General features: G+C 42.2%; 1 protein-coding gene across 1 annotated transcript; it reads right to left on the bottom strand.

Annotated features, from left to right (window-relative positions):
* Window positions 1-16175: 16175 nt before the first annotated feature.
* Window positions 16176-70960, bottom strand: SUSD1 (sushi domain containing 1). Its single transcript, XM_063128462.1, has 18 exons — window positions 70813-70960; window positions 64822-64953; window positions 62879-63034; window positions 61414-61566; window positions 58563-58742; window positions 55718-55897; window positions 52945-53124; window positions 47148-47288; window positions 45625-45716; window positions 44700-44886; window positions 43348-43445; window positions 41139-41325; window positions 35343-35436; window positions 31944-32202; window positions 25462-25501; window positions 23989-24082; window positions 20803-20886; window positions 16176-19281 (listed from the first exon to the last, which is right to left on the bottom strand). Exons 1-18 carry the CDS (start codon window positions 70958-70960, stop codon window positions 19197-19199), a joined length of 2490 nt encoding a protein of 829 aa, XP_062984532.1. The 3' UTR covers window positions 16176-19196.
* Window positions 70961-72089: the final 1129 nt, after the last annotated feature.

Below are 72089 nucleotides of genomic sequence, written 5' to 3'. Positions count from 1 at the left end.
AGCCCCTCCCCAGATTAGATTGTAAGGGATGTGTGCACCAAGTAATTTCCTTGAAAGACTTCCAGAAAGCATGTTTGTCCCCCAAAGCTTTGCTCGGTTATTACCAATTTTATATAGTGCTCCAGTTGCATGGTCTAAGCTTCTGATTGGAAAATGTAAAGAAACCAATGAATGAACGAAGAGCCATATTTTCAGCTAAGCAAAGGCCAAAGGGACAGCAACATTGGCTCTGCCCGCACACTTCCAGAGCCAAATCAAGATAAGTCAGTAAAGGGGTGCTAAATCAATAGTTATGAGTCATGATGGCTAGATGCTACCTTTGGGGTCAGACACAACATGTCTCTAGGCCTGTTTAGACGCCACACTAAGCCACTGTGGATAGCTGAAAAACATGACCCATGGTAGTTTAGCATGGCGTGTGGCGTGTGTTCCCCCCCACCCATGATGGTTGAACTACTCACCCCAACTACCCACCTGCTGCAGAGGGGTTAGCAGGCTTCCATGGTGGTTCCCATGTCATCTGACAAGATCCCCATGGTTAGATTTTTTCATCCCAGATATATATAGATATAGATATATAATGGTTGCAACCATAGAGTCTACTGGTAAGAGAAACCACCACTTCCAGCAATACTCTTGCCACTGCAGACTTTCTCACCATCCCCCCAAATGGAGTGGCTGGCAGGGGGGCATTCACACTGTGGAAGACACTGGGATCAGTGGTTAAACCATGCAGAGGAGTTACAGGTAATTACAGAGGGTATAGGTAGTGGAACCATGCGGGACCATGTGTTTCCTGGTTGTGTGACGAGCTCACTTGCCATGAGTCTGTTACTCCTCCATTCTCCACAGTTACTGTAACACGCACACCCTCCTCATGCATGTGAATTGGGCCTCTGAATGCCAATTCCTGGGGAATAGCAGCAAGAGAGGGCTATTGCCATTATGTCTTGCTTATGGGTTTCCCAGAGGCATCTGGTTGGCCACTGTGGAAAATAGGATGCTAGACTAAATAGGCCTTTGGTGTGATACAGCAAGGCTGTTGTGTTCTTATGTAATCCCCTTCTCTCCAGCATGGACAGCACTACAGAGGCTGTCAGAGTTACACACGTCATCTTTCTGATTCACTTTGCTTGAGGGATTTCAAATGTCTGTTGGCATTCACATTGCAGGGATCGGCTTAAAGCATTCTTTGCTCATATCTTGGCTCTTGTGAGTCCAAGTGATCAAGATAAATAGCAGGAGGGGCATTTCTGTTATTGGCTTATGCTTCCGTAAGCTAAGAAGCATGTATGTTTTAGCAAGCTTGCTGTGCTGATTTTTGTTACTATTGGAACAGTTTTATAATATTAATGGTTAGATTGCACATCTACTTGTATATAATAGAATAGTGACTAATCAATGCACATATCAGCCTTCCCCAAGCAGGCTTCCCTTTCAGATGTGTTCTCAGCTGGGAATGATAGGAGCTGTAATCCAACACATCTAGGAGGATGGGGTGGGGAAAGGTGGTATGTATAATAGTTACTGCATTCACAAAATGTTCATGGAAAAATGGGAATATTAAAGAGCTATTTTGCCAAAAACTCAAACTATCCAATCTAATATTTAAAGTATCCCATGATTCCTTAAACTTTCAGAGGCCAGGATTGAATGGTAAGTAATGGAGAACACTATGGCTGGGTGCAGACAACACAGTAACTGACAATCAAGAACTCATGGTTTGCTGTTGGTTTGTGAACTGTGGGTTGTTCATGACTAAATCAAAGTTTGTTATTGTAGCTGGGTTCAGACAACATGATAACCTATGTTTCAACAACAACTCACAGATCAATGACAATCCACACTCAGCCTATGCTCAACCCCAGTTTATATGTATTCTATCAAATATGCTGAAGCACATGGGATTGGTCCTGGCAATGTCAAGCAGATGGGCTTGGTGGTCCATTGTTCCAAATGGTATTTTTTTTGAGGCTGTTCCAGTGCTCCTACACGTATAATTATAATTCATTTCCACAGGAGCTAAAATCACTTTGGATCCAAAACGCTCAGGAGCATTCAATCAGCAATCATCATATGCTGTTCCTCTTTCTCAGAAGGCTGCAGTTTTATGATGCAATTAACATATTCAGTGATTCCTCCCTGCCCCACCAGTTGCTCAGATATCCAGTTAAACTGAAATGTCTTTGATATAAAAAACAAGAGAGATGAAACCAAAGACTAATTAGAACAGGAAGCAGAAAGAAGATGCCACTTGGCAGTTCCTGAGATGCTTTTGCTTATTTGTCCCACGAGTCTCTGGAATCCTTCTTTTCTGTTTTGAGCTTTCAAAGAGAGAGTCTTCAGGAATTTCAAGTGACATCAAATTGCCAACACTGAGAAAACTTGAGAGAAACTTGGGAGCTTTTTAGACTTCCCCCAGCTGCAGCAGAGTTGCTAATCTATCAGCATCTCCTCCCTTGAAGCTGGGAGAAGATTGAAAACACCCAATCACATGGACAGGTGGATGGGAAATGAACCACATGGATGAATAATTGAAATCCGTTTGCCTCAACCTCCAGATCTTTTGGATTTTGACTCCCATCAGCCCTAACTGGTATGGCCAACGGACAGGAATGCTATGAGTTGCAATCCTAAACATCTGAAAGGCAGCTGGTTGAGGAAGCTCCACCTGGACAGTTTGTTCTGCAGGCTACAACAGCTGGAATTCCCTCTTCTACATAGCTATTAAAGGCAGAGGAACTCTGCCCTGTTTTGCATCTGGCCACCCTAAAGGAACGAGCCATCTCCTAATTAGCCATCTCCTAACTATTCACTTGCACATAGGAGTAATCAACTCACCATTAAATAATATTAAGAACCAACTAGACACCATAATAGTAATTTATTTCTTTGGCATTACTCAAAAGAGATAGGTTGCACTAGATACCACATCTCTCAAATTGCTTTTAAATTACCGTTTTGCAATAACAACCCTGGATCCAGCAGGACACACACACACACACACACACGTAGGAAACTATGTGACTGAATCATCTGCACAAGCCTCTGAGAAGAAGACATTTGATTGGCTACACTGAATGGAGTCTCTTTCCTTAAACAGATGTTCAATCATTTAGTCCAATAGCTGAGCAAAGGAAAGTGCACAGATTTTGAGGTTACAGAGCATAATTATTCAGAATTACTCAGCTGGAAATAGATAGCTCTTGGAATAAATCATCGACCCTTTCTTCCAGAGTGGCGTCCTTTCGAAGGGGTTTCCTCAGCAAAAGTCCGAGACAAGCCCAGACCAACCTAACTTGCTGCCTGAGGTCACTGCTACCTGCTATGCTTGCCACCACCTTCCTTCCTGGTTGAGGGGTGCTTGCCTGAAGTCTTCAGTCGATCTTCCATGAGACTGTGGGTGAAAAGGCGTGTGCACTGGGAGGCAGGGCGCCAGGATGCCCGACCAGCTGCTCTCTTGCTGCAGCAAATGTCATGTGACTGTTGACTGCCAGGCTCTCAAGAGCACCCACTGTCAGAGTGGGGAACGGCATAATTTGCCTGTCTTCCCTCCCGCTCTAATGCCTGGTCGTTTGACTCAGTCTGCCTAATGAGGATGCTGGCCCTGGTCTGAGTCTTTTGTCTGCAAAGGTTTGGGAGGAAAAGAGGTGCCCCCATGGCCATCATCGTCCTTCACATGCTTCTGATGCTGTTAGGCTAGCCAGATTCAAAAGAGGAAGGGCTCCTGTTGATAGTTGTGTAAGAGAGGCTTGTCCTGTGCCACTATTAAAGGTGCAGGAGCGCCGTCCTCGTTTACATCTGGCAGCCTAGATGGCATTTTGAAATCCTTCTTAAAATAAGGTCACATATTTTACAAAACACATGGTTTAAAATATAGCAAAAACAAAACAAAAACAAAACTTCTCTCAGGTTAATCGCTCTCCCCTCTGGATTTCCTCCCAAGGTCAAGCAAGGCTCAAGCAGCTTTGTCAGATGTTCTGGGCAGAATCAGACCAGGTGCTACAGGAACAGCTCAATGAGCTACCATACAGCTTCCCCTTTCTCAGAGTTTTAGGCCTATTATTGGAGCTAAAGCTTGGCTAGTGAAAGAGAGAGCCTGGTAATTGGGGTGCAATGGATGGGCCCTCAAATGTAGGGTGACCATATGGAAGGGACGACAGGGCTCCTGTAGCTTTAACAGTTGTACAGAGAAGGGAATTTCAGCAGGTGTCACCTGGTGAAATTGCCTCTTCATTTTATTATTTATTTATTACATTTTTATACCACCCAATAGCCGAAGCTCTCTGTTAAAGTTGCAGGAGCCCTAGAGTGACCAGAAACAAAAAATGGGGGGTAGGGCTCCTGCAGCTTAAACTGTTGTGTTGAAAAGGGAATTTCACCAGGAACTGCATACATAACAATGACACCTGCTGAAATTTCCCTTTCTACACAACTGTTAAAGATATAGGAGCCCTGTCCTCCTTTCCATATGGCCACCATACTCAAACGTTCTCAGGGCCTTCACAGATCTCTGACCAACACCGACAACAGTAGCAAAATAGCTGCCTAAGTATCAGGCAAGATCACATGTGGTCGGAAACCCAACAGGAAATGCAAAAAGCACATATTTTTATTATTATTATTTTAAGGTTGAGGTTTCTTCTCATCAGTTGCTGCTGGCTGGAAAAACATAATCTCCTCCTCTTCCCACTCATGCACACCCCAAATTGTCACGTAATGTCCTTGTACTGTGAACGTTTTATATACAGGAGGTGAATGGAAACAGCACCTCCTGTAACCCAGGTTATTCATTCGGGCTGCAATCCAATACACACTTCCCTGGGAGTGAATTCCATTGAATTTATGGAGGATTAGATATGCACAGGACTGCACTAGCAGGCAAAACAGTAGACTTTCCCCTTCCTCAAACTATTTATATATTTATTAAAGCATTTGTATCCCGCCCTATATCACTAGGGTCTCAGGGTGGCGTACAAATAAAATTATACAACAATATAAAACAATAAATATACACAGCTAAAAACAAAATAAACCATTAATCAAGCTAAAACCAGTATAGAATTTAAAAGCACTAAAAACCAATTACAACCACTAAAACAATGTGCAAGTTTGGTGAATTTAGCCATCAAAGGCTTTGGTAAAAAGCCATGTCTTTACTTACTTCTTTATTGCGATCCATAGATCCATGAAAAAGAACAAAGAACAAGAATCAAACATGAAATCATACAGTTAGAGCTATTATCAACTTATGTCTAATACATAGAGAGCTCTAACCCTGGCCACCACTGTAAGAAAGTTATTCTTGAGGACTTATCTTCCAACAGAAACTTAACATAAAATTTGTCTGAACTTCTGGACAGTTTACTCAACAATGGGGTGATCATAAGATGGCAGGCCTGATTATAAAAGCTACAGGACAGAAGGATATGCTCCATCGTCTCCACTTCCATGTTCCTACAGGGGCACCGTCGTTCCTGATAGGGGACACCAGCATATCTGCCCTGAAGTAATTCAATAGAATAAACATTGCATCTGGCCTTGGAGAAAGCAATACGATATTTAGCCACCGACAGGTTCTTTAGATAGTCAGCCAGCTGAAGAGGCCCAACGTAATGAACATGCAATGCACTGGGAGAGCAGGAAACATAAGAGCGAGCACGTAAGTCGCAGAAGGCTATATCCCACAGTCTTTGTTTAACAGTTTTCATAGCAAAATTCAAGCCCAGATTAAGGAGGAGGGAAGAGGAGAGACCGATTGAAGCTGCCTTCCTGGCAAGAAGCTTGGACCAACTGTTCACATAGTTGTCCTGAGCCAGACATGGAAGCAGACCTGAGCCCCTCCCAAAAAGACTAACTTCCATCCAAAATTTTAAGGCAGACCACCAAGCCCTAAGTGAAAGAGAGCTTTCCCCGGTTTCCAACAAAAGTACCGAATTAGGGACACACTTTGGGAGTTGAAGAAGGGTCCTCAAAAACCTTGTCTGTAGCCTATCTATCTCAGATGTTAATCCCCCTATCCAGATGTTGGAGGCATATAAAAGCTGGGCTACAGACTTGGCATTAAACACTTTGATGGCAGACAGTATAAACATTCCCCCTTTAGTAAAGAAAAAGCGTGTTATTGCAGCTGAACTGACTGAAGCTTTGTTAAGTGTGGCTGATCTATGGGCACTCCAGGACAGGGTATGATGGAATAACAGCCCCAGGTAGGAGAAATTTTTCACCTGTTCCAGGATATGCCCATCAAGGGACCACCGATGTTGAGAAAATCTATTTTCAAAGACCATGACTTTAGATTTCTCAAAATTAATTTTCAGATCATTGGTCAAACAAAAGTTGGAAAATTTCATTAAAAGATGTTTCAAACCAGGTCTAGAGCGGGAGAGAATAACAGCATCATCTGCGTAAAGTAAAATAGGAATTTTCCTTGCGCCAAGTTTGGGCAAGTGTCCTTCATGGTCAGACAGGGCCTCCTCAATATCGTTTATGTATAAGTTAAATAGTGTAGGTGCAAGGATACAGCCCTGTCTTACTCCTCTAGACATAAGAATTTCATTTGAAAGCTGTCCCTGTGTGCCACATCTAACTCGCATCCTGCTGTCGCTGTATAAAACCATTATAAGATTAAGAAGTCTTTTGTCCACTAGGATCTTATCTAATTTCTCCCATAGTTTAGTTCTAGGGATGGAGTTGAAAGCGGACTTCAGATCCATGAAGGCAACAAACAGTTTGCTACGTAAAAATTTAAGATGTTTCTCCGCTAAGTGAAAAAGAATCAGACCATGATCAGAGGTGGAGTGATTCTTTCTAAAGGCAGCTTGGGCCTCAGTGACAACATTATTGGCCTCGAGGATGTCAGTTAGTCTATTAGATCGAAATCGAGCATAGAGCTTGCCTATTATTGAGAGCAGGCTAATAGGTCTAAAATTCCCAGGGTCCTTTGGGTGTCCCTTTTTGTATATCGGAACCACAATTGCGTGTCTCCAACTGTCAGGGATTTTGCCAGATTGATTTATAACGGTAAAAAGGGCGGCTGACAAAGGGGCCCACCAATCCTGATTGAGTTTAATAAATTCAGCAGGGATAAAATCTATGCCGGGTGCCTTACCCCCTTTAAGTTGTTGGATTAATTCAATCATTTCCTCCTTAGAAACCGAATTCCAGGGGGGGGGGGAGGAAGAGAAAGTGACATCCTGCATATCAGCCTGAGCTGATTGTATAGTGTCTGGGTCGGTAAAAATGGCTCTGAAATGATCCTCCCAGACCTGAGCTGGAATTGTGCAACTAGGTGCATGGCAGTTGGATCGTAAGGCACCCGACACAATCTGCCAAAACATTTTTGAATCATTATTCAAGGAGGCATTTAACAGCAAGGACCAGGAGTTTCGTTCAGCTTGGCGTCTTTTTGGGGCTATGAGGGACTTGTATTGCTTTTTTAGCTGAAAATAGGTCGAAGGGAGATAATTGTAGCCCGATTTTCTGTAGGTTATATAAGGTTCCCTTATCTCATTTTTCTTCAGGTAACATTCTCTGTCAAACCAAATAGGACCCTTATAGATCATAGGGGTAGTATTATCTGGCCCTGACCTACCTGCATGAGTTAAAGCATCTTGGAAAGAGCCGATTAGATCATCATATGCTTTTATAGAGGATGCAGCTGATTCCTTCGACAAAATTGCTGATCTTAATCAAATTACCGAATCGGAGTTTAATCTTTCCTCTAGAAGACTGCTTAATTTATCAGACCATTTTACCCTTATTCTGTGTGGGCACTCGAGCAGGACATCAGTTAAGTGGATATGGGGTAGTCATAGATTAGAAGTTGGGGCACATAAAGTAAGGGTTAGGGGCTGGTGATTGCTACAGGTTCTTGTACCTATATAAAAATGGTATACTAACTGGAAGGCATTTCTAGACGCCAGCCCATAGTCTATTGTGCTCGAACCAAATAAATTTGAGAAGGTAAATTCACCTGAGCCTTCCCAAAGGTCCACCCCATTTAAAATAATTAAATCCAGACTGAGCTGAAGTTGAGCCAGGCAAAAACCGGCGTAATTCAGAAACTGATCTTTTGAGTTTCTGTGTGGAAAATTTCCATTTTCCCTGAGTTCACTCAAGATAGGGTATCTTGCTTCTAGATCATTGTTATTGGAGCCAATCCTGGCATTAAAGTCACCCAGAATATATAAATATGCATCAGGGAACCTAATAATTTGAGTGGATATATAGCTCTCTACTTTATGCCAGAATTTCTTGATCTGCTCATTGGATTTAGCAGGAGGGATATAAACAGTCACAAAAATAAAATGACTAGCATTAATTTCCAAACAAATTCCAAATGCCAGTTGTTCACACTTTTCTAATTCAGTTACCTTAGCTATCAGTGAAGAGGACACCAAGATGGCAAGGCCACCCCTTGAGCGACCTTTCTTATTTGCCCGGTGAGCATTCAAAGAGTAGGAGGCAAATCGTTAACAACAACAGTATCCATGGCCCAAGTTCCTGAAGCAGGATCACATCAAAGGAAGAGATATATTGACAAAAGCAGCTATCCCAACGTTTGTTCGCCCAACCCGCAATATTCCAGGATATGATCCTGAGATGGGAATCACCCTGGGGCCACTGGCATCAATTCAGTGGGGTAATCCCGACCAATGATCCATCCATGTCCCTCTGAATGCAGCCATTCCCCTTTGCTGTGATGTGGTTCGATGGAAGCTGTGGGTCGGAATCAATGATACTGGGCGATATTAACTCTGATGTCAGCCCTACTTGATTAGCATTGGGCGGCCCTCCAGACGGCTGTGGCAGTTGGCAGGATGGGATGGACAATTACTTGCTCCCCAGCGATGTATGCAACACTCCTGGATAGAGGCACGACGTCGGACGAGTGTTGTCAACTTTCACAGGAGTGTCTTGACCAAAAGTTATCAGATCTTGCAAGGTAGTGATGGTATGTTGCCCTTCGGCCAAGGGCTGAGCGGAAAAGAAATCGGCCTCCACCCCTGAATAAAGTGAATCGGGAGACAGAACCTGTTCCAACATAAAGGAGTCGGAGGGCCTGCTTGGAGATTGCTGGATGATTTGAGGCTGGTCTTCACACAGTGGGCAGGAAGAAGATATAAAGCTTTTGTGTGGTAGATCTGCTTCTTCAATCGCCGCAGTTGAAAAAGCCATGGATTTGCTGCTCCTCAGTTTAGGGGCATTAAACTGCAGCTGGAGGATAGAATTAGAACGGCTTTTGATGGAAATCAATGGTTTAACCTGGAGATCTTTAAAAAGCCGTGACAGGTAGATCCCCACAGTATTCAGGAAAAGTTTTTCCTTCATTAGTAAATTTTGGATGGTAGGTTTAGTAAACTTCAATAGGTACCTCTTATAAACAGGGGAAGAGAAAAGAGGTTCCACAGCCAGCAAATATGATGGCTGAATATTTAGCAGCCGTTTGAGGTTTAAGTTAGCACTTTGAACTGATCTCCAGAATGGGTGTTGGCCTCCATGGGGATGTACATCAATAACCATCGAGCAAGGCTGAAGAACCAGACCACCATTATTTCGCTCTATTATTCCAATATCTGAACCACAATTGAGGGCTGTAGATAAACGGCCTCCATTATTGCAGTGAGGTTCGATTACCAGGTCTAAACGGAGAGGGCGTGGTGGAGGTTGAGCCTGGATGCCTTGGCTGAGAAGCTTTTCTGGGAGCCATGTCAGCAGTTTATTTAAAGAGCTAAGCACAATTTCTAAGTTAGAACTAATCAATTGGAGTGTCCTCGCTGTTAGGAAACATTGCTCAGCCAGTAATTCAAGGGAAAAAGCTTCACTTTGGGAGTTTTCCGTGGATTTGCCAGTTGGACGGTTTGTTTGAGAAACGCCAGCGTCTCCTAAGATAGACTCACCAGTAACTTCGCCTCCCTCGGCCAGAGGAGCATATCTGTTAGACAAAGTGATTTCATCTGTCGGAAAAGCAGCAGAGACGGCATGAAGGGGCTGCCGAACAATAAAACTGTCGAGCCTGCACTGTTTGGCACGGGGTGCTGCCACGACACAGGCTCTGAACACCAGACATCACGTCTGCCACCACTTCTTATGCCACGACACAGGCTCTGAACACCAGACCCGACCGAGGCTACTCCCTGCTCAAACTAAGCACCACCGCTTGATACGCCTGAGGCAAGGGATAAAACCCACCTTCCTCCAAACTATGTGGAGAAAGGGGTTTAAAATGGAGAAGGATTTTAATATATATAATATAATGCGCTGTGAGTTATATCTGCTTAGGTGAATGATTGTCAGAGTGGGTGTTAAATGTGTAAACTTAAGATGATAAATGCCAAACAGACACGTGGGCTTTTTGTGGTAGTTTAAAAACAAAACAATCAAATTTTATTTTTAAAAGTTCATAAGCTTTGTTTCAAATAACAACATTTAAAAACCTTTTTGAAACCTTTCATACAATCCGGTCACTCATTCACATTCACGCTTTCCTTTTTCCTCACACAATCACTCTTGAACTTTCTTTATTATCAGTATTGATTAATATACTTCCACTACGTGCACACCACACTCTAAAGACACCACTCACTACACTGACTCTCAAATTTCCCAGAACTTAAGTACCATAAATACAGAGAGCACTACAGACTCTAAGAGTACCTAACAAGTCTCCCTGAAAAGCCTTTTCAATCCCCTCAATCATTCCCTTATATATCACTCCTCCCCCCTCCCAAGACATTCTAACTCCGCCCACTTAGGCCAACATTCTAAAATCCACAGACTTACAAACTGCAGACATACATTTGGAATTGACTTGTGGGGTGTAACGCCACAGGTGCATTACTCGCATTTTGTGGAGGTGATCAAACTCTTTTCCTTCTCATAGTCAGCCAAATGACCTAGAGATAAGCAAACTAAAAAAGTCCACACTACTAAAAAGTTTAAAACTCCTTTCATGGAGTGGCAACTAATACTCGAGAGCTGCCGGGTGTTAATTAAATTCTTGATAGAAAGCAGACTGCAGTTTGCAGTTCAAAGAAGGAGGCAGCACATCGAAGAGCTACAAAACTGCAAGCTGGAAATGCAGAGGGCAGTAAGAGCAATGAAAACAAGTGAACGAGTAAAACAATAAAACTGCTTAAAATAGGTCAATAAAACAGTAAAACTTTTAAAATAAATTATGTGAGTCACGGAGACTCACACAGCACTGCAGCCTCCAACGCCATTTTCCACGGAAGTCCATGTCTTTACTTGGTGCGGAATAAAGTCAGCGTTGGCGCCGGTCGGGCCTCCAAGGGGAGGCTATTCCATAGTCAGGGTGCTGGTTGTCTCTGGTTTGTGCCTCTTTGCTTTTTCTCAAAGTAGCAATTACAAATAAAATTGAGTCTAAAATGTAAAATAAACACAAACTATGGCTGTGTTCAGAAGACACCTTAAACCATGGCTTTAACCATGGTGACTAAGGTAAGAAGCCTTATTTACTGTGGTTAAAGCTGTGGTTTAAGGTGTCTTCTGAACACAGCCTATATAACACAGAGTTAAAAATAATGCCATGCTTATAGCAAAATATCAGCTAAAACGAAAATATATTAGACCAGCCTTCTCCAACTTAGTACCCTCCAGATATTTTGGGCTACAAGAACCCACATTCCTAGCCAGCATGGCCAGTGGCTATATAACATCATCAGTCCCTCCTGGCAAATTAGGGATGTTGGTAAGGGCTGTCATACACATACACACATCAACAGTCAATCCTCAGCACAGTCTGCAGTGGGCCAGATCATGCTCATTTGTAAAAGAAAGTAAAATAAAAAACTCTTTCAGACTTCAACCTCTTTCCCTTTCCCTTTAAACATGAATCTTTCCAGACCTCATTATGTCAGAAACAGTATCTTATGAATATGTTTATTATGAATCTTTGATAGATAAAAATAAATGCATTCTTTTACAAAAGTAATTCCATACACTTAGGCAGGCTCTATACTCCTGCTTCATAATGATTTAATTATTCTTTTAATTATTAGAATGCTGTTTGCATTCAAAATATTTGCATTTGCATGCTGCTAGCATTCCTGAAAAGACTGGTATATGTATTATAGTTCTCCTATATGGAACATATGGACATCCCCATACACAACACATATATTGTACACGGGAATGTCTGTTGTGGGGAAATCCATCCCATTTTTGGGATCTCTGAATTTCCCCGGTGCCCCCAGCTTAGCTTGCGTTTGCAGGCTGAGCCATGGGCTTTCCCCCCAAAACAAAAAAGATTCCTTGTTTGTTTTTTGTTTTGTTTTTCATAAAAAGAAATATGCACAAATTGCACCTTCGATTTGTGTACTTTGCTTAATTTATGCAAATGATGGATGAAATTTGAGCAAATTATGCAAACTGCTGCTGCAATTTGCACAAGTTCCTTTTTATGAAAACAAAACAAAAACTGGAAAATCTGCAAGCTGGCCCAATTCAATGCAGGTTGAGTTGGGCCAGTTCACGCGGAAGCGAGTGGAGATCCGGGAGCCTAAGCTGCTGAAAGCACAGTGATCTTCACGCCGCCAGGACAGAATTCCCAGACATCCCTAATTGTACATCAACAACTGCAGACCATTTCCTTGTTTATGGTAGGACATTCGACACCTTAGGCGCTAATACTATACACCAGAGCTTTCCAAACTGTGTGTCGCAACACGTTAGTGTGTCAGCTGCAGTGTGTGTGTCATGCGAATGTAACGAGAAACCCCTGAGTCTATGTGAAATAAGCAATACCAACTTGCATGCATTTTTACGCAGCAAAGGTGCCGATTAGTATGGTGCACTAGTACCGTATTTCTTTGATTGTAAGATGCCATCAATTGTAAGACACACCCTAATTTCAGTACCACCAACAGGAAAAAAAAAAACTAAGACACACCCGCGATTCTAAGACGCACCCCGTTTTTAGAGATGTTTATATGGGGGGGAAGTGTGTCTTAGAATTGAAGAAATACGGTATATTCACCTTCCGTCATATCAATGTATGCACACCACGGTCAAGGGATCATACAGGTACTGCACGTGCGCAGTATGCGTAATCGGGTCAAAACGGCTGATTCTGCGTCACTTCCGGTGACGTGGCTGCACCTGAAGTGACGCGTTCGAGAAATTCCATGGGTCCAGCTGCTCAATCGCAGCTCGACAAAATTGGTTCAATGTGAAGTCTTGGAAATGTATGTTATTACCTTGCAAATCATATATTTTTTTAAATATAAATGAAAGGTTTTCATGAGATATGCTGTGTCCCCATATATTTCATTATTACAATTTATGTATGTGTCCGTATCTCTTATAAGGGGTTAGTTTAACCTCCAGTTTGCTAGTAAAACTGAATTACTGTGTCGCGAAATGATGCATGTCTAAAAAGTGTGTCACCAACATGAAAAGTTTGGAAAGCTCTGCTATACACACTTACTTGAGATTAAGTCCCATTAAACTCCATGGGGCTTTCTTCTGAGTAGGCATGTATAGGATTGCATGGTTAGACTTTAAAAGCCTGGTCTTCAGGACTGGATTTCTTAGGATGCTCAGAGAGAAAGGAGTGGAGAAAAAGATGGAGAAGGATGGAGGAAGTTTAAGGGCAGGACTTCTATATATTTAAGAATATAACAGGGATGTTTGGGTGTGTGATCCAAATCCTGCCTAATTTATTTGCCAAGAGAAATCTACAAGAGAGAGAGAGAGAGAGATCTATGGCATTGAGCAGTATTCTAGTCACAAATACATCCGCCCAGTTATATTTCTCTCTCTCCATCATTGCAAGAACCTATTCTAAGATGAAAGGTGATCATACTGATTAGATGTATTTCAGCACAACTGTTGAATCAGGTATAGCTGGAGCCAATGCAATAATCTTCAGAAGAATTGAACGTCTTATATAGAACACCCTTCAATTTCTCTCCCCACCCGACCCCTTGTTATCCCATCTGGGGAGTTTAATAGAATGTCACTTCGCATTACTAGAACATCACTCTTCTTTGATTTGGTATGATATTTATTATTTTGAAAAGGTGTGAGCATATCACAGCCATTAATGTTTCCTGAATCACTGATAATGTAACTGCATACAAATGTAAGTCTCTGTGGGACATATTTTAATTTGGCTACAAAGCAGCACTGTGATGGGATTTAACCTTCTTCACCTGCTGCTTTTCCCCTGAAACATCTCTTGCTTTTTCTCCCAAACAGCTCTCAGCCCCATGTTTTCAGCATCAAAGGGAAGCTGGTTGGGGGAGTGGTTGCAGGGGGAAAGGGCAGGTCAGGGCAAGGGTTAAACATACTCCCCCCCCCCTCACTTCTTTTCTATGCTCCTACTGGCCTGTTCCCACTACTTTGCAGCTGTTCAGCAGTCATGAGTTGAGTCAGGGCTTGCTCATCAAAGCACCCGGACCTTTTGGTCACGGGGATAACGATAGCATTTCCCAAGCTGCTTGGGCTTCCCTTTTCCCTCTAAACTTAGCTGCAATCTTTACACAGTAGATGGAAGTGGGGAATAAATTTTCTCAGCAAAATATATGGGTATGAACTATCCCATTTGTAATACAGAGTATTTTGAGATCTACACCAAGCAGGATAAAGCACTAGGACAGTGGTATGAAAGTGGTATATGGAGGCAGGATCTACACTACTGCTTTATAGCAGTATTGAAGTGCTCTGACAACTGTTGGGGCACATTGACACATGCCATGTACCACTTTCATAGTGTTATATCCTGCTTGGTGTCGATGTAACATGGGCCCCAACAGTTGTCAGTGCACTTCAGTACCGCTATAAAACAGTAGTGCAGCTCCTGCCTTGGTCTTGAATGGGCAATGAAGACCCATTAGCTTTAGAAAAACACCTAGAACAAAGCATGGGTTTCAGGGTGGTTTGTAAACCACCCCAGCCAAGCACTCTCTCTGGGTTCGGACTTCATGAGAACCCAGGGTCATCAAGGGTAATTATGCTAATTAGTCAGCTCGCAACCAGCATGTTCTGGAAGGAAAATACACCACCGACACAATTCCCTGTATAGTTTCATTGTGAAGAAAATGCTTTAATAAAAAGTCTCTTCCCTTTAAACATTTAAATTTCAATAGAAACAAGATAAAGGTATTGTGAAGAGACGAATAATCTCTCATTCCTAAATAAGTCAAAGTGAGGCTTGCACCAGCTTAATATCCTTGTTGTATGAAAGGCCTATCTTTCAGTATCTACAATTGTCATGGATAGCTGCTGACCATCCGCTCTGGAACTTACTTCACAATCTAGCCAAAGGATGAAGGGTCCAAGGTTGAACTGAACAGAATGAGATAATGGCTCCAATCATACAAGAGTATGTACTGTGCTGATAATCAGGAAATGCTTTGGAGTCCTGATAATCTCAATTGTTTCCCTAATGCAATTGTTTAATATATCACACATGGTTCATTCGGTACACATTTAAAAAATGACAAGACCAGGTTCTCAGCTGCATGTGAGTCAGCATTTGAATTGATTTCTAAAGTATGGCCAATGCTGAGTGTCTGTCCTATTTTACAAATCCTTCAGAAACAAATGGAAAGGATTTTGCATATTGCCTCTGAACATGTCTTAACTAAACGTAAGAGAGATATGGGAGATAAAGGCAAGTGGTGACCATGTATGTTCCTTTAACTCATAAGGTATAATATATTCAAAGAGCTCCATCAGATGAGTGTTTTATTGCATGCTTGTTACTGGGCACTTAGATTTTCACGGGTCCATCTCACAACATCATCTGCCTTCCATGCGCCTCCTGCCCCCTTCTAAAGATCTTCACACCAAAAAAAAACACCCAAGTTTGACTTATTTTTAAAGACGGAAGTTGCCGCTATCTCCTGCTTTGTGCAGGAGAAGCAGCACAATCAAAACGGCCCACTGAATGAGCCACATGCAGGTTGTTTTCTTCCTCTTTCAAAACAGGAAGTAATGAGGGGGCAAATGCGTGGGCGGAGAAGCGATGGTAAGGAAACGCGATTTCCCCCTGTGTGATGATGCTCAAAGATGTCCTGCATTTCACCATCAGGGCATAGGTTCCTTTCCCTCCTTCTGACAGCATAGTATAAGGCTGACACATCTTGGCCTTCCAGCATTTGGGGAAAAGCATCACAACACAAAAGAAACACTAAACACAAGAGCAATTCCAAACTCCTGATTTGGGTGTTAACTTTATTAGGCCAACTGACAGGTCACAAAATAGTGTACAAGCTTTGAAATTCTCCAGTACAATAATATGGATCAAAGGAACATTGTTTTGCTTGATATAAGCAGTTTTGTTCCCTCCTCCCCAAGTCTTTCACGTACATCACAAGTATGCACTGACCCAGAAGTTATACCTTTTACAGCAGCTGCAACAGAAATGGCAAATTTCACATTAACTATTAAAGGCAGCTTTACAATTTGGCACTAGGGGCTCATGAACAGCCAATTGTCACTGAAATTTAATACCACACCAATCAGTAAGCATATTGAGTCTTTCAGAAAATTCAGCATCCATGCTTCCAGTGTGTAAGTATTTTACAAGGGACAGCTGGCTATGTAGCAATCTATATACTCCCACTCATGGCAAGTACATCAGAGGCTGCATTAGTGGTAGCTGAGTTACATAAAGCTTGATATTCACATGGGCATCACCCTATAGCACTCTCCTTTACCTCCATCTCTGATTGAATTTTCAGCTAAGTATTTCCTAGATCTTTGAGCTGCCTGTACATTAGAAACTGTAAAACATTCCTGTGTCAAACGTATTATACCGTCCTATGGTACAATTCATCTCCTTTATTAGGAATCAGCAAATGGATGGCCCAGGGCCAAATCCAGTCCTCTGAAGTGTATGAGCTGCCCTCATTGCCCAATGCAAAGGACATAAACAGTGAGGTTGGTACCTGTAGATTAGGGCTAGGAAACCTCTTTTAGTCTGAATTCAATTTTGGAGAAGTTCTCAGGTGCTGCATTCTAGTGGCAGGTGGAACCAAAGACAAAAGGGGCAGGGCCAAAAATACAAGACAACAACAACAACACACCCAAAACCAACAAAACAGCATATTGTAGGTTAAAACTCTTACAGCCAGTAACTAAGCCTAAGGGAGAGGTATTTCAAAATTTTCAAATGGGGGGGGGGAACCTGCACAAAAGCCAGGAAATCACAAACTGTTTGATGGCTGGAGGAAAGGGTGGGGGCAGAGGGAAAGAGTGGAGCCTTTCGAGGAACCCCCGAGGCCTGGATTTTGCTTCTGGGGCTAAGATTCCCCATTCCTGGTGTTGATATTGCCAGCAAGACCGATCAGCTTTAGGGAATAAGGAACCTCCGGCTCACCACCCTCCTTTCTGCTCTTCGAAAGAGCAACTCTCCGGTAAGGTTAATTGCAGACCAAGGTTCACAAAAGGAGTCTAATCTAGTACAACGCACCTGCACTTTGCATGCTTTGCAAATTGGATAAGAAAGTTGTCACTAAGGACCAAACTAGATGTTAAATGCATCTCTGTACTTAATGTGTTTTTTAAAAAAGAAAAAAGAAAAAGTGCACATTAAATGCAGGGGTGCTTTTAAAATCAGGTCAAGCTTGGCCCTGATTCAGGCTGTTTTTGTGATGGGTGAAAGGTCAACTTGGTGAGTATGGCTTGGATGCAATAAACACCACCCTTCACCAGGTTTATTATCATCCTGTATTGCCCTCAGCGCTCTACTCCCCTGCTCCACCTACACACACAAACCAGCCCACAACGTATGCATTTACATGGAGAAAGTTATATATGACTCAGGCCATCCACGGGCATCTTGCTCTTTCTGGCACTGGTGTCCAGCTCTCCCTCACCAGTGTCCTTATGCCAACCCTCCTAAGGGACTTTGTTCAATGCAAGCAGGGTGGCAATGCTATTTGAGGACAAAGATTATCAGCCCATCCCTGATATCACATGCTCAGGTACAATGCTATATTAGCAATCTGTAACATTAAAGGAGTGGGAGGAGGGAATAATACATGAGATTTGGAACAGTTGAATGGTCAAATGGAAAAAAGCTTGATCACTCTGGTTCACTTGCTTTGAACAGATTGTTCCGCTAACTTTCAGCAGTGCAAAGCAGCAGCTGATACAATCTCATGTTACTGCATATAACTGAAGTCTGACAGTCCTTTTTTAAGGTTCAGAATTTGCCTACAGGTATAGTAACTGAGTGTAGAGAAGTGGCAGGGGGAAATTGTTCCTTGCTCAATATTTAAATTGTTCCTTGCTCAAGATCATCCCTACCTCCACCAGTTTGAGATTTGGAGCAGGGTGATAGACATTTCATTAATTATATTTCTATACTGCCCAAAGATTAAAAACCATTAAAGATACATTATACATAGTATAAAAACCCATTTACATACAAACATATAAAAACAGACAACACACACACACATCTAAACATTTTTTTTAAAAAAAATCAGTACGAAAAATACAAGACTCAATTAAAAATTCATATGCTGCCAAATTCCTAAGAGAAGAGGAAGGATCTTAGCCCGGTCCTGAAAACATGACAATGCTGGTACCAGGTCGGCCTCGTCATGAAGGTCATTCTATGATTGGGGGGCACCACTGAGAAGACCCCCTCCCTTGTTGCCACCTTCTGAGCCTCACTCAGAGGAGGCACCTCGAGGAGCGCCTTAGATGATGAATGTAGTGTATGGGTAAGTTCATGCCAGAAGACGCCCTCTCGTCATATATTGCAGTCCCAAATCGTGTAAGGCTTATTAAGTCAAAACCAGCATCTTGAATTGGACTCAGACACATTCAGGCAGCCAGTGCAGGTGGGCCAGCATCAGTGTTGTATGTTCAGACCTTCTTGAGCTTGTTATCAAGCTGGCAGCCACATTTTGCACACGCTGCAGTTTTTTTAACCTTCTTCAAAGGCAGCCCCATATAGCGCGCGCATTGCAGTAATCTAACTTGGAGGTTACCAGACCATAGACAATTGAAGCCAGGTTATCCCTGTCCAGAAAGTTCTGCAGCTGGGCCACCCAAAAAATGCCAGTACCCAAGGGCCCAAGAGATGGTGAGTGAGGCTCGCCTGCCCACATGAGGCCCCCTTTTTCTGTTGCTCTTGGGCTAAATAGTTCCACATGGGTCATGGCATGTAAGACTCGTCCTAGGAGACAAACACAGCTGGCTCACGTTGTCAATCAGCCTGGGAGACTTTGTTCTTCTTTTATCAGGTCTGCTAACAATGGTGGTCCCATCACAGCAGGAAACAGCAACAAAAACAGCCTAGGGCAGAGACTGAGAGATGGTAAGTGTGGCTCACCTGCCTGTATGATCCCTCTCTTGCTGCCTCTCCAATCTTTCTTTCTTTTATTTATTATTACCTTTATATTCCGCCTTTTTCCTCCTTAAGGTACCCAAGGCGGTGTACACAATCCCCCTCCTCTCCTTTTTCTCATCACAACAATCCTGTGAGGTAGGTTGGGCTGAGAGTCTGTGATTGGCCCAAAGTCACCCAGTGAGTTTCATGGCTGAGTGGGGACTAGAACTCTGATCTCCCAACTTCCAGTCAACATTTTAGCCACTACACAATACTGGCTCTCATTCTTAAAGAGTTTCCTTCCAAAGTAGCTTTTCAACCTGAGAAGGAGGACACGAGACTATTGTAGTATGTGTTTGTTTTGTGTAACATATAGTTGGGCCCTAAGAAAAAGTGTAGAGCACTAATGCTAAAACCAAAATACACTTGAAATTGTAAAAAAAAAAACACTGTGAAAAATAAAGGATTTCTTTTAATTCACAAGCAATCAGTATGGTTTTGGAAATATTTTGCCCTCAATTGGCTTCCACGGACAAGAGTGTAACCACAAATGCATCTGAACTAAAAAAAACTCACTGCATTTTTTTATTGCAGCCTGATGTTACAGACAATTTAAATTGAAATGTAAGACATGACAAGACAGCCCATTGTGGGTTAATTTACCCACAGGGACTGCTGTGTCATGCCTGGCACTCGTAAGTTCTATTTGCCATGGCTTGTCGTGTCATGCGAACCCAGGTGGTCCTCATTAGAGAACCCTCAGATAATCCATGGTTTGTTTAAGATTATTTGAGGGTTGTCTAACCCTCAAACAACTCCTTCGGCCTGGCTTTGCAAAACAAGCCATGTCAAGATGGGTGCCTGCAGACACCATGCAAAAATGGTGCCCGTGGGCAACTAGCATAACACAAATGTCCCTGTAGGTAAATTAACCCAATGTGGGCTGTCATGACAAGCAAATAGACCCAATGGGTTGAATCCAGACTAAATTAGGTGAACTTAGGTCCCTGAATGGGAACAAAGTTCAACTTACTCATAACTCTGGATCCAACCCAATATTACCTGACTCTCAGCAGCTTTTTCATTTCTGTCTTTAACTTGGGTATGTAAAAGCAATATTCCATTTTATGTTTGGATGGGAAATCCCTAAATATTTTTAAAACAAGAGCATACCTCTGAGATGGGCTGAAACAGCAGGCATTCACATTTGCTAAGGATTTCACATTTAGACATGTGTATACAGAACAATGTTCACCCAATATAGTTTAGGAATGGAAAGCAAAAGAGGGATTAAAACAGAAAATATCACTTGACTCCCAAATGTGAAGGCAGGGACTGATATTCCATGTGGACTTGCTCACTCTGAGCATCCCAAGTGAACAGGAGTCCTATTTCTTATTTTATTCTCTTTTCAAGATGATTGGTAGATGTCTGCATTACAGAAGAGAGGCAGTCTGAGCCACTAGAGAAGATGACGCAATGCTCACTTGGCAATATAGATGGTTGCAGATAAGAGTCCAGCTGTTCTTCTGGTCGGTTCAACTGAAGGTAATGCCATGTGTACTGCTGCACTATGCAGATAATAGCCGAAGAATGAGTTGGGGAGAGAAAATAATCCAGTTAAAGATAAAACAGTTCAATGGTTGAAGTACAGAGCTACAGAAAATAACAAAATCCACACATACATTCACTGGGGAATTAGGTGACTTGAGTGTTTGGAGCTGGTGCTTTTCCTCAGTTGCAGGATTTAGAAATGTTAATAGTGTTTGTTGATAATTATGCTGTTCGTGTGAATATCTTATAAAATAGTACAATGTGATACTTCTATCGATGGAGTGCTATATTAATAGAAATATCATACTCACACAAAATTCACACAAGAGAGAAGAACTATTAAACACTATTAAAACTAAAAAAGCAAATCATATATGCAGAACATTCCATAGGAAAGAAGAAACCCTTATAGCTAGACTCTCATGCATTCCACAAGAGTATATCAACATTTAAAATCGCATCGTAACTATAAACATAAGTAGTATAAATAAATATTCTACAGAGTTAACAGATTTTTATTCTGTCATTCAACGTATTTTATTATTTTTTTAAGGCACTCCAAAAATATTATTCTCGCATTATATTATATCTCACTTTTTTGTACACCGCCCAGAGAACCTCAGTTATTGGATGACTTAAAAATACAGTAACAAAATAAATATTTTGAACTTTGCTATTTTATTCATTTATATTCCAAGCTTCTTTCCAAAGCAGCATACATGGTTATTTCCCTGCCACCTATTTTGTCCTCAACAACCAACTAACAAGCATAATTAGTCAACCCTGCTATGGACCTGAAGGGTTTATTTAGCATACCACCTGGCTGAATTGAGTATAAATTCTACTACTGATGAGTGTAATTTGAGGGATAGACATAATTGCAAAGTTTTGCCATTCACCCCTTCCCACACTGGTTCCCTAGCATTCCCGTAGGGAATGTGCCAAGTCATTTCTCTAGAGCTAGTAGACATTGATAGCAAAGGCTCTCAATGGCTACTAGTCCTGATGGTTGTGTGCTATCTCCAGTATTTGAGGCAATAAGTTTGTGTGCACCAGTTGCTGGGGAGCATGGGTGGGAGGGTGCTCTTGCACCATGTCCTGCTTGTTCATCCCTGGGCAATGGCTGGTTGGCCACTGTGTGAACAGAGTGCTGGACTAGATGGACCCTTGGTCTGATCCAGCATGGCTCTTCATATGTTCTTATTCTCAGAGCAATAAGTCCCAAATGCAGACAGTTTAACCCAGTCCTAGAAAGTGATAACAGTACAGCATCATCTGCATATTAAAATAAAGGCATGTTCCTATCTTAATCTACTGCTAAATTTATTGTTAAACACCTTCAACAGTAAACAAAAATACTAAATCCTATAAAGTATAAATCTAAATAAAAACCTACTTAGAAGTTTCAAAGTAGAATACATTTATGATATGTTCTACAGCCAGCAGGGATCTGGTATCGCTTTCTTGGTCAATTATCATTATGAGCACAAAAGAGCTTTTGGAAACTTTGCTATGGGATTTGGGTCATGAGAAGCTATCCCCCCCCCCCCCACCCGGATTTTTTTTAAAAAAATTGAAAAGTAACAAAATCTTCTTTCTCCTCTGCTCCCTTTCACTTCAAAGACTTCTCTTATGCAATTTCATTTATGAATGCCAAACAAGCAGTTTAAATTGATCTAATGTCTAAGCAAAGTAACGTCTAAGAAAAGTAAACACAGGCCAATTGCCTGTTAAGTGAGGAAAAGGAGGAAAAGGAGAATAGAAATGCAGCCCTTACACTTACAGAGACATTTCTTGGTTGAAAATATATCTAAAGGTACCAAACAGGCAGAGCTGACTGGCAAATGGGATCTTGCATACTCGCATATGTAAGGACAGAGTTATGTGAAAACAAAGGGCTAATTCAGACCTAACCATACATGAAAAGCCTGCACAAGCCCCAGGCTTGCATCACCTCATTTCCTTTTGCATGGCCTGGAGGAGAAACTTCCCCTTCTTCTTCTTTTTTAAACATACACACACACACACTGTTAAGTCGAAATTCAGAAAACTGTGGTTAGTTTAAAGTGTTTTTTCTTAGTACAAGCCAAGAACAAACCATGGTTTCAGGTCCTGGCTTGTTCTAATAATCCACATTTTTAACAAGCCACAGTTCCCAGAATTCTGATATAACAGGGAACTGTCATTTGTTTCAAAGCAGAAGGAAAAGCCTTCAATAACCTCTTTGAGGATGCACAAAAGGAGAGGAGGAAAGGAGAAATATAGAGCCTGAGATTTCTTCTTGTAGCAGGAAACCATGGTTTCCTGATACATCTGAACTGACTCATTGGGCCTGTTTAGATAACATGCTAAACCATGGTTAGGCCACTAACTCTTTTGTAGAAAATGATTAGTGAGTGTGTTTAAACTGTGGTTATGTAGCCACCATGGTTAGGAATGGTTCACATGACACGCTAAGCCATAATGCTTAGCTCAAAATGCTTAACTACCATGGCTTAGTGTGTTGTTTGAACAGAGTCATACTGTTTAGTCTAGAAATATATTTCAAATGTTCTTATCCATGAAAAAAATACTTTTCCCTGTCTAAAACAACTGCTTCAGTAAGGCAGAAGACACATGTAGTTTGATAGTGTTATTGCTATCTGGGGCAAGCTGATAAAAACAATAAAACAGCAACACAAAATTCTACACATTTTCAGCCTACTTCTTTTTGAACTGGTGGTGATAGGGCCCTAGTGAAAAGTGTCAGTGAAATTACCAACAGACCTCCCAATCCCACAGTTCCCAAAGCAGGATGAAGAGATCTGCTTTGTGATAAATGCATAGAAACCATTTTTTTAAAAAGAAGGCAGACAGTTTGCCTGACAGATAATGGGGTGGAGCTGGACTGAGGACTGCCACAATGTCTTAGCATGGGAAGTAACTTTTTGATACAGCATTCTTGTGACAAAACTTTCAAAGTAGGTTCCCATTGTAAGTGGAAAAAAAACTTCTGTGATTACCCTTAGAATTTGACATGTGTTCACCTTTGTTTCCCAGAATTCACCATGTTGCTCATTCTTTTGTATATACTTAATTCTAGCAAACATCTACGAAAGTGAATATTTAGCACTACATACCATGCTACACAGAGCAACAGTAACAGGATGGAGCAGAGAGCAGCACCTGATCCTAACAAGACAAAAGTCAAGTGCTGAGGAGGGGATGATGAATCTGAAAGGGGGGAAAAATCAAGAAAAAATCAAGTAGGCACCTACTAAATGAAGTAGCTCTGTCTTGTGATTCATTGTCTGAAAAGAATGAAGTTTAAGCAACTGCAACAAAACTCAAATGCTGGATTTACTGCTCTGTCAGGCAGCAGCGGACCACAGACAGTAGTCAAGTAAAGAAGTTCCATGAATATGTTATTTCTCAAAAGCAATAGTATGCTATACCTATTACTTTTTGACTCCAGCCACTTTTTCTGTGATGAAATCACCCCAGAAACATGCATCTTTTTCAAGAGGCAAAATATAACAGTATTTATAAGCCAATGAATGAATAAATAAATGCAATCTGGAGAAAAATAGGAACATAACATTAGCGCTGAATACTGGTTATGCCGGCTGGGCATCATGTTTACCTTTTGGCAGTGATGGTGGATAAAAGACAATAAAGTGAGTGAGAGAGAAAACATTCCTAGAAATTCAATATCACTTTCATATTCAAAAGGTAGAGATAAATACATCTTCAAAGGAGCAGCTGTAGCCAACTGATGTAACCCTTGCTGCTGCATCCCAGGAATGAAGTTACGCTTACTCTTCAGGCATCACACCAACTGGATGAGTGACAAATTACAGTACCATGCATCTGCTTAGAGACGCACAATTTCTGGAAAATTTGCCCTAGTACTTATATTTTGTGCCATAGCACTTGAAGGTGCTGAAAGTTTGGGAACACAGAACTAGACACAATGGCCCTGTTCAGAAGACACCTTAAGCCAGAAAGCTGGGCTATGTTCAGAAGACACCTTAAACCATGGCTTTAACCATGGTGAATAAAGCAAAAAGCCTTATTCACTGTGGTTAAAGCCATGGTTTAAGGTGTCTTCTGAATGGGCCCACTATTTGCTTTCTTACTAAATCTAAGCTTCACTGCTTTAAGAAAGTGAAATGTATTCTGTACATTGGCTGCGATCGTATACACCAGATAGGGAACACGTGACCCTCCAGATTTTGGCCTTCAAATTCCATCAGACCTCACCATTGGCCGCATTGTCTGAGGCTGATGGAAGTTGTAGGCAAAACATCTAGAGAGCCACAAGCTATCCACCTCTGCTATAATACTCATCTGGGAGTAACTTCTGCTGAACTTAATAGGGCTTACGTCTGAGTAGAGATGAATAGGATTGCACTGTTAGAAGATGAAATTATCCTTGGTTGAGCATGTGTGTTTTGAAACATTTGGAAGTTTATTTTATTTGATGGAAAAAAAAGATAGTATATCCCTAAAACTTCCTTTTTTGTAGTGAAACATACAAAATCATATAATTTGCTATTTTTAAAATAGAAGTAGCTAACAGTTGTAGTTTTCTTAATTGAATGAAAACTTACCTTTAATGTGAGCCCAGACTACACAGGATTGCTTTCTCACCTGAAAAAGAAAACACAAGTCTGCATTACTGTTTTCCAAAGGGAGAAAGGTCTCAATGGGCACGTTTGCATGAAACGCCAACCCATTGTGGTGAGTAGCATAGTTTGTGCACCTGAAGATAATTGGACGCACCACCCACAGTGTGATGGTTGTTTCTCCACCCTTCCCCCTCAGTCCTCCAGCCAGGTCCACCAGCATCCCAGAGGATTTGGCAGTAGAACCCGTCTCATCTGTCGCCTACCCCCATTCCCTCTCTGATCGCAATCTTGATTGCAGTTGGAGCCCTTTTTTAAAAAAATGATTTTTTTTTTGCACAATAACAGGGCTGGGAATTCCCCCCCCCCTTATTTTCTCAGCCCTATTTTATGTACGCAAATAGCCCCTTTATTTGTTTTATTCAGTTTTTCAGTTACACACTTGAGTAACTGCAGGTGTCGAAAATATGCCTTCGCTGCTCACTTGTATGTTGCAGTTTGACAGCCTTGAACAGTTGACAGGTGGGGAAATGGGGTATAGATCACCCTCCTAGCAAGGGTATCCCCAGGATTCAGTGTGTTGCCCTGAACCTTGCTAGGAATGTTTTTAGGATGTCTGACACACCACTCCCTTTTCCTCTACTGAACAAACTAACTGCTTCTAATTTGACAGCCTTCAAACTAGAAGCAGTTACTCTGTTTGGGAAAGAAAAAGGGGTGGGGGTGGCGTGCACTTTTATATGAAAATGGGATGCTGCTTGGGGGGTGCACTAGAAGAAAGGGATCCCCAAGGGATCCCCTTTAAATCCCAGGGGTTGCTCAGCTAACTGGGTGATCCTGAGCACTTTGACAGGTGGGGAAAAGTGCTCAAGATCATCCAGTTAGCTGAGTGACCCTCAGGATTTAAAGTACTGTCCTGGCCTTTGGGGGTGCCCCCTTCTAATCCACCAACCCCCAAGTTAGCAGCACCCAATTTTCATATAAAAGTGTGTTCCACCTCCTTTCCCCCCCACTACCCCATTTTTGCTCGTTTTATTAGCTGTGCCAGAGTTTGAAAACTGTCAAAGGAGCTGTTAAACTCCAGTGGAGCTAGAGGAAACGGGAGGGTAAAGGTGGAAAATGACCTGATCTGCTTGAAAAAGACTTTCTTTGTCAAAGAGAGTTTTTTTCAAGCCAATCTACATGTTTCTCCTCCTGTTTCCACTACCCGTGGCAAGCTTTGATAGGTCTTTTGACAGTTGTCAAACTTCAACGGAAATCGGGCGAAGAGTGTGGGACGCACTTTTACATGGAACTGCCTACTTGGGCTGGAGTGGACTAGAGGGGGGGGGCATTTCTGACCCCGGTTTTGCATTAAAAATTAAAGGCTAATACCATGATTAGGATCGTGTTCAAAGGGGGGATGGGGAGGTTGGTGGGAGCAGATGGGGGGCAGTGGCAGCACCTCCAAAATGCTGGTTGGGTACTTTGGGGCAGCTGCTGCTTGCAAGGGGAAAGGGGCATTGGCAGTGGCTTGGCCACAATTGTGAAAAGTGATCATGGCTGAACTTGGGAAGAGAAGTTTGCAGCCTGCTGTTCTTTACCCACAATGGGCTGGCATGTCCGGGTTGATATGACTCGCCAACCCATCATGGGTAAGACAGACCATGGGTTATCAAGGTGGGTTGTTTGGGAATAACAACCTACCCTGATGCTAAACCACCATGAGTTGTTTCAGACAGCAATCCTTGGGTTGGTTTATCATGCGAACCCAATCACTGGGATTGTTCACACAACACGCTAACCCAAACTCAGTGAGTGCGTTAACTAATCACACTGTTTCTTGGATCTAGGCCATGGAAAACATCCACCTCTTGCTGTCTTGCACGTAAAATTTCAAGGGATCTGACTTTCAGTGCAATCCTATGCATGTCTCCTCAGAGGTAAATCCAAATAAGTTCAATGGGTCTTATTCCCAGGTAAGTGGGTCCAGGACTGTAGCCTTGGAAGTACTAAAAGTAATTGCTAGTTAGCCAACATATTTTCTTCACAAACAAACACACACACAAAGGCTTATAGGCTGAATAAATCAAGCTGTTATATGAAATCAAACAGCTGAGCAAGTTTACATTGGCTAAGCGATTGACAGAACAATCCTACCCATGTCTACTCGGAAGTAAGTCCCATTAAATTCAGTGAGGCTTACTCTCAGCTAACTGGATATAGGGTTGAACTGGAGCCTAAAGCGTCTCATGACAAAGCATAAATAAATAATGGCCCAGTTCGCACATTCAAGCATGGGCTCCAACTCTAGGCTTGTTGGGAAAGAGACAAGCCGGAGTTCGTGTTTCATACATCATGATAAATAGAGCATCTCTGAGTTGGCTAGTCATTTCCGCTGGCAGTGGGAGCGATTTTGCAGGATGTACCAGCACACTGCCAGGTTCCCAATAACCTAGCTTTTAAAAAGAATTCTAGGTTATTGTGCCGTGCAAACCAGACCAATGTAAGTTTCTAATTTCCCCAAAGTACTGAAATTCCCCTACATTTTTGTTCTGATTGGTAACGCTTGTGTTCACCTATTTCATTTTGACCAAGTGTCTAAAAAATCACCACTACAGGATGGAAAAACCACGAGCATCATTGGTGCAATTTGCAGAAAGCATTTCATCACACAAAACGGCCTGCAAGACAAGTAGCTTAGTCTAGAGCAGGGTAGGCAACCTGGAGCACCCCAAGTTTGGACTACAACTCCAATAATCTCTGACCATTGTCCATGCTGGCTGGGCCTGATGCAGGGCCAATGCCAGACTATTTTGCGCCCTAGGCAGGTGAGCTGCTTTCACCCACCCACACCCACCCCAGCGTACCTGGGCGCGAGGCGCCATCTCGCCCGCCCAGCCAAAGTGAAGCCAGGACACTGGGGCAGGCGGGCGGCTTCGGAACGGCATGCCCGGAAGCCACCTTCTGAGCCGCTGTGGGAGAGCGGCTTCTGGGTGCGGCGTTCAGCGCCCCCTTACCTTGGCGCTCTAGGCGGCCGCCTGAGTGGCCTCTATGGTAGCGCTGGCCCTGGCCTGATGGGAGTTATAATCCAAAACATCTGGAGGGCACCAGGTCGCCTACCCCTGGCCTAGAGCAATTATACCTGGGTTGACTGAAGAAAAACTCTTGTCTTGTCTTGATACAAAGCCTTTCTTTCTGCAGTTATGTAATCTATTTTTTTTAACGTGGAAATGCTTTCAAAGGATTGTTAACAGCATTTATATAGCCTATAACACATTTAAAATGTTCCTTGTGAAAACTATTTTTGTTATTATAAAAATAGAGGTCTTTAAAACTTTGCCTTGAGTTGAAAGGAAGTGAGTGGTCATGCTCTGCTTATCAAAGACTAAACATAAATAAATTTCACTGACTGTAGATTAATCTGTAGATTTTTAAAAAATGCAAAGATGGTTGCTGGTGATACTAGATCAGAATGCAGATGGGACTAAACAAGCTATTACATGCCCAGTGGGATTTTTGACTTGTTTTTCCTTGGAAAGCCGAACCATATTCCAGCTATTTAATGCCATATCATAAACTGCTTTTGAAACTCCTCTCCATTTCATGAGAGATTTATAATGTGGCATGGCTGTCTGGCATTAAAGTCCAAAGTTTCCACTCGCGTGCAGAACAGTTGTTTTGTCTCCAGACTCATCAAACAAGTACCATGGAGAATGGAGACTCCAGCGCTAAATTATTGACTGAAAACAGCCTGATGTATTATAGAAAAGGCCTGTTCACACAATACATTTTTTTGAACAGACATGAAGTCCAAATGGCTCCAGGTACATGCACACTTGATCAACATAATTAGGGATGCTCATAAAATTCTCCCCAGAACTAGGGGTTCCAAATTACTTGATCTGGTTCCTAGAGTAACAATAATACATTCGTGAACTACCATTTCCCCATTTTTGGACTTGTTTCATACTCCTGTGCAGGCACAGTTTGCTGCACTCTTTAGTTTGTGTCTTTCTGTTGTTACAGGTTACTGAAGTGCACCAGTGCATAAGTACATTCATTAAACAGCAGAGCAAAAACAAATCTTGATGTGATTGCTCAATCACAATCAACATTCCTTTCTGCTCTATGATTTAAATCAATCCACATACGCATTGGTGTGCATCACTAACCTGCAAGGAAAACAAAGATGTAAATTAAGGTTGCATTGTACCTGGGCCAGTTCTTTCAGAAACACTTCAAGTTAAACCAGAAGGCAAGTGGAGCAGGACATGGAGCAAAATGAACCTATGGAACAACAGCGGAACGAAACGGAGTTCATCCCTAAATACAAAGTAGTGAGCCTGGCAATTGCTGAACTTCTATATCTATAGTGGAACTTTAAAAAAGAATGAGTCAGAGCTAAGGGCACTACAATATGGGTTCTTTTTCATGGGTGTTGTATTGCAGGGGTCAGAACCTAAGGCCCAGGGACCAATCTGACCCTTCAGGACACCCCAGATGGCAACCCACCCACTTTCCCCTGACTTCCAAACATTTGGTGACTTCCTGGCTTTTGTGCAGTCCCCCACCCTTCTAAAGGTTGAAATACCTCTTCTAAGGGTTAGTTGCTGGCAATCAGAGCTTTAATATGCTGATTTGCTGGGCCCACCCCTTTTGACTCCAGCCCTGCCCACCACTGGAATGTGGCCTGATAGCATCTCTAAAATGCAATTCAGACCTTGGGCTGAAAGAGGCTCAATACTCCTGTTATTGTGTTATCAGGAGAGTAAAAATACATCATGGCACCAAGAGGAAGGCACGTGGCAATTCAGAGGACAGCTGAGAACACGATCCAAAATTACAGAAGTTCTCAGATCAAATGACCACAGGGACTTCTTCCCCTTCTAGATACTGTCTACCTCACAGCCTTTCTTTCCACTTCCTGCCCTACCACAGCGTCTGCAGTCAGGTGAACACTAGCCTAAATGAAAATAGCAACTTGGAATAAAGCAAGTGCCATTTGGAAGAAAGACCCAGACATCAACCAACTATTGTTCACTAAATATTCACATCTGTAATTCCCAAATGTGAATCAGATTTGGTGCTTGTGCCTCACAGCATAATTTGGTTTTAAGTTTCTATTTTTAATCCTATTTCAATTTATTAAAGGTATGTCTCTCTCTCTCTATTCATGTGATGAGGATTTCTGAAAGCACTAATAAGCTTCCTTCGTCTCAACAGGGTGAATGACTTGAAAAGAATTTGAAAAACCAGACATTCCAATAAATGAAAGCTCTTATTTTGACCCAGGGCATAGAGTGAGCTTAGATATCTCATTTTAAGCTGGTGGGCAGGTAGATTAGGGTTTTATGGTACTGAAGCAGCTAGGCCCTATTACATCAAATATTTAATGAGCTCTCTTGAAATCTGTCCATAATGTTGAATTTGTTTTAGATTGGCAGGGGGTAGCAGAAGTTATAATGTCAAAAGTTATCACCAAAGTCCTTCAACATTTGGGACTGAAATATTAGAAGGAATTTCTGTGTTGACATATTGTCATTCCCAGGGGCGTTTGAGGCTCCAGTTTTAAAGTGGGTATCACTGCAGCTACCAAGCTGTGTGTCTGTCCTAAGAAAAGAAAAGAAAAAGACCACGACCTGGCTACATCATCCACAAATGAGTACTCCCTCACACCCAAAAGTCCTCTGACTTTCATGAGCCCCCAGTGAAAGTTGCAGAAATTCCCCTCACCATCTCCATTTGTCTCCATATGTGCCCTTTTTGGGGGTCGTCCCCCCCCCCCACACACACATCTACGGTATGGTGGGTGACCTACAGGAGAAAGGGGCTTACACAGTGGTGGCAGCCCAACTGTTGAAGGCTCTGCGCAAGGAGGCTCACTTGGTGCCTAGGAAAGGAAAGGAACCTCTCGTGCAAGCACTGAGTCATTACTGACTCTTGGAGGGACGCCAGCTTTCGTTGACGTTTTCTTGGCAGGCTTTATAGCGGGGTGGTTTGCCGTTGCCTTCCCCGGCCGTTATTACCTTTCCCCCAGCTAGCTGGGTACTCATTTTACTGACCTCGGGAGGATGGAAGGCTGAGTCAACCCGAGCCGGCTGCTTGAAACCAGCTTCCGCTGGGATCAAACTCAGGCCGTGTGGAGAGTTTTGGCTGCAGAAACTGCTGCTTTACCGCTCTGCGCCACACGAGGCTCTTGGTGCCTAACTTGATGTTATTTCAGTGCCAGGTAAATAGCATTTTATGCTCTCCAATGTGCTTTTAAATCCTCTGCACATTGTTTTTATGTTGCTTTATATTTACTTTTAAATCCACAGACTACTTTTATGCTGCTCTTTTATACACTCATGCTTTAATGTTTAAAATTTGTTTTATTGCAATTTTAACTTGTTGTGAGCCATCCTAGGAACATGGAGAATAAATCAAATAAGTATAATTCTCAGTCAAACCAACAAAACAGGGAAAGAACTGAGCAGCACCCATACCCCATTCCATTCACTGATAGTCTTCAGTATGATGCAATAATCTTTTCCTTTTTTCAAGGGAGCATTGTAAAATTTCCCATAGTATCGTCTGTCTCCAAGGGTGAAGTCCAGCATGTTGTCAGCAATGACCTGGGCTGGGAATTCAGCTGCCACATAGCCCTCTGAGTCACTGCCTTTGCTGAAGTAAGCTAGGCTAGTCAAGGAATAACAATTAAAGCTGCACTGTGGTCTCCAGGGAGCAGCAATCACTTGGTAAGAACTAGAAAGAGACAGAAAAGCATGTAGTCAAAAGCTATTTATATTCAATTGCCTCTTGATGTCTGTACTGTTTCCCTTCAAAGTTCTCAATCACTGGCCATCACTAAATGGTTTGTGATATTGTAGAAAATAACCTGCAATCCTAAAAGATTCAGTAACACAAGTGTAAACCTAGAGTTGTACTATTCACACCACTGGATTTGCAGAATAGCAAGCAAATACAGAAGGTAAGAACATGAGAAGAGACATGCTAGTTTGGACCAAAGTCCTATCCAGCCTCACAGAGCATGGCTAGAGTGGGGGATATTCTGGGGATCGCCCCGGGGTCATCCCTGTGCATCCACATGATGCACAGGGGATCCCGGGAGCAGGGAGGGATGATCCCTCCCTTGCCCCGGGATATCGCCCTACAGTTTTATTCTGATTTTTCCGTGGTCTCAGGATAATCCCGAGACCGCGGAACATGTGGCCCGCCATCACGGTTTTGTCCCGGCTCCTTGCGAGTAACCACGAGGACCTGGGCATGGGGCACCGAGCTCCTCAGGAGCTCTGTGCCCATCAGGAGTGGGCGAAGGTTTTTTTTAAACTTATCTTTTGTGCAGGAGCGCTCCAGCACTCTTTTCCGATTAAAAACAAAAAACCAAAATGGCTGGCACGACATCCTCTTTCTCCTGGGACGTTGCGCACGGCGTGTAAATAAGAGCGATGTTCTCGTGATCATAAAATCATGAGATCGTCACCTAGCACCCCGCTCGTCTAGCCATGCCCACAGTGGCCAATGAGATGCCTATCAAAGCCCCAAAAGTAGGACATGACTGCATTATTATCGTCCCACTTGTGTACCCCAGCAACTTATACTGAGAGAAATACTACCTTCTAATACTAGAGGTAACACGTAGCCATCCTGACTACTAGCTATTGATAGCCTTATCCTCCATGAATTTTTTCAATCCACTTTTGAAGCCATCCACATTGTTGCCTATCACTAATGATGGGCATGGGGAGAGTAAGATGGAGAGTGTAATGCGTATCTATGCACTCAACACAGAGAATTCCATTGCATCTATGGCTTAGAATGCAGATGCAATGCAACCTTCTGTGTGGAGTGCATAGATATGCATTACAGCCTCCAGGATATAGAATCTAAGGGGTCCCTCTCAGCTGTAGGCTATAGTCACAGTATGACGTAACCAAACCATTGGTAACTGTTGCCAAATCAGACTAACTTATGAACAGCTGCAGTTGGCTCGCTAGGTATAGTTGTGAAAAAGCTCTAAAGACTACTGCCACCTGAGAACCCAAGGAGAGCATAGGATCCAAGAGTACTCCCAAGCTATGAGTCTGGTCTATCAGGGGAAGAGTTACTCCATCCTAACCAGGTTAAATCCCAGTCCCCAAGCCAGGCTTTCTACTGACCAACCTCTGTCTTTTCTGGGTTTAATCTCAGCTTGTTCACCTCCAAAAGGAAGGGGGGAAAGGCAGCACCATGCCCAAGGTCACCCAGGGCCTAGTCCAAAGATGCAGTCTCGAGATCCCTTAATATAGATTAAATGTCCCTTAATATCCTTTACCCATACACAAATGAATGCTTGCTTATGGCAAATGGAGATTCAAATCAATTGCCAATCAGAAATATAAAATTGAAATAATGTTAAAGAATTTCCCAGAGGATCTAAAGGGTAGATTATGTAAAATATTAAAAGAGAAAAATAAAATAAAATTAAAGGATTGGGTAAGAGATATTAAAATAAGAGAGGATATGGAAAATTTGTTAAAGGAGAAGAAGCTATCGTGGCTAGAGTATGGTCAATTAGATCAATGGAATAAAAAGTGGATTAAAGATAATAGAATGTGCAGAAAGATGACGAGGTTTGAAGAATTAGTAGTAAGTAAGGAGAAAGGAAAAGGAGGTAGTATAGTTTTAAAAGGATTAATGAGTGAAATATATAAAATATTGTTAGAGAAGGAGTTTAGAGAGAATACAGAGAAAATGGTTTGGGAATCAGATTTGAAGATACAAATAGGGCGACAGAGCTGGGAGGGACTATGGAAACAAAGAGTGTTGAGAAGTTTATCAGTAAGAATAAAGGAGAATTATTTTAAAATTTTATGGAGGTGGTACCTAACCCCGGTTAGATTGAATAAGATAAGTGATCAACATTCAGCAAATTGTTGGAGAGGTTGTGGGGAAAAAGGAACGTATTTACATATGTGGTGGCAATGCAAATATGTACAAAGATTATGGAAGATGGTGTTCTCAGAAATTGAAGAAATAGTTGGAATGAAAATAGAACAAACACCAAAAATAGCATTGCTGTCACTATTTGAAGATATAAAGTGTGGAAAAGGAACTATAGAGCTGATATCGAGTTTGTTGGTTGCAGCACGACTGATGGTAGCTAGGAACTGGAAGATTCAAGGGGAATATTCTATTGAGGAATGGTATAAAGAAGTATGGGACATAGCCATTAATGATAAACTGACATGTAATATTAAGTGGAGAAAAGGCGTAACTAAAATAAATGAGTTCGAAGGAATCTGGAAACAGTTCCTAGTGTTTGTGTTTACTAAGGGAAGTGGGAAACCACCAGCAGAAGAAACGATTAGATTTTGGACTCAAGAATGATCCCGAGGTGGGGGGTGCACTTTTATGTTAAGAACGAAGATGTTGTAGTATGATAAGGTATATGTAATAGTTTTTGATATTTGTACTCAACAATTATTCAATATGTATGTAGCAGATGTTTGAAGTTTTTTTTTCCTATTGTGTTTGTTTTAGTTATATTTTGGAATGTTTTTTTATGTTTATATAGTGTTGAAAATGAATAAAAAAAAGAAATATAAAATTGAGGAGTGTTTCATTGGCTTGAGTTAATTTATGGAAAATGCAACGATGTGATCTTGCATATGTGGCAAAAGATTCTGTGCTTTGAGGATCACTAGATTTTGGGGTCTATAAGCAGCAAGCTATACAATATAGGAAGTAAACCCACATATGGAATAAATTAAATCTCTTGAATTTCAATGAAATTTGGAAAGACTTGGAACAAAATAATCTAATCAGATAATGTTGAAAAACAATCAAGTGTAAATATTAAGTGTTCTTGGATGTCTGAAAAACTTAGCATAAAACCCAGATACCTTATGGGTCCATTCTTTTCTTCCGCCTTCCTCAGGCTGAACAATGGTGAAGAACCATAAACTGTTACGAATTTTACTTCTGGAGATTGAGGATCTAAAAAACAATAACCCCCACATATTGTTCTTATTGCTGCAATAAAGATTTACTCATTACAGAGACCAGGGCAATTTACAAACAGCAAATCCATAATAAAATCTATAGCAATAGTACAATGAAAATAGTAGCAGAATAAAAAAACCTATCCTTATTTAAACAAAAAACAGCATACAGATTGTAGAATTTTGTGAACCGCCCAGAGAGCTTCGGCTATTGGGCGGTATAAAAATGTAATAAATAAAATAAAACAAAATAAATAAAAATAAAACAAAGCAACCCATCTGGATGTAGCCCCAACATAGCATCAAAAGCATAATAAAAATGAATAAAACCATCACTAAAGGCTTCTCTTGAAAAAGTCACATTTTAACCTGGCATCAAAAAATGTTCAGTATTCAGGTTAGGTGGAGAACACTTAAGTTGGGTTTTCCTTAAAGTTGGTGCTACATCCAAAGCGGTCTTGCTCCTAGTGGACACTGGTTGCATTTCAGCCAGTGGGGGAATCCGGAGTAGAACTTAAGATGTTAAAAGAGGTGCTCCCGAGGAAAGATGTGGAGTAAGGTAGTCATTTAGGTATGTATTATACAGTCATTTTAGCATGCAAAATACTGTGTGTGTGTCCACACTGTTTCACCTATATCATAACTTTAGGCTGGACTCCATGAAGACTCCATCTCAAGGCAAGTGCTGTATCCCCCTTGGTTCAAAGAGAATTGAAAATCTAATGCTACATTAAACATTATAAATTGCAATTTCGAGCTGAAAATCAAAGCTTTTAAAATATTAGTATGTAATGGTGCTGATAAACACAGGCTTGCACATTTTGGATAACCTTGGTATCCAGCCAAAATCTGTGCTTGCCCTTAAGGAGCAATCTAGATTGTGATATTACACTGCATCCTGTAGGCACTCTGAGGGCTTGTTCCTGTCATGCTGAGTCTCAAAGAGCCTTGGGATGCAGACAAATGCCTCGTGAAATATTACAATTTTCTCTTTTTAAAAACAGCCTGATTAAAATTAAAGTCAAAAGCCCTTCCCACGTAAATAAAAAGCCACAGGGAAAATATATTTTTGAGGGCAAGTATGGTTAAATACAGCACAATAGGTCATATACTATATTGATATTACGGCCTTGATCATGTGAGCCATCAAGGAATGCTGGCAAGTCGTAAAAGGAACTAGCACCCAGACTCTGTACATCACAAGGAAGATCACCCACTGTATCTGCAGGGATCATCTTGTATGCTCCTGTTTTTTACTGCTGTCACTCAAGTATTGGGCAAAAGGCGGGATACAAATAAATATAATCATCATCATCATCTTTAGGTGATCATCATATAAGTCATCGTTGATTCAATTATTAAATATGCATAAAGTTGCATCATAGTGAAAATAATGAGCTGAATCTGGTGGAAGCTGACTTCTCTGCCTCCCCCTGGTCGCCTCTTCACCCACTGAAAAGTCTTCCCTAAGTGATAGGGAACACTGTCAAATGGGGTGCGCAGGGGTGGCTGAGGGGGAAGGGGGGGGAAGGGGGGACTCCCTCCAATCAGGCAGTGCTTCTTTCTGAATCCAACCCAATAGTTCAGAAGCAATGGGCCTACTTTTGAAGTAATGCATGTGGGTGGTAGGAGGCATTGTTGACAAAGATGCATTCCCTCCTACAGTGAGAGAGAAGGAGAAATGCCTGTTTTAAGATGGTGTTTTCCATCTGTAAATTTTATAAGCACTTCTATGGAACCCTTGAAAAACCTGCCACGACACAGGCTCTGAACACCAGGCCTGGCCGCGGCTACTCCCTGCTCAAGCCAAGCACCACCGCTTGATATGCCTGAGGCGAGGGACAAAAACCACCTTCCTCCAAACTATGTGGAGAAAGGGGTTAAATGGAGAAGAATTTCAATAATAAATTAAAGTGCTGTGAGTTATATGTGCTGAGGTGAATTATTGTCAGAGTGGGTGCTAAATGTATAATCTTCAGATAATATATGCCAAACAGACACGTGGGATTTTTGTGAAACAAAATAATAAATATTTATTTTAAAAAGTTCACAAGCTTTGTTTCAAATTAAAACATTAAAAAAAAAACTTTTTGAAACCTTTCATCCAATCCTTTCACCCATTCACATACCTTTCTCTCACACAATCACTCTTGAGCTTTCTTTATTATCAGTATTGTTTAATATACATCAACTATGTGCACACCACACTCCAAAGACACCACTCTCTACACTGAACCTCAAATTCTCCCAACCCAAGTACTCTAAACACCAAGAGCTAACACAGAGAGCGCGAAAGACTCTAAGAGTACCCAAAAGTCCCTAACAATCCCCTCCGTCATTCCCTTATATATCACTCCTCTCCCTCCCAAGACATTCTAACTCCGCCCACTCAGGCCAACATTCTAAAAACCACAGACTTACAAACTGCAGACATACATTTGGGAACTGACTTGTGGGGTGTAACGCCACAAAACCCTTTGCCTAAAAATGGTGCCCTGATTAATTAGGAACAATTGTTTTAACTGATGATTCTAACTGATCAATTGATTAAATGTGGTTACCTACTATTTTATCCCTTTCATTTTATCCACTCGATTTGTGCAGTTTGTTGAGATCTAAAATTATGAATATTTATTCTCCATAAATACAAGGCTGTTTCCTTTTTAACTTATGAAAATAGGTAATCCACCTTGCTTGCAGTGGTAAATATGCAACTAGGACTTGGTGTGGGTGTTGGGGTGGGGGGGAAGTCAAGTGGGAGCGGTGGAATCTGCAGCAGAAAAACAAGTGGTGGGGAAAAGATTTAAGTACCCTCATACCATGGTTCCTGTTGCTTCTCCATGGAAAACAGGGCCCACTCCAAGGGATGTGTTTGTTTAGAAAAACTTGCTGTCAGGGTTTTGTTACATGCATTTGCCCATCAATCCTTTCTTAGTCCTGTGTCCTGACTAAAACGCTGCTGAGACCACCAGTAATTTAAACATAGGATCTGGTCATGAGATGCAAAATAAATAGAAATGACTGTGTAACTTGTGACCCACTAAGCTGAATACTCGTTTAGACATGGAAGGCAGTCCACTAGTAATTCAATAAACCTGCTTTAGCTGCCTTTCTGGGACTGGAAAAATGGGGGGGGGGGGGAGCCAGGGGGAGCATTAAGCAGCTGCCAGGACAATACAGGGTCGATGAGGATGAATTTGACTTGGTGAGTCACATTTTGTGTAGCTTTGGATTACAGACTGATGAATCATTTAGCAGACTGTTTTATCTGGTTAGAAGTCAGTGGACGAGAACAGCAGCAGGCTCCTTGGGGAGCTATTTTAAAATGCAGCATTAACCACTATATCTGGCAAACACAATACAAGACTATCAATCGGAACAAAAACGTTGAGATTCTTTTATGTTTCAAGCTCAGCTGCACTGTGCACAGGTAGAAAAGAGAAGTATTGTAGCAGCTCAGGTTTCTAAAGATACCAAAAAGATGAATTCTCTGTTTCTTCTTTAGAAAACAACAACTCTGAAGGTGCTGAAACAAATTTATGTATGGAAGATAAACAGCTTCACCTAGTGGTTGATTAAAGATAGGGATATAAAGAATTTGCAAAGACGCCCTCTTCTGTGTTGAAAGCCAGCTGGTTAAGCAGATAACACACTTTTCACAGTGCAGGAGAAATAAGAAAGGTGATTTGCTATTAGGGAACAGTACTTGTTCAACAATGGCAACAACCTAATGAAGTTAATGCACAATGTTTTTTGTCTTTTCTAAGAGATAACGTTCCCTTTTGCTTTTTCAGATCATTCATGTTTGCAAAAACTCCTCCTCATCATCATGATCATTAGTCATTTACGCTGCACTTTTAATGTACATAATCCTTTATAATGCTTTATGTTGTTTTTATCCAGCTGGAACCCATAATTCCTTCATGCTGAAGATCATTTATTATTCCCTTTTTTTTCTAGGGCTGCAAGCTTTTATTAGTTAGAAGGTGCTTCCAGATGTGGCTTTTACTGAGCAATTGCACTGCCTCACTCACAGAATTTTATAGGGTGTGTGTGTGTCAATTTGTAACCCTACTATCCTTTCCTATTGGTTTTTTTCTGACATTTTTTCTTACCAGAAAAAAAAACCCATTAAAGAAGAAAAGATAGAATCACAACTAAAGTTTTAGCTGCTCAAGTTGGGGTCCTCTGATAAACATGAATGATATTGTAACTAACTTTGGAGAGCGTGGCAGGTGAAAATACACCTGACCTGCACCTTCTATCAGAAGATAATATTTATTTAAATTAAAGGATTTTCAACGTTTTTCAGTGGAGTAGGTGACATCAGTCGTTGGGCACTATGCAAGCAAGTTCTTGCCCTTTTTAGTAGGATTTAGCTCCAGGTAAACAGGAGTAGGATTACTGTATTTCTTCAATTCTAAGACGCACTTTTTTCCCCATATAAACATCTCTAAAAACAGGGTGCATCGTGGGTGCGATTATTATTCTTAGAATCAAACCTTTTTTCTGTTGATGGTACTGAAATTAGTGTGCGTCTTACAATCGATGGCTGTCTTACAATCGAAGAAATACGGTACTGTTTAACAGCCTAACCCTGGTGGGAACGCGGGAGAGGGCCTTCTCCATGGCTGCCCCGGGACTCTGGAACTTCCTTCCCAGGGAAGCTAGACTGGCTCCCTCCCTGGTGTGTTTCCAGAGGCAGGCAAAAACTTCTCTGTTCTGGCTGGCCTTTGGGGGACAGTCTGGACCTCTGCTTATGTGTTGTTTAAATACTGTTTTTTGTTTTGTTTTTAAAAATTATTTGTATTTTAAATGTTTTAAAATGTTTTAAATGATTTAATATTGTAGCATGTTTAATTATTTTTTAATTTTTGTATAACTCGATCTGTTTTAACTGTACATGTTTTAATTTGAGTCCCAGTATTGGGAAAAAGACAGAATAATGCTAACAAACAACAACAGAACAAGAATAACAACAACAACCCATAAATTGAAATGAAATATATATCCAGTGTGGAGTTCTGTACAGACAAGGTAGTCACTTGCAGCCAGTAACATGCCCCAAACTAGACACAGTGGTGCCATCAATCACATATTTACCTTGTTCACACCTAAAGAAAGAGGATGACAGGTAAAAGGAGGACATGGGAAAGGAGACTTGAACTCTCCCGCTCCTGAACCTCATCTCCCTTGTGACTGGTGGCTCCAGCCACTTTGCACTGTTCCTGCCTCTGATGCCAGAAGTGAGCCAAGAACAGAGAAAAGTGGCCAGAGCACTGGTACCTTTTTACTGTTAAAGTAATACCTTCCACCCACAATTTATACATGAATGGAACAGACATATGACATGAAACGCATCACGGCTAGTTTGGTCCTTAATATTAGAATCATGGTGTCCCATGTCCAAAGTTAGCTCTCCTTCTACCACGGCAAGAACTAGTGGTTCTGCTGTGATAACACTCTGCTTAACATAAGCATTAAGTGCCCTTCATACTCTATATGCAAGTTTACCTACTAACAGTGGTCAGGTAAGCAGCACAGAAAGTGACTTGATCCAACAAGGCAGATGCTTCACAGTGATCAACAGCAAGAACGGAAAAATAAGGTAGTTATCTACAATTACTTCTGAACTCTTAGTCTAAAGGTGTAGCCTGATTATAAGAAGAAAGAGGAAAATATGAAACAAGGCCTTACCAGTGATTGGTGTTGTCATATAAACTAGGACACTGTGATCCAGGTTTGCTGTGGAGATGTTAACAGTGTAATTACTGCCTGGAGGTAAAGTAAAGCACACCTCTGGGATCTGAGAGACTGTGGTGAAATTAGGAGTTATCGTATAACAGAATTCCTTCTGATACCAGCGAAGACCCTGTATGTGAAACTGTAATGAAGTGTGCACAAGGCTGTGAATTAAACAATTTTTATATTTAACACATATGCAGTAGGAGGACCTCATAAATTTAAGCACACTGAAAAACATTATGGAATGGGAAAGGCAACATACATGCCTTATTTGTAAAAACAACACAATTGCATAAAAATGTCCCCAGGAACTGGCTTGGTCTCCCTGTGAAGCAGAATGAAGCAGAAAGGGAGCGACAGAACAGACCAGGGGTAGGCAATTTGTGGCCCTCAGCCCAATTTCAAATCCCCTCCACAAGTGATCTTTTCAGACCTCAGGCAAGAACGATGTGTCTCTTGCTTGGCAGCCCAGAGGGCAAGGAAGAAAAGGGAGAAAGAGAGAAAAGGGGTGGCAGAAAAAAGAGAGAAAAAGGAAAGAGGGTCTTCCTACCTTCTTTTTGGCTCTGGCTCTACCCACCACCAGCTCATTTCCCCCAACAGATTACCCCGGGAGAATGTGAGCCTTGATCGAAAAAGGTTCCCCAACCCTGAAATACACTGCTGCTGCTGGGGGTAGGGTGGGGTGGGGTGTTATGCCTATGTACATCACTCATGTCCAACTTGTGAGCTTCCCACAGGCAGCTGTTTGGCCACTAAGGAAACAGAATGCCGGCTTAGATAGACCTTTGCTCTGATTCAGCACCACCCTTTTCTCAGGTTCTTTGGAATGCTGACCCACTGCCAAATGCTCCTTGGAAAAAGAAAACTGACACAGCAAGGAGAAAGGTTTAGCTAAGCCTGTACTGACAGAGAATGGCTTTTGGGTTAGAACCCATTCAAAAATTTAAGTCCCCACCTTCAATCTGAAGTGATACAACAATCCATTCTACCACCCGCTTCTGCTGCTTGTGTAGACCAGACCTCAGGGACTACCTTGTGCCAAGTCAGAGCAGTGATCCATCCAGCCCAGCTACATCTCCAGGGATTCACACTTTGAGTCTGGAGGAAGGAGTCAGCTGTCTCTCTGAAGACAGATCTAGTATTCTATGAGCTGACATAGCAGGCTATTTGCCCCCAATGTAAAGCCAGCTTCCCAACTTTCGAATGCCATTTTTGGTAGAAAGGTAGGGTACAAATCAAATAAACACATAACCCTGTTTTACATACATGCCAGCAAGTTGAATGCTGGATCAGTGACTTGCTTATCAGACCAAGGAGGCATATCATCCTTCCCTCCCACCTCAAACTCTTCTGTATTAGGGGGGGGTGGAATTAAACCTGGAAATTCAGTTAAGAGACCTGGGGGCCTGGGAACATCTATAGCAGGGGCAGCCTATTTCAAGGGGCCTTGGGGCCACTGCCCCTCCCCACAGAGGTTTGCTGCCAAAATTCAGCAGAAAAACACTACAGTACCCAAAAGCTTGAGAACAAACTAAATGTGACCCTTTTAGCACTCCGCACAGCTAAAATGGCCAATTACCCCTGCTACTGCTGAATTCGGCAATGTGGGGCAGGCAACTGGGTGTGGAGGGAGCTGCCATGCACCACATGAGCTGCCTGTTGACCAACCCTGCTCTATAGCTTCAGTCCTGGCTCAGAATGTCTCCCTCAGAATGTGTTACACATAACCATCAATGTAGTGTAAACACAATGTCCTCACCAAACAATATAAAGTTTGCTTGCCAATGCACATGCTACCTGATAAAACTCTGCAAAGTATCTTTGTTTGCTAATGCTACAGCTGCTATATTTCTCAACAAACTGGTTTGGCTGCCTCGCTAAGCTTGGTAATTGTTGATAGTATATTAGATGAAAGTATTATGACAGACTCATTGTCCCTTCTTGTGTAAACATACACAATTTCTTCGTTCCCTGTTGCCTCTGATCAGTTTTTTCAATGGCTACCAAAATCTGGAAAACTTGTGTACCAGAGGCAATAATGGGATACATCTCAAGCAACAATGCCCTCTTTGTCTTGCCGTAAATACTCTGAAAAACAGTCTATCTCAGGGCCTTACTCCCAGTACTTCCCCATTGCACTCAGAAGTTGTGCCTCACTTACTACATAGGTTTCCTCAGCTTGTGTTCTTCCTGATGCTCTTTGCCACTTAATACAGGTGTCATTAAATATGGAGATGTTCTTGAATGCAACTTCCTTTTCTGGAAAATAAGGGGGTGTAGGGGAGAGACTGAGGGCTAAATATTCACAAACTCTTAATCAATTCTATATTACAGTGATATTTTGTTAATAAGAACAACATGCAGCACTGAAAACTATAAAGCAGAAGCCTGCAGCCCAATAACTGGCTGGTCAGATGAAATCAGTATGTGAAATTCAGGCACACTCTCCAGCTTACTGATTGCTGTGGCTCTTTACAGGTTGCCAGATAATGTCAATGAAAGATTCAAGTGACAAAATTCCCATAGGGGATTAGATTCTAGTAACCCCTTTCCTCTTTGGCTTCCCTCCCTTGCTTGCCCACATCCTTCCTGCCCCAAAGTACACAGCCCTTCCTCTCTTGAGCCCCATATACAGTTGTCCTCCTATCCTACTTGCTCTTTGCTGCCCTGATTTTTTCAAGTCCATGACTCCACCAGGCATTACTTCTTCAGGGGCTTGCTTTCTAAGCCATTGCCTACTTCAATCCACTTCTTTTAGCAATGTTATCTCTTGACCAGCTTTTGAAGAATTCTCCCTCACTCTCCCCCACCATATAGCCCTTCCTGACCGTAAGTGTTGTAGGATTCCTTCAATGGCCTTTCTTGCATTAGTCTCTTCTTGCCTATATCCTCAGTCCAGTGCCCATTCTGCAAACTTCCTTCAGACTTCCTGTCTCTGTTCTCATTGTCCCTTAGGTTGCTTAACTCCTAGATTTTTTTCTCATTCTTCAGCCATCCTCTAGATGGGATTTTAATCATAGCCAATTTGACAATTTCCCCTTCCCACACAGAAGCTGGACTGCAAAATTTAGTTTCCTCAACAATTAATGCTTTTGGGCTATCACATCAACTCAACCAATCAGTGTCAAAAGCTTCACCATCACATTACAATATAGATTATGCTTTGCATATTATGCAACATTTTTTTAAAAAAAAAAATCAATAAAAAATTAACACTGCAATGTGCATTTTCCCTAAACAGAGTTTGTGTTACTTGGTTTCAACTAAAAAAGACATTAAATATCCCAGAACAGTGACTTAGTCACATCCTCCATTACAATTTTATGTCACTGGTGAGTCTTTTGTATGCTATCTAAAATTATTACCATGGGAAATATTTAAACTGATTGAGGTCACTCCCCAGAGAACTCTGGAAATTGCAATCTCATGAGTGTGAGCAAAAGATCCCTAAGTGAATTCTAAGCATCATTCTTGATCACTAATATCAAAATTTTGTGCAAGTGTAGAACCTACCAACTACTGGGCGTGTTATTTTGACTTTTAAAACCAAATTTACTGATTCTGCAGTGATTTCCACAGTGTAATTTGCATCCTGATGTAGTGACAAACACACATTTACAGCCTCCTCAGTTGCGGGAGGGTTAATCAATACATCTGCAATTTTTATCGGTTCATTCCCTAGCATTCTCATCGTAGTGAGCTGTAAGGGAAACAAAAAAGAAGTCAATTCTAAAAACAAGACTTCAGGGATTATCTACAATTGATCAATTGCAACTCCCCAGAGAATTATGTAGTGCTGCAAGACAGGAGAGTAGACCCCTTACAAACAATAGTCAATGCCCTCACCACATGGGTTCTGAAGATTCTTTGTGAGGAGACGTCATGCCAGTTAAACTGGGATAAAACCTATATAGATTTGCATGCTCAGAATATGCTGAGATGGCAAGAAAACAGGCCAATATATCACATCTCCATTAAAGATGGGCTGAGAAGATAGCTTCCACAAAAGCAACCATGGCCGATCATGAATCACCTACATATCTATTAAGATATGTGTCCCAAAATGTTCAAAGTGAACCAGTTCAGTTCTTTGTTTATTTTGTGACTCTTAGGCCATTTCTACACCTAAGGATTATCCCAGGAAAATGGAGGGATCGTCCCTGCCTGCTCCCGGGATCCCCTGTGTGTCATTTGCATGCACCGGGATGATCCTGGGATGATCCCTGGAAAAAAGGCAAGTGTAGAAACAGCCCTAATTCTCCCATCCAAGAGAAATCTTAGCCATTCACATCATTTTTTTTAGACACTTGCGGCTTTTTGCAGGGTTTAAATAGATATATACATGTTCTCTCACACATACAGCAACTTGCCTGCCCCCACTAGAAAGCCAAGAAACTCTTATCTTTCTAACATAAAAGATTTAAAATATCTCACACACTCGATAAGTTTTATTTGCTCCAGGGTTTCTGTAACGCCTCCTCCATGTCAAACAAGAATTGTTCATTGCAGGGTTAAGAAAGTCTTGCATTTCTGCACAAAAAATATATATACATGCATACATAATTTTCCAGTTGTACTTGCAAGTGAATGCTATTTAAAACCTGATTTCTATTATAGGATCTGTTGCTGGTCAATTGCATACTTAAATCCAGGGTTCTCAATACCATCATATCCTTTCAACTAATTATTGATGGAGAAAGGGAAGGCCCAACTTTCTGCCTTGGTCACTTGCCTCTCTCAGCAACCCTCGACTCCGCAAGGGTGAAACACAGCTCTAATACACAACAAGCAGTTGATGGATTTTGCTGCAGATTTGCTTGGACCCAGAACGCCCAAGTTTATGTGGAAGTGGGGATGTGGCTGTATTGATTGTCCTGCCACTACTATGACACACACAGTATTTTAGAGCACTGAGGCCACTCTGGAACCACTGTCACTGCATTTAGTGAGCTGGCTCATTTAAATACTGTATTTCTTCGATTCTAAGACGCACTTTTTTCCCTAAATAAAGAGCTCTAAAAATGGACTGCGTCTTAGAATCGATGGCGTCTTAGAATCGAAGCAATATGGTAAGAGGAAAAGAGGAAGCTCCTGCAGCAGCCTCGAGCCATGCGAGCGAGGAGCTGGTTGGGTAAGCGCCTGGTTTTTTGTTAGGCAAATTTATTCGTAAGTCCCATCGATTTCCATGGGACCTACTCGCGTGTCGTCGTCCCCTGGTGCACAGACAAGTAAAGAGCAGGACTGGAGAGTTAAGTTTACTCTTTGTTTCAACGCCCCCCCTTCTTCCCGCGCAAACGGCAGTTTCTTCTCTCACAGAGGGAAAAAAGAAAAGGACACAACCATTAGAAGAAAGCGCGGGGGGGGGAGGTTGGCTGGGTGGTGAGGGAAGTATTTCTTTGATTCTAAGATGCCCTTTTTTCTCAAATAAACATCTCTAAAAATGGGGTGCGTCTTAGAATCGAAGAAATACGGTATGAATGTGTTTAAGAGGATTCTTTTGGGGATGCTGCTGGGGGAACTTGAAACTTCTGCCTTGGCATAGTGATCGCCTGCCCCAGAGACTAGTTCCCTCTGCACCAGCAAGAAACCTCCCGCAAGGCCTTGCCAGACTGCAGCACACGCTGCTGCTGCAGCGGATGTGTGCTGCAGTCCTGCCTCCACAGAGGAAGGAGGAGGCTCAGTTGAAATAGGTGCTGATGACTGAGGCGGGATGGACTGCCCCTGGGATGTATCTGTCCCCTGGGTAGAGGCAGCTCCTCCTCCACCACTGCTGAAACAGCAGTAGTGGGAGATACTGTTGTCGATGGTCACTCTGCCACATCCATCCTCAAGAGGTGCTGGCAGAGCCGCTTCCCCACGAGTTCCCTCCTAGCAAGCTGGACAGATGAAAGTTCTCCACGAGGTGGTGAGAACTGCCAACCCAATCTCGCCACCCCCACGGCCCCTGACTCCCGCTCTCACCCGGATCCTGCAGAGGCACTGCTGAGGTACTGGCGGCCTGGGTCTGGTGCAACACTGCAGATGACGTAGTTGCAGGCAAGGACTCCACCGCTGGCTGGGCAGGTGCCAAGTTCTCACTCACCTTGATCGCATCCAGGTGTGCTGCAATAGAGAGCCATAACGTATTCCAAGTCTGCCTCCTCATTTCCCTGGGTCGAGGCTGACTTTCCCCCCATTGATCAGATGAGATCCCTTTGCCTTTTACTATTGCCTGTAAAAGGGCCAACATTAAGGATGCATCCAGGTTCCCCTCCTCATCTGAAGATGAGGCAACAACCTGAAATAACATTTGGAAGGAGGCCCAGGGACTTTCCCCTTCCTCTCACCTTGGCCTTTATTTATATTTATTATTTATTTATTTAAGCATTTTTATCCCACCATTCAGCCAAAAAAGGCTCTCACGGCGGCTTACAAAAATATTTCTTGACAGTCCCTGCCCACAGGCTTACAATCTAAAAGACATGACACAAAAGGAAAGGGGATTGGGAGGGAGGAGGAGTGGGGAAAGAAAAGCAAATTCAGGCACTACATTCTTAGTTGCAAAGTTCAGCAGTGACAGTTGACAGTAGGAGGGAGGGAGCTCTCAGCTGGAGCTGGACCCAGGCACGATGGAGAGGTGCCTGGCTGCTGCTTCCTCCCTCACTGGTGGCCTCTGCAGATAAGGATTGTGACCCTGCACCCTAAACTGCAAAGTTCTGAATGAAATATTTCAATGGCTATTCTCTGTCATTTATTTTAGTATAATACCATCAAAGACTGTATTTTGCCTATCTTCAAACTAGTATTTTGTATCTCTGTTGGGTTAGAGAATTTATACACACCCATATGATTGCCAGTGTGGTGGAATGAACAGAGTGGGACAACTTGGATTAAAATTCCTACTCTGCCATGAAGCTCCCTGGAAAATCTTTATTTGTTATCCCAGCCCACCTCAAAGGATTGCTTTGAGGATTGGGCAGGAGACACATAGGGTTGGGTCACATTTAAGCCATGGTAGGCTGCGATGTGTGTGGGCAGCCATTGCCCAAACCTTGTGTAGGGTGACCATATGGAAAGGAAGACAGGACTCCTGTATCTTTAACGGTTGTATTGAAAAGAGAATTTCAGCAGGTGTCATTTGTATGCATGCAGCACCTGGTGAAATTTTCTCTTTATCACAATTCAAGCTGTTGCAGGGCAGGGCTCCTGCAGCTTGAACTGTTGTGATGAAGAGGGAATTTCACCGGGTGCTGCATGCATACAAATGACACCTGTTGAAATTCTCTTTTCTATACAACTGTTAAAGATACAGGAGCCCTGTCCTCCTTTTCATGTTGTCACCCTAATAATGTATAGTTGGCTGTTATATATCGGTAAAACACCCCTACCCCTCTTCAAACTGATAAAACTAAACGGGGGGGGGGGTGCCTACCTCTCAACCCAAACAAGATATGCTTGAGGCCTAAACAAAGACCAATAGGCAAATAGAGACCCCACTCCTACAGGAGGCCTAGAAGAATGGTGTAGGGAGAGGAGGCAGAGATCCTGGCTCATAGCAGACCCTTTCCAACAGAGCTTGTGTGTTCAATGCCGAAGGCTGCGGCCAGGCCTTGATTCCATGTTAATATCCCACCCCCTCAGTGAGCAAGCAGGCCACAGTGGCCCACTGTCCCAAGAAGAAAAGGCCAAGATGAATGGCTGCGTGACAGGCGAAAATGGCTAGATATACTGTATTTATACTGTATTTCGTAATTGTGTTTTTAACCTGTTGGGTGTTTTGTTGTGGTTTTAATTTTTGTGAACCGCCCAGAGAGCTTCGGCTATTGGGCGGTATAAAAATGTAATAAATAAATAAATAAATAAATAATAGATTTCTGCAAAGCCACCGCTGTGGCAAGTACAGCAGCAGCTGGAAAACACCCGCTGAATACTGAGCAAAGGCCCTGATCGTACTTCACAAACAATCCATTGGCCTGCTAGGCTGAAAGGAACAGGTGACAGGAATGTCCTCTCTCATCCAGGCCATCACTTCTTCTCCCCCCACCCCTCCATCACATCAACAATGTCCTCCCCCACCAAGGCAAGCCAGGTGCAGGGGAAGGTACAGGTGGCAGTCGTGATGGTCACTGCATTCAGTGAGCAGGCTCACTTCAATATGAACATGTTTTAAGAGGATTCGTTTTTGGATGCTGGGGGACCTTGAAAGCTACTTCCAACTGCTTCAAGTTCAAGGGTATTTTACCATGGAAATTCAGTAAAGGTAAATTTCTAATACTAATTTGCAATAATCACATAGCTTTAAAGCACATCCTGCTCTCAAACAAATGCCACCATCCTGGCTGCTATCTTTTCCCCACATTCTCCAATCTCTTCTGGGCCAAAAAGAGGCTCAGGTATATAAGCAGAGCCTTGCCCCACTCTCCATCTTCTAGGGGCTCCTCATTCATGTGAAATCTAGCAGCAGGCATATGATTCGTGGTCCCTCTGTTCACACCACCATGTCTATTTGTCCAACTTGGTTTCAGTCATCATGACTACATTTGCCACATGAGATGCTGTTAATGAAGGAGGCCACTGGATGCCACTGTTGTTCAATAAAGAGCTCAAATCAGTACTGTAAAACATGTCATAAAGACTCGCTTCCTGCCATTCCTGAAAGCCCAATTTGGGGGGGGGGGGAAGGAGGCTGGTTGAGATAAAAGCAAAAACTTGAGATGGTAAAGTGGCATAAACTCAGGCAGCTGGATGAAGAAAGAAGTCTTAGGACAAAGTAGGCAGCAGAACAGGAGGAGAATAGGAAGCAACACAGGGGACTGTACAAGCCAAAGAAAAGTAATAAAGAGTCAGTGTGGTGCAGTGGCTAAAGTGTTGGATTGGGAATCGGGAGATCCAGGTTCTAGTCCCCACTTGGCCATGGAAACCCAGTCACAGACTCTCAGCCCAGCCTACCTCACAGGGTTGTTGTTGTGAAGATAAAATGGAGAGGAGGAAGATTATGTACACTGCCTTGGGTTCCTTGGAGGAAAAAAGGTGGGATACAAATGCAATAATAATAAAATAACTAATGTTGGCCCTCCTCTGTGTGACAACCTTTTAAGTATTTGAAGAGTGCTATCATGTCTCCCCTCAATCTTCTCTTCTCCAGGCTAAACATGCCCAGTTCTTTCAGTCTCTCTTCATAGGGCTTTGTTTCCAGACCCCTGATCATCCTGGTTGCCCTCCTCTGAGCTTGTCTGCATCCTTCTTGAATTTTGGAGCCCAGAACTAGACGCAATACTCTAGATGAAGCCTAACCAGGGCCGAATAGAGAGGAACCAGTACCTCACGCGATTTGGAAGCTATACGTCTATTAATGCAACCCATGAACTGGTCAAATTAATATTTCAAGCTGACTAATTACCAACTACAGTGGCATCACTAGTCTTAATTCTCCAACATTCTAGAAAGCAGCACTGATTGTTCAGATTCTAAAGGTAGTTTAGCAAGTTTCATTTCTCCCCAAAACTTTTCCATTGTGTCTGATTTATTCTTGGTTGAAAGTCTTCCCCTGCTCTGCCTGTTTTACATTGGCCCCGTTCAGAAGACACCTTAAACCATGGTTTTATATCAATAAACTTTATTGCATATTAGCCGCATGGGCCATTCGCAAACAGATGAGACAATAACATACCCGCCGCGAGCTTGCCACTAGCCAGCAAAAGTGCTACAAAAAAAAGTGTTAATAGGATATCAATCATCCAGGTTATAATTACAATGTTAACCAACATATAATATTGAGTTATTAGCGTTTAATCGTTTGAGTCAGTCAATAGCTTCCAGACCTCCATCGCCCCGTGTACAAACTTGGCAGTCCTAAATGATGTATAATAGTCTGTACCAACCAAAAGTGTTTGAACTACACTTTTAGATGACACGTAGTTAAACCTGGGAATTAAAGGCTCAAGGTAATGTTTCCTCAACTCCACATACTTTGGGCACTCAAAGCACTCATATCCTCAGCTTTAAGGCAGCCTGCTGGGCAATCTACATTGACGCTAGGGTGGTTTTTATAGCGCGCCTTCACCTCCATCAGCTGGAGTGAATTTAACCTGCACCGAGTAAATAGCCATCTCAGCTCTTGTGCCATTCCAGAAGTTAAGTATAGGGGAGCCTTTCCCGGAGCAGTAATGATACTTTTATAGAGCCCATTTGAGTGAAACCATGGTTTTAACCACAGTGAATAAGGCTTTTTGCCTTATTCACCATGGTTAAAGCCATGGTTTAAGGTGACTTCTGAACACAGCCCGTCTTTCTAGCTTAACCACCATGGTTAAAGCTGTGGTTTAAGGTGTCTTCTGAATGGGGCTGTGCACTATTTTCAAGCCATGTTGTGTTTGGCAGAGAAAGACAGGGTTAAAAATGTCTAAAAAAATGCCCAGAAAATTAAAAGCTCAGAGCATTACTTTTAAAAATAGTTTCTAAATGTAATCATGTTGGAAGATATACTTTAGTTTGTCTCAGCTATGGCAAATAAGCTATAATGTCAGAAGGAAAAAGGAAAGTATTTTTTAAAATATCTTGTAGAAGTAATCCTTGTTTTTTTAGAAGTTAAATGCACAATTAGATCAATCTTAAAAGCATAACTGCTGAAATAGAAATGGGCATTTTGTGTAATGTTGAAGTCCTCAGTGGCCATTAGTGAGTGTTGCAAAATGTAGTGGTAAATCATTATGTTGAACTCTTATTTTTAACAAATCTCCAATTATGAGAACAGTCTGGAAAGATTGCTGTTTTCACCCTTAAAGCAGCTTTCAACACCGGCCGATTTCCACGATCGACGGCAGTTTTAATAGAATACACACTATAGTATAGCCTCAGTTCATTTCCTTGTATAGAAACATTTTCATTCCATTAAATGTCTGAAGTTCTGAATGTATAAAACCAATTCTTGTCCACTTTCACTGGCTGGCTGTACATTTCAATGCTAAATACAAGATGCTTTTTTTTTAACCTAAAAAGCCTTACACAGCTAAGGATCACACTACCTATTATTATTATTATTATTTATATAGCACCATCAATGTACATGGTGCTGTACAGAGTAATACAGTAAATAGCAAGACCCTGCCGCATAGGCTTACATTCTAATGGAACGCCTTTCCCAATATGAACCTAACCAGGCACTACAATCAACATCTGAAGCCTCCTCTGAGGGAGGCTTGAGGGACAACAAGAAGAGAGAGGGCTTTCTCAGTGGTAGCCCCTTGAGTGTGGAATGATCTCCCCACTGAGGTCCGCCTGGAGCCAACATCTTCTCGGGTACCATCAATAGTCTGAGTATAAAGTAGCTTTCTATGTTCCTAATTGTCCTCTACTACCAGGCATTTGAAGGGGCATTTAAAGTCAGTTGCTTTTATCTGGTCTATGGCCCCTCCCCAGTAAAAGGAATAATACAACAGAGAAAAGAGAGGAAATCCTTCTAGCACCCCTGCAGCACATGCACTGAAAAAAAGTTCCAGCATCTTTCCAACAGCCACTACCAAGACTGCCAGCTGCTCTCAACAGGTGATAACCCAACTTCCAGTTGTCAAATGAGAGCACCCTAATCACTTCTCCTCACGAGGGGCATTCAAAGAAATAGTCTCTTGTGGTATAGGCACCTGTCAAGAGGACACTGCCCTCAATCCATTGCCAGAGTAATAATCCCAGGGCCAGATTGTAAATGCAAAAAAAAAGAGAGAGAAAAAATCATTATAACTCACCCACTATGACTGCGTTGAGGATTTCATTGTGTACTTACTTTCACATCTCAGATCCAAGATTTCCCACGATCCATTTTTAGTACAGAATGAATGGAGTTTCGTGCTTGTAGGGTAGGAATTGTTTTTGCATTTGTATTCCACAACACTGCCCAGATGAGATGTCCCATTCCATTTTATGTCTGAGTGAAGTATTAAAGGAGGCTGGCCACAGCTTATTTCTAAATGAAATAAAAAGCAATTAAAAAAACTTGATCGTTCCAGGGCTTATGGAATGATCTTCCAGGGCTTTTTGAAATGGCACATTTTGAAGGACTGAAACACCTGCTTTGCATGTAGAATGTCCCAGAATTAATGCCCTGCTTTTCCAGGTAGGGCTGGGAAAGACTCCTGTATAAAAACCTATAGAGTTGCTCATAAGTCAGCATAAAGGTTATACTGCAGGCCAGCACTTCCTAATCTGGGGTCTTCCACATGGCACATCTAAAAAATGTATATTTCAGTCAGATGGTATAGCACCACAGGCAAATGGCTCCCATATAACTTGGTGATCATGTAAAGGGGACCCATATCATAGCTGGTAAGTCAAAAGTATCCATCTATTCTCAAGAAATTATTTTAGATGGCTGTCCAGCTGCATCTTGAAGACCTCTAGTGTGGGAGAGCCCACGGCTTCCCTAGGTCATTGGTTCCATTGTCGTACTGTTCTAACAGTCAGGGAGTTGGAAATTCGGGAGCTGGAATCTGGCTTCCTTTAACTTGAGCCCGTTATTCCGTGTCCTGCACTCTGGGAGGATCGAGAAGAGATCCTGTCCCTCCTCTGTGTGACCACCTTTCAAGCATTTGAAGAGTGCTACCATGTCTCCACTCCGTCTTCTCTTCTCCAGGCTAAACATGCCCAGTTCTTTCAGTCTCTCCTCATAGGGCTTTGTTTCCAGACCCTGATCACTCTCGTTGAGTTGTCTTTGAACTCCTTCCAGTTTATCTGCATCCTTCTTGAAGTGTGGTGCCCAGAACCACACGCACTACTCAAGATGAGGCCTAACCAGTGCTGAATAGAGGGGAACCAGTGCCTTGAGTGATTTGGAAGCTATACTTCTATTAATGCAGAGCAAAATAGCATTTGCTTTTTTGCAGTCACATCACATTGTTGGCTCATATTCAGCTTGTGATCTACAACAATTCCAAGATCCTTCTCACTTGTAGTATTGCTGAGCCAAGTATCCCCCAACTTGTAACTGTGCATTTGGTTTCTTTTTCCTAGATGTAGAACTTGGCATTTATCTCTATAAATTTCATTCTGTTGTTTTCAGCCCAGCACTCCAGCCTATCTAGATCATTTTAAAGTTTGTTTCTGTCTTCCAGGGTATTAGCTATCCCACCCAATTTTGTGTCATCTGCAAATTTGATAAGCATTCCCTGAACCTCCTTGTTCAAATCATTAATAAAAATGTTGAAGAGCACTGGGCCCAGGACTGAGCCGCTCATTACTTCCACCCAGTTTGAGAAGGTATTCTTTGATAAGCACTCTTTGAGTCCGATTCTGTAGCCAACTGTGGATTCATCTAATAGTTGTTCTATCTAGCTCACTTTTAGCTAGTTTAATAATCAGAATGTCATAGGGTACTTTGTCAAAAGCTTTGCTGAAGTCAATGTGTATTATGTCCACAGCATTCCCACAGTCCACAAGATAGGATATCAAATCAAAAAATGAGATCAGATTAGCCTGGCAGGATTTGTTCTAGACAAATCCTTGCTGGCTTCTAGTAATCACTACATTGTTTTCAAGGTGCGTACAGATTAATTTACGTATAATCTGCTCCAAATTTTTCCCAGGGACTGCTGTCAGACTAGGTTCCTCCTTTTTGCCCTTTTTGAAGAGGACATTAGCCCTCCTTCAGTCATCAGACACTTCACCCATCTCCTTTATTACTCTAGGATGCAGTTCATCAGGCTTTGGAGATTTGACCTAATTCAAAGAAATTAGGGCCTAATCTACACCTGCAGCCCTTTGGCGAGTGGGGAGGGATAATCATGGAGTTTTCTGCGCCCATGATCATCCCTCACAGACCACACATCCGTGAGTTGTCCCAAGATTAAAGGAGAGCTGTCCCAGGCAAGATTGTTCTTTTACTCCTCCTCCTGGGATAAATGGCAGGTGTAGATTACGCCTAGGAGTCCCTTCACCATTTGTTTATCAATCTCAAGCTACAATTCTTCCCCTTCAGCTTGTACTTGATTTTTGCCAGTGGGGTCATAGACCTGCTTTTGGGAGAAGACTGAGCAAAAGTAGGAATTGAGCACTTCAGCCTTTTCTTTCTCATCTGTTATCAATTTGCCATCCTCATTAAGTAGTTGAACCACTATTTCTTTCATCTGTCTTTTACTATGCATTTACCTGAAGAAAGCTTTAAAGTGCTCTGATGCAGTTGCTGGGAAAACAACTGGGACCTTGCTCTCAAGGATTTTAAAGGAACACCCTGAAATTTATATATATATATATGTGTGACCTTCAAGCCTCCCATATTGTGTACTCTGATTTCCATAATCAAATTCAAAATGTAAACTAAAAATCAGCCATTAGAGTCTATGACATAGGAAACCTCTCCCAGGGATGTACTTTTTTATTTCTTAATCCTTCTGGCCCTGAGAAGGTCATTTTAGTCTTTTTGTAAGTGTTAACAAGAAGTAACAACTTGAGTATTTTCAAAAGAACTATTTTTTTCTTCAGAAAGAGAACATCGTTTACATTATAGTTATGTTCTTTCATAAATAAGGAAAAATTTAATGGAAGGCTACAGAAAATATATTTACCTTTGCATTCAAACTTGATGTTTTCCCATTTCTGAGATGTTGTACATTGCGAAAAATTACGTTCTCCAAAAAACTGAAATCCATCTTTACATTTGTAGTATATTATGCTCCCTAAAGTTGTGGTATTATCCCAAATAACGTCTGTGTTTGGAAACCACAGTGGTTTTCCACAGTCTATTTCTAAAAGCAAAGAGAAAGAAAAATGAGTGTTAACAAGTAAAACACACATCCTCCAGTTTGATAAGAAGCTGCATGTTATATTGGGATATATCCAACAACAAAAACAGACTTCCACTTGCGCAATGGGAATTTCCCATTTCTCTCTTCCCCACTGCATCTCAATGCCTCCTCAAATCTGCTTTGGAGGACCTCCCAAGGGGGGGGGAGGCATGCAAGAGGACGCTGGGGAGAGGGACAACCTGTTCCACTAGCAATGTCTGTTTGGCTGGCAGATACAAACCACTGGATTTGGTCACTTGTTCAATTCCTACTTTTGAAGGCAACGGCTGCTTTCCAACTGATGAGGGTAAAGTTTGTTCAGAACCCCCGACTGGGACTTTTGGTCATTACCACAATTATTATTATTATTATTTATTTATATAGCACCATCAATGTACATGGTGCTGTACAGAGTAAAACAGTAAATAGCAAGACTCTGCCGTATGAAAGGCTTCACATTGGATGACAATGACCTGGTTCAGACAACACACTAAACCATGCTGCTTAACCACAAAATGGTTAAGGGAATTCCCTTAACCATTTTGTGGTTAAGCAGCATGGTTTAGTGTGTTGTCTGAACCAGGCCAGAGAAAGCAGCATGGGGTACTCTTGAGACTCTGGAAGCCCTTAAACACTGACTGCATTCAGGTTCTCAGAGGTGTGTCTCAGTGCTTGGGCAGGTTCATATAGGAGGCAGGGTTGCCACTTAAGGCTTTAAAAGTCAAGACTACTATCCTGAATTGAGCCCAGAAACAAGTTGGTAACCAATGTTGACCATTTAGATTTGAAGTGATGTAATCCTATCCACCAAATCTGCTGGCACTTGCATATTTACATGGAGTTGTCTTTGGAAACACATCCGAGAATGCATTACAATACTGAAGTCACAAGGGCATACATGTCTGAGACCAGGTCTGGCTTCGGAAAGAGCACAACTGGCAGACATGGTAAAAGGTAGTCTTGGAGACTATTGCTACCTTTTATCAAAAAGTATTGGGGAAAGGGAACAACCCATCCTAAACAGATTGTAGTCCTAGATCAAAACCGCTGACCAACAGTATAAAAAAGGATTTTTAAAAAACATTTCCTGGTTTTGCATGATGGGAGTTCAAAGGATATTTGAATTACAGGCTTGTTGTTGTTGTAAAAAGAGTTGAAGATAGTCTGAGGGTGACATCGCTTTACATGGTGTACATACACATTGCCTCTGGTCAACAAACTGCTTCTTTAAAAAAATAAATGAATGCAAAACTTCTATAATGGACATGAAAGTGGGATAAGTGTATACACATCACAAGTAGAAATCAGTTTTTCAAACACTTTCATCTCTATGAAAAAGTTGATAGTCTCTCTCCAGATGACCAAAAAAATGAATCAATATTGAGCCAGGTAGAATGAAGCTGTGGTTCAGCAGTTTCGTGTGCATATGGAAACAAAAAGAACAATTGTCCTCTTTGAAATATGAAATAGCATTTCTGTTATGAATTGGCTTGCCCCTTTTTGCCAGTTTTGAGACTAGCTAGTTCAGCCTTTCGCAACCTGGTGTCCTCCAGATGTTTTGGACTTCAACACCTATCAGTATCAGTCCAAAGGTCAAGAATGCTGGAAGTTGTAATCCAAAACATCTGAAGAACATCCAGGTTGGGGAAAAGGCTGAGCTAGTTAATTAGTAGAATTAAAGTCATGAAACACAACAAAGATCCTTCAAGTAATCCACTGGTTAACAGATATTATTATAATTATTATTATTATTCAGACACATACTCTATGGTTTTGTATGCTGGGTGTGATATGTGGATGTATATACCTTTAAGAGGCCTGTAGCTGCTAGTCTCCAGGTCCTCATCGAAGGCCTGGGCGGGGCCTCGGTTTCAGCCACTTGGTGGTGTGGGCCTTGCTACAGGGTTTTGGAGTGTGACTGTTCTAGGAGGTTTTAGTAATAAAGGAATCCAGCAAGGAAAAGACTCTGAAGTTATTGCCTGGTAGTCTAGGGGCAAGTGGCAGGCTGAGCAGGTAAGCTCACCCATATGGTCCCTATGCCTGAGGGATACACTGGGGTTTTTTCCCCTTTAAATACAAACAACTTCTCAGGCACAGTAAATCCTCAACCACACAGCAAATCCTCACTCACGTATCACCTGACTCAAATATCAGAGTTGGTTATGTGTTTGCCACATACTCATTCAGAATTAAACCATGTGGGCCTGCACTAGGGGTGTTGAATCTCTTAACAGTCTGAGGGCCAAATTCCATCTGAGAAAAATTCGGGAGGGGGGACACATTCCAATGGGGGACAGGGCTAAAGGCAGAAGTGGTGGACCAAGAATGCCAGCCTATTGTTGCTTCAAGCTCTTACTGCCAGTAATGAAGTCTTAGGAGAGGGTATTTCAACCTTTTAGAATGGGGGACGGGACGCATACAATCTGGGAAACTTCCAAATGGTTGTGATGGGGGAAAGGAGGAGGGACCGGAGGAAGGGGACACAGCTGTTTGGGGAGCCCCAAAGGGCCAAATTGGAGTAATTCTCTACCACATATGCTCATAATTAACGTAACACCTACAAGTCATCATTGTCACTGAAATAAATGCTTTAACCAATACATCTTTTAAAGACATGTTTTATTACCTTTGCATACCACATCAGCTCCTTCCCATTGTCCCCTGGAATTACAAGCTGCAGTCCAGTTTCCACTTTCAATGACATAATTAGGCTGACAAGTATAAACAACTTTGGTTCCATAGGTTGTTTTGCTGCCAAGAACTAAATATGCATTTGGAAGAGAAGGTGGAGGCCCACAATCCACAACTGAAACAAAGTGGAAAGGAAGAGGGAGTCAGGGGAAAGTAAAGCCAAAGCCCTTCAAAATCTGGGACTATAATGAAACAGAAACATTCCTAGAGAACCTAAGGCCCAGTTTCTCATGCTACATTGAAACAAACCCCAGGTTTCCTACAAGTACTCAAGAGGGAGCTACGCCAATCCTAGATGCTTGATGAGCATAGCTGTACGATTCATGTGTTTGCAAACAAATATTTGTTAGAGCAATAACTCAAGGTTATTCGTTACTAGCGCTAACAAATTATGTTGTGCTATCATAACCAACCACTAGCGCAACACCAATTGTATTTACTGGGTTGATGGATTTCCATCACACCAGCAAAGAAATTTAATGACCTGGTCAAAACTGATAGAAGCATGTAATCAGATTTTACCATCAGCTTAGTTCCATCCCAAGACAACACACTAATCATGTAAGTTGCAATCTTATTCATGCCGACCTAAGAGTAAGCCATACTGAACACAGTGGGATTTACTTCTGAATAAACATGTGTAGGTTTGTGCTCGCAGTCTCTTGGATTTTCCAAGGAGACTAAAAGCAGCATATTCCAACATAACTATCCTTTACAAATAAAAATAGATTTCAAATGTATATCTTTAAAAATGCCTCCATTTTTGAACACCCTTTAAACCAACATGGGTAACATTCTGAACACAAAAAATGTTGTTGTTGTTGTTATTTTGTCTAAGAATTCCTATTGCACTTTTCAGTTTAAAGTGTTTAGTGTTATGAGGAAACTAGTACTGGAGGCTTACATTACAGTAATATTCTAAGGATCATCAACATAAAAGTATATGAATACATTCCAAGTGTTTGAACTGCACTATCTATAGTGTCACATATTATTCTGTGTAGTGTAGTGGCTAGAGTGTCGGACTGGGAGTCGGGAGATCCAGGTTCTAGTCCCCACTCGGCCATGGAAATCCACTGGGTGACTTTGGGCTAGTCACAGACTCTCAGCACAACCCACCTCACAGGGTTGTTGTTATGAGGATAAAGTGGAGAGGAGGATTATGTACGCCGCCTTGGGTTCCTTGCAGGAAAAAAGGCGGGATATAAATGCAATAATAAATAAAATAAAATATTCTTAAGCATTTATTTCCTGTTACATAGCCTGCAGGTGCATGAAAAAAAGATCTGGTGCATGAAAAAAAGCAAGTCTGGTTTTGTAAGATGGACAGAAACTACCTGGGGACCATATGTAAGCCACTTTGGGCTCCTTGGAAAAAGAATGGGATATAATAATAAGAAACAATAAAATTATCTGAAACAGCCCTGTGAGAAGTCTCATTTCTGATTAGAGATTTGAACCGCCGCTGCTTTCAAAGCCATGGTAGAGAATTATACTACACTTAAGCTGTAGTTGCCCCCAATCTCATTTTGTTTTGGTTTTTATTTTTCCCTCGTATGTCTTGCTGTAGCTTGATGGTGCTGTTTCCATGTTTACCCTATGCATGCACAAATATCAGTACAGAAATAAAATGACAAAAGGCACAGCAAGTAACAACGGGCAGCATAACAATCTCCTTCAGCATCTGCTTGTGAACGTCTCCAGCCTACTGCTTTAACTGGCAGGATGGGCTACTTACAAGCGGATCTGCTTGCAAATGTGTGTAATTGTAACTACTTGGCATCTCAAGTGGCAACATTCCAAGGACAAAGACACCAATGTTCCTGCCAACACATCACGAAGAGAAAAGACACTGATTTTCCTCAGAACAGAACAGATTTTCTCAGAACTTCAAATTTTCTCAGCTTCAAATCAGAAACATCACTGGAGGGCCAGGTATGAATTCCTGATATATGAAGTCAGTTGTATTGCATGCAAATCACATGTGTTCTGTCACGAACCTTTGGTGGCCCCTCTCCAAGCATAGTACCCTCCCACAACAAACTTGTCCATCTCCTGCTCCACATGAAATTATGCTACCACCATTACATAACCCATCTACTTTCACTGGTAGCTGCTCTTCAGGGTCTCATGCCCAAGACTTGCTACCTGATATCCCTTTAAGTGGAGACATCAGGGATTCAACCTTGGAATAAAAAAATTAAAATAAGTCCCACATACCCATATGCTTGTCAATTATCCCAGTGCTTGTCTAAAACAATGGAACCTGGGTTTCCTTACACATTAAGGGGTTAGAGACTTAGGGCTCAATCCTATCCGGATGTCCATCAATCTCCAAAAGTAGAGGCTGATGAGCATCCTATGCAGGGTGGAAGGGGTGCAGAGATCATTGTCACACATACACACTCCTTTCGCCTTACTAGATGGGCAATTTTGCCCATTTAGCTGGGGCTCTGCGGAGTGGAAAGGAAGAAGACTGGGGTAGTTGGAGAATTCTTCATAAGCCAGCTGACGCAGTCTCTTCCCCTCCCCACCTACAGAACTGTCCCCTTCCCTCCTTTCCTAGTTCACATTTGTGAGCTCATAGAGGCAGCCGACACGGTTTTCTCTGCACCTGATGCAAGGTGTGGGGGAGCACAAACTTCTGGGTTCAAGATCAGAGCACTGTCTCTGGCCTTGGATCCAGGAATCCATAAAATCCGATGTCCACCACACAGATACTGCCTAGAGACTGTAGGATTGCTCTCTTAATCCTTCTTTTCCCCTCTTAACCGACAAGCTCTCACCTTTGCATGAAATCTTCTCTGTAACTGAATGAAATGGCTCAGTTCCATTTTCTAGTTGGTATCCTTCGACACAATAGCATTCATAGCTTCCAGCAGTATTTACACATCGTCCTCCAAGGCCACAGATGTCTGAGACTTCACACTCATCAATATCTGGAATGCACAATACATTTGTGAAATCTTTTTAGTAGGACTCATAGAAACATTATGAAGATGATGGTGGGCAAGAGCAAGCATGCAACAGTAGCTGTTATTATTTCTGGTAACTTACATAGTGCTATCCAGGGTGCATAAAAATAGTTTTTTTAAAAAAAACACCAAAACAATTTTGTAAATTTAAAATTGGATTTTGTTCACTTAATTTTTTTAAACATAAATATAAAATTTCTCTCTCAGTTAAAAAATAAGTTAAAATTAAATCAATTAAATCACAACCTAAATATGCTAAATCTACACTTACAGTTTTATAAAAATGGGCATTCATTTCAAGTTTTCATCTCATTACACATCAACTCTTTGTTTTTGAAACACGACCTTTCAGTGCAAAAATAACTAAAGCAAGGTCAGTCCTCTCCAGATACAGCTGCAGTTGGCATACCAGCCTAAGCTGGTAAAATGCACTCCTGGACACTACAGCCACCTGGCTTCCCCAGTTTGTTCAGATAGAACCTTGCAGCACCATACAAGCTAATGGTCATGGAGTGACACCCCACAAGCTAACAGCCATGGGGTGGAATAGAAGTCCCCCAGCACCACCTTCTGAGACTGCTCCTCCAGAAAGGACCGAAACCATTTAAAGCTGTGCTTCCCAAGCCCAATCCAGAAGGATACTATGCTCGATGGTATCGAAAGCTGCTGAGAGACCCAAAATAACCAACAGGGTTGCGCTCCCCACATCCATTCCCCGACATGTCATCAACCAGGGCGACCAAAGCTGTTTTCATCCCATAACCAGGCCTGAAACCTGATTGGAATGGATCTAGGTAATCAGTTTTATACAAAACAGTATATCCACATCCTCAGGTTGCAAAAGCTGAAAAGTATCCATAAAATGACTAGATGGTGCACTATTCCATATCAGAATCTTTCAAAACAAAGGCATCCAAGTCAGCACAAATCTGAGAGATTTTATCTGCATAGTATTCGGCAAATTGTTTACAGCAGGACTTTCAGGGTTTGAATTGTTGTTTTCCAAAGCCTACACAAAAGAGGCCTTTAAACACATGAAAGAGCTCCAATGGATGACACTGAGCAGATGCAACAGTGGCACAGAAGTAGGATTTATTCACTACCATCACTGCCACAGAATAAGATCACAAATGGATTCTTACTTCTGTTCAATCATATTCAATCTGAGCCATTTGTGCTGTAATTGTCAACAAATCCTTTCATCGCCCTTAGCTCCTTGGAATATCAAGGAACTGACATGGTTCTATGACTAACGCCTTATACCTGCTGTACTTACCTCTACAATTTGTGCCATCATTGGGAATAAATATTTTGTTTTTACTGGAAGCCTGAAAGCCTTCAAAACAAATGCAATAAAAGCTTCCATATGTATTATGGCATGAAGTATGGTCTCCACAAATTTTGCTTGTCCCAAACTGGCATTCGTCTTTGTCTAACAATATATTTAAAACATGAAAAACGTTAAACAATCAAACAAAACTCACTAAAACGTATCAATATTATTCTGCATGAATATTATTTTCTACCATTTTTAAAAAAATGTTAAAGGAAGGTTTAAATTTCCAGAAACTATTGTTTTGAACTCTGTAGTAATTGCCAATGACCTGGTTCACACATCATGCTGCCAAAGCATGGGTTAAGTATCCCATATTTTCAGCCATGCGCAGAGTGCACAAGCCATTTCCAGTTTGCAGAAACAACCCATGAATGCTCACAAATTCCAAATGTGCCCACTGACCTAAAAAGGTTAGAGACCTCTGGAACTAACCTATTTCTCAAGGTTGCTATAATGATACAGTGGGGAAAGGATACTATATACATCTGCCATGAGTTCCTAAAATGAAGAATGCCTTAAAACTGTAATAAATCATGTTTTAAAACATCATTTGGATAATTCATTGATTTCACAGAGAATTCTTAGGGCCCCTGTCTGTGACGATGAGACCACCTAGTGTATCAGGACTGTGGAGAAAGCTTTTCCACATCACAATATCCACCCTATCGTACTATAAAGTCCTTTTTAATAGACCTATGCCTGACTGTCACTTTACGACTAGAGCGTTGAGTCTTAGGGTTATGGGCCAAATATAGCTCATCTGGGTCCAAATCCTGCTATCTGGTTTTCACCAGATGGCCCCACCCTCTTCCCCTGGCCTCAGCCCTTTTCCCACATCCACCAATTGTTTAGTGGCTTCCCAGCTTTTGCACAGCTTTTTCTCCATTCTGAAATGTTGAAATGCCTCTTCTGAGACTTAGTTACTGGCGCTAAGAGCTTTAACCTAAAACACACTGGAATTTTTGACTCCACCCTCTTTTTGCCTGTCGTCCCACCCACCACTGGAAAGCAGCCCTCAAGAGCATCTCCAAAATTGAATTTGACCCTTAAAGCAGAGGTTCAACATTTCTGCTTTATGAGAAATAAATCCTTGCAGACAGGATATTAGCACTACAAGGAAAAGGTAATGTACTTTGTAAGCTAGGACTTATTATTCTGCAGTTTGTTCAACAAAGTCATGGTTGATTTATAGCCTAATAATAATAATTATCATTATTATTTATTTCTTACCCGCCTCTACATTCTGATTGAGGCGGGGACCAACAGTAAATATAAAATACATAAAACTGAATTAAAACATAATATACATTGTTAAAACATCCTAAAATCATTTTAAAAACAGCCTAGGAGCAGACCAGAAGAAAATGGTTCACTCTCAGGTCTTCCTGAAGCCTTTATCCCAGAAATCAGTTGGCACAGCCAATTGGCTCTCAGGGTGGGGCCTGGATTATGGTCCAATCAACCAGCTCCCTCCCTCCAAGCAATGGGCGCTGAGAGAACCCCCTAGTACAGCCTTCCTCAACCTGGGGCGCTCCAGATGTGTTGGACTGCATCTCCCAGAATGCCCCAGCCAGCAGGTTGAGGAAGGCTGCCCTAGTAAGCAAAGACTCAGGCTAACGTTTGAAACATGCCTGAGCAGTTCTTCATAAACAACGGCATCCCTGGTGATGAGGATGAGCACCCAAATCTGTGGCTCATTCCTGTTTTATTTTACTTATGGTTAAGAAAACTGGAGACATGTCATCTGGATCGCCAGGCCTATATGTTATTACAATAAATGACTAATAACATTTGGGGCGGAGACTACATGTTACAGTGTTATTCAAAGGATACTGTTGTCAACTTACCAAAAATCACATACTGGGTAATAAATGTTCACTTACCTTGACAGAAAGTCCTCCCATTACCCACAAATCCGTAGTTACAGATACAGATGTCTTTGCCATCTTGTTTCTGGCAAGTGGCATTAGCATGGCATGAGGCGCACACATCAGAAAGTAAATTGCTTGTGGCATCTATAAAAAATAAAGTACTATAATTTAGGGCTGCAATGTGCTGGACAGCTAGCATTCTGGATGTTTTCACTCTCCCAGTGAATCACACTCAAGAGTGTCCATGCAATGTCTCAAGGTTGGTTGCAGGACGCACTACACACAATAGTCCTACTCAGGTATCCCGTTTCTGGGTGTACTAAACATGTGAGGTGGAACATACTAGCCCCTTCCCACTCTGTCACCCTCTACACATGGAGGGTGACTTCTACACATGGAGAAATCTACACATGGAGCTTCCCATATCTAGTGGAGGTCCTCCACATGATTTGGAACCCTGCTTTTCCAGGGATCGGGGAGACTCTCCCCTTCAGAAGTTCACCCTGCACATACACAGGGTGATGGACAGGGGGTGGATTAGCATGCTCCGCCTTCTCAGACATTTAATATATCCAGAAAAAGGGCGTCTGAATAGAACTATTGTGAGTTCTGAATACAGAGAGCTTAGGACCAAGGCAGATTTAATGACGCAAGCATTCTCTCAACCCCAACCCTAATTGATACACCTAGATGGGGCCGTTTTCTCAATGTGCTTGGAAAAGGAGACAAACAATGGCAATAGAAATTTCCTCAGTAAGCCAGAAATAGACAGGGAGGCCTGAACAATAGCATTGGTGGCCAGCCTGCCTGTGGCAATGTCAATGAGTGCTTGAGATATATCTGTACAGGAGCAGGAGGTCCCGAAGTCTGGTTATTACACTCAGTCCTACACTCCTACCCTTCTGGCACTCCAGATGAGTAAGCCAGAGACAAAAGCACTCAATTTAGGCATATGAATTACTCTGTTAATCATCAGAACCCTTTGGTGCTAGTGGGAGTTTTCTGCCCAGTGAAACAGCAGCTTCAGAGGAGCAGTTTTCCTCAGAGCCACAGCAGGGGAGCAAAGGATTAAAGACCCCATCCTTGCCATCTGCTATTCTGATAATTATCTCCCCCACATGGCTATTTGTCTTTTAAAAAGAATCATTCATCCAGTTTGGCCCTGACAATGACATAAGTGACAATAGTTAAGACTGTCTTGGCACAAACCTGTAAAAACCCTCCTGAAGCAAATGGTATCTGTGCAAGAACAGCACTAGTCCCACTCGTTTCTACAAGCCTTGCTGAGAAGAAACCCTGAAACAGGATCTGCCCCAAGTTTGCAAAACAGGTTGTAAGAGCTGGCTCTTTTTATCTCTAAGGATGCAATCCTAATCATGTTTAACTGAAAATAAATAAATCCTACAACCTGCTAGGAGCTGTAGGACTTTTTTCTGTCTAACCATGCACAGGATTGTGCCCTGCATCTATTCTGTTTACCAGAGGTTTTCAGAATCACAATATAAAATGAGATATAATTTTCTACATCAGATTATTAAAGTAATCTATCGGTTCCTCCCATTTTTACCACAACCCAGTTTTTCTCACAGAAAAGCAAGCGTCATCTCCTTTTTAAACTGTTCTCATGTTTTAAGCTTTTAGAGGATTCTTTTTTATTCTTATTGCTGCACTGGTTTGTTTGTATTTTGTAATTTGCTTGGAGTATAGGATTTCGATAGAACAATTACTAATATGTTGAATAAATAATAATAAAAATAATAATAAACTATATATTATAATTGCCAGTTTCCAGTATATTATCCCACTATCCCAACGTTGTACTCTAACATGACCTGAGCAGCACAACCTTGCAGAGTTACACAACTTAGGGTGCAATCCTATGTTGCGTATTGAGGGGGGGGTTCCTGACTCTCCTTTCCAGGGAGGGGGGCTCCAAACAATCCTATGGCAACTCAGTCATAGGATTGTTCTTTTATTTATCTATTTATTTATTATTAAACATTGATATATCACTTTATTTGCTAAAAAGCCATCAATATGGTATCCAACGATTTAAAGGAATAAAACCTTCACGCAATAAAAAAAAACCATTAAAAATACTAAAATGTTAAAATAACTACATAATTTAAAAGCTAAATTGAAAAGAGGATTATTTATTTGTTATTAACATATATGAAATGTACTCAGCATGCAATAAATACCTACTGAAATGCACAACTATAGTAGGCTGAAGTAATGTGTAATGTAGTGGCTAGAGTGTCAACTAGAACTGGGAAAACCCAGGTTCAAATTGCCACCCAACAATGAAGTTCACTGGGTGAACTTGGGTCAGTCACTATCTCTCAGCCTAACCAATCTCATGGGAATAAAATAGAGTAGGGAGAGAACCACATATGCTGCCTTCAGCAACATGGAATGGTTATAAATGTAATAAATAAATAGTTGAACAACGGATCCCAAAAGTGGGAACTGGCCTCCCAAGGGAAATGTGGGTAGTTCTCAGGAACTCAGTAGTGCCACCTTCTATTCCCAAGGGCCCTGAGCCTTAAACAGGCAGAAATTCAAAAGGTGCAACTTCCCTCACATTTCTATGCCAGGAAAGCTTTCAACAACCGCATTTCCACTTGTTACAAAGCTGTTAAATGGTGCAAGACCTCTTGCGAGTTATCTTAAGAAGTGCCAACCCTACAAGAACAGCATAAAGAATGAGCATTGCTAAATACTGAACAAGGTTCACAAGAGTTCGATGGGATTAGTATCAAATAGGAGTAAGGCATGCTTGGCTTAAGAACAGCGCTTCAGTACTTTAAGGAGTGTCAAAACCGGCCTACCAATACATACTGAAATCAATCAAGTTTCCTGTCAGCGTCATGTGCCCATCGGAAGATTCCTCCAAGGAGGAAGAGTTTGAGCCCTCAATGGAGGTATGAGGCTCAGGCCCTGTGCCTTGTCAGGGACATGGGTGCTAAGCAAAGCCTGCTGAGGGCCCAAGCCCCTCGGGAAGAGGGCAAGTCTGCCTCAGAGGAGGAGACTGAGTGCGCCCCAAAGCCCCAGAGGAGACAGGACAAAAGTTCCAGGCTGCAGCAGCACAGGCCTATCAGGAGAAAAGGGGATCCTCATGAGGAGGACTCTCTGCAATCCACATGAACAACTACAGCTGGGACTTGGGTGAGGCTCTGTCAGCTCCAGGATAAAAAGCCCAGTAGAAGATGCTGGAAACAATGTCTATGTTTGATTCTAGTGGCAGCCTGTAGACCTAGCTCTGTAACGTGACCTTAGCCTGGATCTATACTGCCTGGCTTGCTATTATTATTATTATTTTTATTTATTTATTTATTTATTTATTTATTTATTTATTTATATAGCACCATCAATGTACATGGTGCTGTACAGAGTAAAACAGTAAATAGCAAGGCCCTGCCGCATAGGCTTACAATCTAATAAATCATAGTAAAACAATAAGGAGGGGAAGAGAATGCCAACAGGCACAGGGTAGGATAAAACTAACAGTATAAAGTCCGCACAACATCAAGTTTTACTGGATCGGATTTGGACTGTGGCTCTGTTTGCCCCTCTAATGTAGCTTCAGCTACTGATTTGCCAGCCTGAGCACTGAGGGAAACAGGATAGTGAGGGAGATGGGAAGACAGCAGAGGGTGTGAAATATATGAGCAAGGAATGCCTAAGTGAGAGATGGATCCCAGGATAATTACTGAGAATGTCTGTAGAATGGCAATGAGAAATACACTATAAATGCTGATTCTAACTAGAGATCATACTACGTTTATACAAATCTATGGTGTGACCACACTTAGAATACTATGTGCAGTTCTAATCACCACACCTAAAAAAGGATGTAGAGCTGGAAATTGTGCTGAAAAGGGCAACAAAAATGATCAAGGGGCTGGAGCATCTCCCCTATGAGGGAAGGTTACAACAGCTGAGATTATTTAGCTTGGTAAAAAGGAGGGTAAGGGGAGACATGATAGAGGTGTACAAAATTATGCGTGGTGTGTAGAGTGTGGATAGGGAAACATATTTCTCACTCTCCCACAATACTAGAACCGAGGGTCATCCCATGAAGCTGATTGGTGGGGGATTCTGGACAAATAAAAGGAAGTACTACTCCACACAGTGCATAGTTCAACTATGGAATTCACTGCCCCAAGAGGTAGTGATGGCCACCAATCCAGATGGCTTTAAAAGGGGGTTGGATAAATTCCTGGAGGAGAAGGCTATCAATGGCTACTAGTCCTGATAGCTATATGCTACCTCCATTATCAGAGGCAGTGAGCCTATATACTTCAGTTATTGGGGAACATGGGTGGGAGGGTGCTGTTTCACCTGTGTCTTGCTTATGGGTTGGCCACTGTGTGAACAGAGTGCTGGAATAGATGGACCTTTGAAGCTCCATCACACCTGTGATTTAGTGCACTCTCACCATGCCTGGTGCGATTTGCAGCATGGTACTCACATAATGCCATGCCTGTCCTGCTGATTCCCCACCCCTTCCCCAGCCTTTTCTGTCTTTTCCTAGAGCACCTAAAGTCTGGATTATTTTCCCTAAGTGTGTTTTCCTTTGTTGGGGGCATGTGCTGTGACCAGAGCCTTGCTATTGGCTTGAATGGATTGCATCAGGTCCTGGCAGGGAAAAACGATCTCTCCCAGCAGCCAGCTCCAAGCCTCAATATAAAACCCAAACCTTGAATCCCAGGCTCGAAAGCATTTTTAAAAAACCGTACAACACCGAAATGTCTGCAGAGACAGGATTGTTCTCCCTCAATGCCCCCAAAGAGCCTGACTAAAGGGTAATCCCATTTTTGCAGGGCAGAAAGGCACTCTGGTTGAAGTACTCATTTGACAGGACCTGTCTTGTTAAATGGAGGGAAGGAGCAACCAATGAACTGGAGGGAGAAAGAGCAGAGTGGAAGAGCAAACAAGCTGAAAGAGCATAGGAGGCTAAAAAATGCAGAGATAAAGCAAGGGGGAAATTACGTGTGATAGAGCCCTTAGTCTCATCCAGTATAGCTCTTCTTATAGTCTTAGATTCAAAGGTCTAGAAAGCCCCTAATGAAAATGGGAGGGGCCAGAAAAATGTGTTTGATGGGGATTTTTTTCCCCAAGTCTTCCCAAAAAAATCCTGGAGGGGAAGGGAGAATGCATTTACTATTTTCCAAAAAATGTTTTTTCCCACAAGACCTTCACAAGTCTAATTCTAACCCACATTAACAATTTTCAGTGTAGATTGACAATTATTTTGGATAAATTCATAAGAATTATGTGATTGTGCATAAGAATGTGGTGGTGGTGTGTATAGTGTGTTAGGCTAGGAGTGGGGAGACCCAGGTTCAAACCACTCAGCCAAGAAATTCCCTGGTAGTCCTTGGAAAACACGCACACACAGAAACCCACCTCACAGGCTTGTGGTGAGGATAAATGAACTGGAGGCCCAATGTATACCTCCCTGGGCCCCTTGGAGGAAGGGAAGGATAAAAATGCAATCAGTAAAGAATAAATAATGGAGACTAGACTCTTCAAGAGACAGCAAGCTATTATTGTCGTTGTTAATAATGATAATTGGCTATACCTGCACCTTTCAACAGTTTTTAATTAATGTTTATGTGTAATGTTGGGTTCCTCCACCCCCCACCCATCCCTGAACATAAACTTGCTTGAAAGCCAGTACAGACAATGCACTAATAAATTAATAAGCTAGAAACAAGTTGGTTATCCTGGGACGAAACAGGGGCTCGTTTTTAAGGTCCTGGGGCTCTACTCAGTGTTGAAATTGTACCCCGCCTAGAAAAGCTTCCCTTCCTATACCTGGGGTTACTTGGACCGGGGATGCACATGCATTTTCCGCACACGGCCAGAGATACTTTCTCTTATTGTAATTCACCTGCCCAAGGCTAACCTCCGCCAAGGAACGCCGTTTCCAGAGGGGAGCCGTGTGTCGAATTAAGCCCTACCCCGCGGGCGGCCTCCCTTGAGGGCGGTACTTACCCGGCTCCTTCTCTTGCTCCGAAGAAGAGCGGGAGAATAAAACCAGGGCCAGGAAAAACAGCAGAGGTGGAGGGAATGGCGAAGGAGGCCGTCGGCGGTGTGGCTGCCGCGCGGGACTCGGCGCCTCTCCGGTGCCCCCCGGGCTCATGATGCGGCCTCCTGCTGCGCCTCTTCCCGCCTTTGCAATCCTGAGCCCAGGAAGGTCTGGGTTTACTTAGACTCGCTCTCTACGCCCCCAAGTGGAGTTGCACGGTTCCTGCCTGAGGGGCCGCCATTCCCGCTATCCGGGCAGCGGGGCGATTTGCCTCGGCCTCGCCGTCCTCCTTTCGCCTTCTAAGCTGTTCTCCCGGGCTTCTTTTCCCGCCTCGAGGGGGTCGTCCCGGCGGGCACCCCTCAAAGCGGTCACCAGTGCTTAACATACAACGTGGCTTAATGACATGCTCTACATTCCGTCGTTGCACAGACGAGAAAGGGTGCTTGCATCAAGGGCACCGCTTCTCTCGTTTGGCCCCCGTTACACCTCACTGGTGGCACTTTTTGCCTCAGGATGTCTCGTTGGCCTTGGATTAACGTGCGCTGACTTCTGAAACTGAGGGCATGGGCATAACTCCCCGCAGCCGCCTGGGTTACTCATACTTATAAGTAAAGACAACAAAATCACTTGTTGCACTTGAAAGATTTAACAAATCTAGGGTGACCATATGAAAAGGAGGACAGGGCTCCTGTATCTAACAGTTGTATTGAAAAGGAAATTTCAGCAGGTGTCATTTGTATATATGGAGAACCTGGGCAGGATCTACACTACTGCTTTAAAGCGCTTTATAACAGTTTTGACAACTGTTGGGGCCCAGGACACACTACATATACAGTTGTCAAAACTGTTATAAAGTGCTTTAAAGCAGTAGTGTAGATCCAGCACTGGTGAAATTTCCTCTTCATCACAACAGTTAAAGCTGCAGGTGCCCTGCCCTCTTTTAAATCTGGTCACTCTAGTATTTATTTATTTATTACATTTCTATACCGCCCAATAGCCGGAGCTCTCTGGGCGGTTCACAAAAGTATATAGCTCCTGCAGCTTTAACTGGTGTGATGAAGAGGAAATTTCACCAGGTTCTCTATATATACAAATGACACCTGCTGAAATTCCCTTTTCTAGGCAACTGTTAAAGGTACAGGAGCACTGTCCTTTTCATATGGTCACCCTAAATATGCTGTTATAAGCTTTCGTGGACAGTTCGTCTTTAATGCGCCACAACTTAAAGATACCACAAGTGCCA

This window comes from Elgaria multicarinata, chromosome 6 (genome assembly GCF_023053635.1).
Source record: "Elgaria multicarinata webbii isolate HBS135686 ecotype San Diego chromosome 6, rElgMul1.1.pri, whole genome shotgun sequence".
NCBI classification, from domain to species: domain Eukaryota; kingdom Metazoa; phylum Chordata; class Lepidosauria; order Squamata; family Anguidae; genus Elgaria; species Elgaria multicarinata.
This window is presented reverse-complemented; position numbering and strand designations above follow the sequence as displayed.

Excerpts from the sequence above, each read along its gene's own strand:
- SUSD1 (XM_063128462.1), bottom strand. The coding sequence starts at position 70,960 with ATGAGCCCGGGGGGCACCGGAGAGGCGCCGAGTCCCGCGCGGCAGCCA. Across the intron at positions 64,954-70,812 it reads GGAGCAAGAGAAGGAGCCGG|ATGCCACAAGCAATTTACTT; the intron begins GTAAGTACCGCC and ends TATTTTTTATAG. Across the intron at positions 43,446-44,699 it reads AATAACACGCCCAGTAGTTG|AAAAGGAAGTTGCATTCAAG; the intron begins GTAGGTTCTACA and ends CTTATTTTCCAG.